This window comes from Mytilus californianus, unplaced genomic scaffold, assembly GCF_021869535.1.
Source record: "Mytilus californianus isolate M0D057914Y unplaced genomic scaffold, xbMytCali1.0.p SCAF_35, whole genome shotgun sequence".
NCBI lineage: Eukaryota > Metazoa > Mollusca > Bivalvia > Mytilida > Mytilidae > Mytilus > Mytilus californianus.
The window spans coordinates 1,069,577-1,141,665 of NW_026262685.1; the positions used below are offsets into that span (position 1 = coordinate 1,069,577).

The following is a 72,089-nucleotide window of genomic DNA, read 5'->3' on the forward strand; positions in this document are numbered from 1 at the left end:
CATAAAGCATATACAGTTTTTTTTCAAGTAGAACACAAAGTTGCATTCAATGCAGTTGCTTGACATACAACACTCATATCAGTTTTAGGGTTCAGTATGTTGAGGCTCAGAAATGTCCATTTGTTCATCATCAGTATTTATATTGAGCTCCATGTTTGCTAATAAAAAATGAGCAAAACCCATACCGTAAAGTAAGCTTTAAAAGGCCCCAAAATGACAAATGTAAAACAATTCAAAGGAGAAAACTAACAGCCTGATGTATGTACAAAAAATAAACGAAAAACAAATATGATATACAGGAACAAACGACAACCACTGAACTACAGGCTTGGGACATGCACATACAAAATGTTACCAACATCGTCTTCAAGGAAATATCTTTCGACTCTACATAACCTGAATAACCAATGGCTTTCAGACATAACTAATGTGTATGAAGATATTTTACTTGATCCTTTAAGTATTTGTGGTTAATTTGTTCATGAAACAATATGATTGATTTTCCAAGTTCAGACTTGGACAATGTTAGGTCTACGGTTTTGATCAAAATTAAGTTTTCGAGATACTATATTCAGTTCTTGAAAGAAAATGTACATATTTGTTCTACCAACACATTGTCCATTTCAATAATTATAAGATATTTCAAAGACTTTAGTGTTATCACACAATTTTCTTATTAGTTTAATACATTTAAAAAACATAACTACAATGACTAGAATTAAACATATAATACAACTTCAAATTATTATTTTGTTTTTCATCCTGTCATATGGTAAAACCTATGTCTAAGGTTTTTTTATTTCGTTGTTGCCTTTTCTCTATATGACAGGAATCATACCAATCTATCGATTTTTAGCACCTTCTTCAGACTAGAATAGACATGAATTCCAGAATTTACTAAAACTTTAACTAGGTGTTTCATTTTACAATTTGGATTTTCCCCCCTAAATTTACATGCAATCATAATCTTCTCTTTTAAGATCTAAGGCTTCTCGTATGTACTGTTCATCATCCAGCAGAGATATCAGAAATCAAAACAAAAACTAATTAAAACAATATAGATGCAATGCAACACCCAATAGGCAATCTTTCTTGTGACTTTTCATAAGTGATTTGATACAATAAATGCTGTCTCAATTATAAGCTTTTCCGGAATAGATTCATTACATTACCGACGATGTGTCAATCGTTACCAGCACGCAGCTATATTGTTTTTGTCTCGCCTTGACGGAGTCAAAAAGAGAGACATAGGTATGCTGTTTCCGGCGTCGGCGGCGTCAACAATGTATTAGTTTGTGATTAGGTCTAGTTTATGGTGAACCACTAGTGGTAGGTCAATGATATTTTGTATGCAGTTGTATTAGCATTGGCACATCTCATTTCCATGGCTATTATTTGGCCCTGTCTCCTCAGTCATGGTCTATTGACTTTGAAACTTTTGCTTAGTTTACATGTATTAGTTTGTGATTAGGTCAGTTTATGCGGAACCACTAGCGGTAGGACAATGATAGTTGGTATGCAGTTGTATATGCATTGGCATATCTCATTTCCATGGAGATTATTTTGCTCCGCCCCCTCAGTCATGGTCTAGTGACTTTAAAACTTTTGCTTAGTTTACATGTATAAGTTTGTGATTAGGTCAGTTCAAGGGGAAGTATTAGTGGTAGGCCAATGTTAATTGGTATGCAGTTGTATAAGCATTAGCACATCGCATTTCCATAGAGAATATTTGGCCCCGCCCCCTCAGTCATGGTCAATTGACTTTGAAACTTTTGCTTAGTTTACATGTATTAGTTTGTGATTAGATCAGTTTAAGATGAACCTCTAATGCTATCTCAGTGATATTTGGTATGCAAATTTATTGGCATTTCCATTGAGATTATATAGCCCAACCCCTAATTATGGTTCATTGACTTTGAAACTATTTCATAGTTTACTAGTTAAAAAATGTTTGTGTTTAGGTTTGTTTAAAGGAACGAATTATGTTATGTCAGTGGTAATTGGTATGCAGTTGTATTAGCATTGGCACATCTCATTTCCACGGAGTTTGTTTAGCCATGTACCTTCAGTCATGGTTCATTGACTTTGAATATTTGCATAACTTACATGTTAAAGTATTGCTATTTTAATATCAACATTTGCATTATCAAAATTACAAAAAGGCGAGACATATCTCTGTGTTAACAGTTTTGTGACCTTTAACAGTTAATAGCTTTTCTAGAATAATTGTCGTCTAATAGCTAATTATATTGAAAATTGTTTTGAACTTTGTAGTTTCGTCCATTCGGAATAGTCTTTTGTATGAAAAATGTATTGGAGTTACCAAACCTGGACTAGAGGATAGCTCCAACTTGAAACATGTAGGAGAAGTTTCCAGGACAAAACATGTACCCTGCATGCCTTATATTACCAAAATGTCAAATTTCTATAGAAAAGCCCAAATCCAGACAATATGCACACCTTAATTATAAAAATAAGATGTGGTATGATTGCCAATGAGACAACTCTACAAGTGACCAAATGACACAGAAATTAAAAATTATAGGTCACAGTACGGCCATCAACAATGAGTAAAACCCATACCTCATAGTCAGCTATAAAAGGCCCCGAAATGACAAATGTAAAACAATTCAAACGAGAAAACTAACGGCCTGATTTATGTAAACAAAAACGAAAGCAAACTGACAATGCCATGGCAAAAAAAAAAACGAAAACCAACAAACGACGAAAAGACAAACCATACACAAAACACTAAAAAATGAGCAACACGAACCCCGATCTCAGGTGCTCTGCCACTAAAGAAGGTAGTTTCTCAATAAATTTGAAGCCCGGATTTGATTGCTGATATAATTGATGTTTATAATTTAGAAAGAGGTTTCGTGGAGCAGGTGGAAGACCCAGCAATATAACGTTGTTTGTAAGGACAGTTATGTAATTCTAAAAGGTATCCAATGCAGTGAAGGAAGATTAAGTTCTTCATCTATGATTGAAATTCCAAAGGAACATTGAACGGACCAATGATTATTCAGGATTGATTTCCTCCTTGGTAAGCTTATAGCTTGACAACTGTAGTCATGGGGACCTAGCCATATAAATCTTATACCGTTTGTGGGACAGACGGACGGACACGGGTAAAACAAGATGCACCGACATTTTGTCGTAGGAGCATGATAAATATTTATCTTATATGACGGTGTTCTTTTTGATAAGGCATTCGGTGATTAACTATCTTTTTTGAAAAAGCCGAATTCATTTGAACGGTAATTAGGAGATCACAAAATGTAGCAATGTAAGTAATGTTTTTAGTTTTCACAAGAAGTTGAAAGGCTTAAAACAAATATGTACTAGGAGACTGAAATGTGTTATTATTGAAATCTGGCTACTCTTGTCAACACGTTATGTTATTATTTGGTGGATTACATACTTGCTGTACTAAACATACTTATTAACTTAACTCAATTCAAGGGACTAACGAATCTTTTTTAAAATTCAAATTAGCAGTAAAAAAATACTTGCACTAGTCACGTGTTTTCTAGATGTCGTTGGTTTTGTGTGTCGTTGCTTTCTTATTCTATACTCTATATTTCCCTTAATTCACATAAACAAATTTAGCAACACTTTCTGTGTAAATTTGCTATAAAACTCATTAAGACTGCAAAAACATCCCCCCCCCCCCAAGAAAAAAGAAAAAAAAACCTGTTTCGAAACCTATTATATAGTTTGTACAAAACTCATCTTTCATGAGCAATAACTTCACGAATATATCAATTGTTTTTCACTTGTTATGTTGATTAATAAACTATGATTTTGTCAGTTTTTATTGATTTCCCCTTTTTGAATTTGCCTTTGAATTCGGTATTTTTGTTATACTTCTTTTCTAAAAAGAGTCAAACGATAATTTTGCCATATTGACTTATATTTTGATCTTTGATGTTTACAATTTCTTTCTGCGTATAATGATTTCTGCAATTAATGAAAAAAAATAATAAAACCATTTTTCAAGGGCGATAACTCCTATAAGCGGTATAAGGAAATTAATTCCTATAATGGGTACATTGAAGATTTGTCCATGTTGATCGATTTGTAGATTTTATTTTGCTGAACACTTGCTTTTGACAATATATACGTATATCTAATCGAGATCTGGAGCTGGCATGTCAGTAACCGCTAGTAGTCCTTTGTTAATGTATGTATCATTGTTATTTCTTCTGTGACCTATTCTGAAATCGGACTCGGACTTCTTTCAAACAGAGTTTTACTGTGCGTATTGCTGTGTGTTTGTTTATTCTACATTGGCTAGAGGAGGAGGGTTGAGATCTCACAAAACATGTTTAACCCCGCCTCTGGCCTTTAAATTTGTTAGTCTTGTATGTGTTTTTTTCATAATTTTAATTCATTTATATGTTTCGGAGTTTAGTGTGACGTCCATTTTCATTGAACTAGTACACATTTTTGTTTAGGGGCCAGGTGAAGCCCGCCTCAGGGTTCGGGATTTTCTCGCTGTGTTGAAGACCTATTGGTGGCCTTGGGCTGTTTTCTGCTCTTTGATCGGGTTTTTGTCTCTTTGACACATTCCCTATTTCCATTCTTAATTCTATTATCTACTGACATTTCTGCAAAAAAACGCAAAAGAAATTTCAAAATCAGAATTTCAAGGGAAATAACTCCTATAAGTGGTCAATTAACAATTTTTCCATGTTCATTTGTTTTTATAGATCTTATTGTTCTGGTCATTTTTACCGTTTAAAACTCATCTCTTTCAGTTAAAGTTTTCAAGATAATACCAAAAACTGAAATTTGCAACAACAAAAAAAATGACATTTCAGGGGCAAGTTAAACATTTGCGCAGTAGATATAGTTTAACCTGCTGGTCAAATCTATTATGTCAGATTTTCTCTGACTGCTTTTGCAATATAAGCCAAACCGCTCAATCTCGTTATTTATTGAGAGCAGCTTTCGCAGAAGTGCAAAGATTTAAAATGTTTTCATGTTTTATTTGTTTTCAGTTTTGCGGTGTTATTTTTAATAAAACTGTTATTTATTCCTTTTGAATTTCTGCAGAATCCATGATTTTTTGGTTTTAATTGACATTTTGTGAAGGCCGTTCAGTTTTGACCATTGGATACGCATTTGGCGTCATACGAAATAATTCCATTCATTATCTTACTTTTATAATTATATAACTTAAATTACCTCATGCTGATTAGGATTTCTGTGGTCGGTCTCCATTTTTAGTTCCTGAATTCTGGTAATCAAGTCAGAAAGTTCGCCGTCTGATTTGTAATAGTATTTTTCAGTTTTATCTTCATATAAAGCAACTGGAGAACTGTAAGATTCTGGGTTCTCTTTAAGTTGCACATCATAAGCTATTGGTCCGGCAATACTGAATCCTAGCACAAATGTTACCTCTTCTTCCGATTTAATAGAACACTTTTTAATTTTATGAATCTGAATTTCATTGTCTGATGATTTGTGACTTTTTACAGAAATATATTGCCAGGATTGGTTATACTGGATATAACCTTCTACTCGTCTGACTTTCCGCTTGACATCTTCGCGGTGCCATATCTTTCCATCATCGAACTGTTCACCCGCATAAGACTTATCATAAATATCAAACCTATGACAAAACTTTTTCAGACCTTTGCCATAACCCAAAAAGAACTGAGGAGAAGGTCTTGTTATATTGTTTTCACCTTTCATTTCTCTTTGTTCCTTTTTCTTATAAAATCGTTTTGGTTTTCTGATTGAGAAGTTATTCAATGCCTTTTGAAATAGGTCTATGTCAACATTTGTGTCTTCCTCGCGTGTGGGCCATAACATCATAGACAGAAAAAAATAAGCTTGATCAGCATATTCTCCAGGTGTCATAGATGCAATTTGACAAAACCCGATGAGTTCTATAATTGAATGTAAAGGTGGTGCATTTTTAACTCCATGTGATTTTAAATAACTAAGCAGAAAATTGACAGACACTAAATTAATGTAGTCGCGAACTTCTTTGTTGACAATTAGGGCTAGATGGCCTCGTATTTCTAAACAAAGAGAAAATGCCCTATCCAGCTGCATAAATTTACGCCGATGTTGTAAATATATGCGATTATATAGGTCCATGTAGTTGTTTCCCATATAATTTAATACCTTTCGTCTGTGCCATTCATCAATAACTTCTGGGATAGTGTCTGTGGGTGGTTCTTCACTGTCTTCTCCAAAAATTTGTATAAATTTATTTACCAATTTCGGATAATCTAAATGCAATCGTCGATGAAAGCGGTGCAATTGTTGGGGATCATGACTATAATATATTGGTTCGTAGCATAACTTTCGTTGAATGATCTCAAATGAATGCTTGCCATGACTGGCTAAAGTTGTAAGAGTTCTTTGTATTTCTTTCCATGTATCAGGTAATTCTGAGAGATCATAAAGAGGGTCTGTAAGCAATCTCTTTCGGTTGATTTCGGCAGGGAAATTTGCCTTTTCTAAGAGGAATTGACCACAAAGCAAAATAGTTTTTATTATATCATTAGTGCAATAAAGAACGCTTATTTCACCGGCATTTTCAACGCATCGTCTTGCCTCAAGGAAAAGTTCGAATGCTTCTAACAGACTTTTAACAGCGCATCCTGATTTTTCAATATTTACGAAGTCATCTATATTTGATTCAAATTTATCTTTCATAGCTAATCCTAAACTTTGATAGCAAAACCCCTTCTCTTCTATAGAAGAGGCATACTTTATTGACTCCTGTGCATATTTAATCGCATCGTCATATTGTTTATTATTAGAAAGTAATTTCGATAGTATTTGATAGATATAACAGTCTTGAAATAACTCGAACCCCTTTTTTAAAACCTTTGCGGCATTATTCCAACCTTCATCTTTAGTAATTCTTTCTATTAAAGGTGAATAAGACGTATTTACCTTATCATTATATTCTTCTTTTAGCCTTCTCCTAAGCATTTCTTTTGTCTTATATTCAATGATACTGCTTGCAGTGACTGAATTATTTGTTAAGACGGAAGAATCTAGAAATTTTAAGGTAAGATCAGTTAAAGACAATTTGTTTTCTTTTAAGATGTTTAACACTACGGGAGCTATTGAAGGGTGTGATATTCGAATCTCTTTGAATTTATGTTTTGTGCTATAATTTCGGTTTTCCTCAACTAAAAGGAATATTTTTTTATCCTCTAGCATATTCTTTTCCCAGAATTCCCATGCTTTACCTTTTGTATATTTTGTTCCAATGAATTCATCACAACACTCTACAGGGATGCATGCTCTTTTTGAATTATACGAAAGATTTCCGTAGTAGGAAAGTAATGCTACAAAAGAGAGCAACTCATACTCGTTTGAATCCTCGTCAATCTTGGTTAATAACTCAGAGATCGTTTTTTTAATATAAGCGCCATCAAAATCCTTTCTGAGAATTAAAAATGAGATGAGATTGTCCGGGCGATATGGATGCTTTCTTTTTTCTATTTGTTTGAACTTAGTCTCAAACCAATGTATTTCCTCATCTGTTAATTTCTGACGTAGTGTTTCAGAATATTCAATTAAGGGGCTTGTAAATTTGGGCTTACGTTTTACTTCCTCTATACCACGTTGACAAATAATAATACAACAAACTGGTCCCTGCTGTGGTAGCTTGATATTATTGAAATATTTCTGTATTTTCTTTGGTAACTGTTGAGGGTAGTAATCAGGATCAGAAAGGTCATCAACCAGCAAAAGTAGAGGGTTCCGCCTAGATGTCTCTTTGTATTGCCAAAGAGAAAATATATTTGAAACCGTAGTACTTGTCAGTCTTTTAATTATTGCACAACGGTAACGATCATGAAATTCCCAAAGAAGATGTCGAGCTAATGTCGATACTCCAGCTCCTGGTTGATAAACGATCGTTATTGGAACTGCTACTTGGTCATAATTTTCATGTCCATAAGATAAAACTCGTTGTATATAGGTTTTCACTTGCGTAAATATGTGTCTAGTGCAAACATGCCCTAAAGCAAAATTAAACCAGTTTACCTTTCCACCTTTATAGAACTGCTTTTCTATTTTCAAATTAAACATTTCGTTATTCTCATGAGATGAATAATTACATAGTGTGGTACTCAATACATCTAAATCTGTTATTGCGTCTTGAAAGTTTTGATCCATTGGCACACCGTCTCCCCCACTATGTACGGGAATTCGTATTAGAATTTCGTCTAACTGTCCTGTCGACATGCAAAATGTAGAACATATGTGTTCCCATGTCAAACCTTCTCCATAAACACTTTGTCTTGTTATATCTTCTTCTGAACTTCTTTTTTCTCTTACCAATATTTTTCTTAAATTTTTTATTATATACTCTTCTGTCGTAATTATTAATATTCTGTCCCATCCAAATCGTAAAATACATTCATTTAGTGTCTCTATCAAACCAATGAAATCATCCGAAAACAGCAAAAATATAAACATTGCCCTCCGTTTCGGAATAATTTGACTATAAAAGAAAACAGCATCTCGTATTCCTAAATATTCGGAACTCCAAGAATTTCTGTCACTGTCATAATGTGGCCGAACTGGTGTAACATCATTTCTACCATTAGCAAACACCCAAACTGTTTTGGGATCATGCGGAAAACCTAGCAAAGATTGTAGTTTAGTGAAACGATTTGAGAAGTCTTCAAATATATCTTCACTGTGTATCTCACTTTTCATTTTATTTCTATAGTTGGAACACAATCCATCCACATTTGAATAATCGTCGAAATCGAATATACAATAAAAATCAATAGCACGAATAAATTGCAATCTTTGAATCCATTCTGGGTTTTGTTTTTGCTCTAACGTTGGTTTGTTTAATACTAAGAAAGGATAAAAGGAACTATCAAACTGATCTAAACCATTACACAAAAGGCGTCTTAATTTATCCAATGGCAACTCCAGCGGCTCCTTTATTGTCTTTCGTATGCGTTCATCAAATATCTTTCTTTGCTTGATAATACTTTCTAAAGGCTTATGTATAAAAGCGTCATCAACTACTTTTTCTGTTGATGACCCCTTTCGAACAAATAAAGTGTAGTCTTTTTCAATTTTCTTAATATTTCCGATATTATCAAGTTTACTTCTATTCAATTTGAAATACGCATCTCCACATTTTTCAGTGGATGGCTCAATGTCAACTTCCATTACGTACATTACTCGTTCACTCGCACTTGTAACGACAGGAATAAAAACAGGATCACCAATACACATAATGGCAGTCGCTTTGGAGGCATCGTCAAAACATTTGTTCTTAGCATTATCCAATGCGTCTGTGAACTGTGATTTAAAGTCTTTCATCGTTTCCTCAATACAAAAACCAACTATCTCCCCATGCTTAAAACTTCTGCCATCAATTTTTGCTACGTCGTCACCTATTCCAAAAGCTATTGTTCCATTTTTTCTAAAATTTAATACACCACAGGCAAAACGCAAAGTTTCGATTAAAAATTTACTGATAGCTTTTTCAATCGAAACAAGACTTGACGCGAAAAATTTATATTCAAAACACCTGTCTGCCAACGCTCCACCTGATTCACATGTTGGGAAAACCTTGCCTGCAATATACTGAATATCTGCTCCAGATGCCAAAAATGGACGATGCGACTGTATATGTGAAATACATTTCACAGTGACCGTTGCTTTATCTGCTTCAATTTCAGTACCTCGCGCTATCAAGGCAGATGCCCAAAAATCTTTTGTTTCATTCCGATGGTCGAACTGTAAATATTCAATACCCTTTCTAAAATTAAACCGGTAAAGAATTGGATCTTTTTCTCGTACTTGCAAATTAATTTCATATGTTATAACATCAGTTCCAAATGTACCACATTCTACTACAAGAAACATATTTGGTATCAATAACAGATCTTGAGGCTTTTTGAACTTGTCCATTATTGGTTTCATATTAGGTTGCTCGTTTGACAATGAAATATGTTGTCCGCCATAGGTCAAACATTCGTCGTCATCAGTTTCCTCAAATAATGTTTTCGAAGAAGCATCTAAACTTTGTCTCCATCGTCGCATGTTCTGTCGTATTTTACTCCAAATAATACGTTGTGAATGAGAGTCAAATTGAATTTGTTCTTCGTTTAGAATGAAGAACAATACTTTAGATTCAAAATCATTTTTTGTTTTCCATGCACTGTATATGATGCTTAAATTACAAGGTTTAGCGAATGTATCCAGCGATGCAGAAGATTTTTCCAAGTTAAGACGGTCCTGTAAAAATGAAACCCACTTTTCAACCTCAGAAGGTGGTTTGCTATGTCCTTGTTTCTCTTTACTACTTTTGGGTTTATTTTTTAAATCATGAACTGGGACTAAAATCTCCGCTTGTTTGAGCATAATTTTTTCAAACTGCAATCTGTATTCTTTTGATGATGAATAGTCTTCTTGCATTTCCTCAACATTACTGTATGTTAAAAATACCACACCATCTATAGCTTTCTCGTGAATAAATTTACATATGCTATCAACTGTGTCCCTTTTCCCCTTTAACGTTCGTTTTACTAAATCTTCAACATCTTCACATTTCCATTTACTTTCTGGTAGTGTGAGGATCTCTCTTGTTTTAGTATCAGGCTTTCTTAGGATAAGCATTTTTCGTAACAGACCAATAGGAACAACTGGAAGGACCAATTTAAATTGTTCCAAACTTTCCAACGAATATCTATACAGTAGCTGGCCGTTTAAATCTTCCAAATCGTAATTTTCAACTTGCTCTCTGGTTAATCCTAAAGATTTTATCAACCATGTGGTAACTTCATCCTCGCTACTCTTTTCTGTTACATTTTCAGTGTTGTCTTAAATAACAAAAAAATAATAACTTCAGAAGACACAAAACCATTTACCCGATACTTAGTTTACGTCATGAAACGTAATAATATAAAAAGTAGACACAAAAAGTACACATTGAAACAATAAAGAACGGTTGCCTATAATTGCTAACATCCACTTCATTTATACTTTTGTGGATAGTTGTCTCATTGGTAATCATACCACATCTCCTTATTTTTTATATTCATTCAAATCTTGACATAAATAAAATATCATCTTAAAATAACCAACCTTCTTGTGCGGGTTTTTATCATTATTTGGCTTTTAAAATATTGTCAGAGGCATCACTTTCATTTTAATTTTTTTTAAATCGAGGGTTATTGATGAGTCTTTTGTAAACGAATCGCGCGTTGGGCGTATAACATTATAAGCCTGGTATCTTTGATGAGTTTTTTCAAACAATGTAAGGGTTTTGATTTTCGGTAAATATTTTCAACTTCTTTCTAAACTTCTTTTCTCTTGTATCGTGAATGTTTTCGTTCGATTTTAGTGTTGTCAAGTTGATCATCTTGACAGTCTGATTGTTAATATATCTTGTATAGCTTGGTCGGACCAAAATGCAAAATTTGGGCTTTAAAGTCGTTTTTTTGTTTTGTTTAACGAGAGGCTCAGTGTTAAATTATTAATAGTCATTTTAAAATCCCCATAAAGTTTACGTTAATTATTATAATCGTTCAAATAATATTTTAACATTATTCTTTCTCATCATTTTGATCATTATATTTGAAACTGGAGTAAAATTAAACTAGAGGCTCTAAAGAACCTGTGTCGCTCACCTTGGTCTAAGTGCATATTAAACAAAGGACACACTCCAACATTGCTCCTGTCAGATTTTCTCTATTCATAACGGTTCTCAAACAATAGATAAAAATTTGCATTTTACCCTAATTTCTATTTTTAGCAATGTCGGCCATCTTAGTTGGCAGGCGGGGACAGAGGACACATTTTTTAAACAAGATACTCCAATGATGATTGTGGCCAAGTGTGGTTAAATTTGGCCCAGTAGTTTCAGAGAAGATTTTTGTAAAAGTTAACAGACAATGGAAAATCGACATTAAAGGGCAATAACTCCAATAAGGAGTCGTCATACGATTTCCTCTGTCTTAAGTGTAGATCTTGTCATGCTGATCATTTTTGCTTATTTAAGTTTCTATCTATCTATTATAATTTTGAAGATATAAGGCAAAAACGCAAAAAATTGGTAAAAATTGTCATCAAAGGGCAATAACTCTAATAAAGTGTCAACTGATGATTTCAACCATTGGACTTATTTGTAGAACTTGTCTTGCTGATCATTTTTGCAATTTAAAGTTTCTCTCTATCTATTATAGTTTTCAAGATAATAGGCATAGAAAACAATGGTAAAATTTGTCATTTAAGGGCAATAACTCCTATAAGAAGTCGTTTGACAGTATTGACATATATGAACAATTAGTAGAGCTCAACATTCTGAACATTTTTGACCGTGTCAGATTTTCTCTATTTATAACCATTTTCAAAATATAAGACAAAACTTGCAATTTACCACTATGTTCTTTTTTTAGCCATGTCGGCCATCTTGGTTGGCAGGCGGAGTCATCGGGCACATTTTTTAAACTAGATATTCCAATGATAATTGTGGCCAAGTTTGGTTAAATTTGGCCCAGTAGTTTCAGAGAAGATTTTTGTAAAAGTTAACGACGACGGACGACGACGACGGACGCCAAGTGATGAGATAAGTTTCGGGCCAGGTGAGCTAACTAGAGACTTTTTTTAACATCAAAGTAAATTAATCGAACATTGGGTGCTGTTTCTGCAAAGTAAGACTATTTTTGTATTTGAATAAAATAGCAAGAGCAAACAGGTTTCGTGCCAATTTGATGAGAAATGCAATTTATAACTGGTTGTTACTTTTTGTTCTGATCCACTGTAGAGCGATGGTTGATGTTTAACCCCGCCACATTCTGCATGTGCCTTTCTCAAATCAGGAGCTTGTAATTTAGAGGTTGTCGTTTATTCGTGGCTGTCAGATTTATTTTTCGTTAATTGTTTTGTCGTAGATCAGGACGGTTGGTTATTCCGTTTCAATTGTTTCACATTTTGTCATGTATGAGCCTGTCAGAGCTGACTATAGGGTATGTTCTCATTGTCGAAGGTCGTACGGTGACATATTGTTGCTTAAACCCACGTCATTTACAGACCCCGTGAATAGTTATCTCATTGACAATCATACCACATCTCCTTATTTCATAATGAAGACAAGCTCGAACAAATAATTGTGACATATCGACAAACATGATTTATATTGCTTCTTCTCTTAAGCAATACACAGCATATTACATATACATCCAAGTGGTTATATGATATAATGATGAATAGTATCTACCTCCCTGTTCCATTCCGCCTTTGCCTTTAACCAGGACAAGGATAGAATCGTATGGCTGAATATTGGGAAACATATTTCCATGGAGACATTTTCCGTGGTGATAAAGCAGAAGTAAACTATACGGAATTGAGGTATGTCTTCTTATTTCATACATGATGTTATCATAAGATAATGATGTTAACTGTAATAGCTTATGGGAATCTTGGTACATCATGTATACAGCTGGCGTTTCAAAGGTTTTACATGGTTCTTCTGGTACACTACCGTTTTCTGTAGAGACTAATATGTTTGTGTTGCTAGAAGCCTCATTTAATATGGAATGTTTTAAAAACCTATCAGAATCACAATTCCTGGCAGTTGTCTTGTTGATTTGGATGAACTGTTTAGACTGTAAGTATACATTTAGAAAAACTATATTTGAACAGCGTCAAATTAAACTTCCATAATATGTTATACATACTGAGAGCCAATGGAAACGCGCAACATTATATTCTTTGTCCCTTTTGATCTTGTTAAAAAAATACAATAATATTCTTTCAATACATTCCTCACACATGTTATTCTAACAGTTTTGGTTGCATGGACTATGTTCAGTTTAGAAGCTAGAAATTATTACGATACGTGTCAAAATAATTCAAAACTTTTCATTTAAAAGTGATCTCACTGGACCAAATGTAATGGAAAATTGATAATCTGCCTTATATTTTGATACCATTTGCTAAAGGGGTTCATTATTGTGGAAAGATGTAGGGCCAACTGTCCCCGAATAAATTTCACACCTGTATAAAATAAAAATAAAAGATGTAGTAAGATTGTATTGAGACAACTCTCCATCAAATATCAAATGACGTAGAAGCTAGCAACTAGAGGACACCGTACGGCTCTCATGATTGATCAAAACCCATACCACAGAGCAGGCTATATAAGGTCCCGAAATTACAAATGTTAAACTATTCAAACGAGGAAACTAACGGCCTAATTTTAGTACAAAACAATAAACGAAAAACAAATATGATATACAGCAACAAACGACAACAACTGAATAACAGGCTCCTGACTAGGGACAGGCACATACAGAATGTGGCGGGGCTAAACGTGTATGCCCAACCCTGAGACAGTGGTACAACAGAATGACACAGGAACAAACTTTACAAAACAATAAACAAAAAACAAATATGATAAACAGCTTGCGCAACAAACAGATTTTGTTCAATCTTCAGTATTTTTCCCAATGTCTTTGATTTATCCCCCCAAAAAATGAATCTTACATCCCTCCAATGTTCAGATTACTGATAATTATATCATAAATGTCAAGTAATTGATAGACAGTGGAATCTTTAGGCTGGAATTCAAACTGGTGTTTTGTTAAAATGTGATGTTCCAGCACATAGTTGTGCATATGTTTAACTAGTATTTTGCATTTTTGTATCAAATTAAAGAGCATTCAACACGATATGTAGCAACAAATCATAGCATTTTGAGTTTATGGAAATAAGTAAAATTGTTTATAAAATATTTTAAGTATTTACGATATAGCCTTTTTGATATAAAATGTCTGGTAGGATTTGACAACTTTTACGTGTTGACCATGTGAGTGAAACACAGAAGGGAAATATGCACCACCTATTTGCAATTAAACGGGCAATTTTTTATTTTCTTGGTAAAAATGTTAATGTTAAAATCTGAAAATCATAAAGCTCTGAAATTTAATGGAAATCTTTTGTAATAATATCTTAATACGTTTTCAAAGATGCTCTGTCAGTTCGATTTTTTTTTATTAAATGAAAATTACATGTTTCTATTGGCGCTCGGTATATAATTATAAAGTGTAGAACCCCTCTAGATGATATTAGAGATATAAAACACTTTATGTGGTCCAATCAAGTTATGAAAATCAACAAAAAATATTTTCGTGTAAGTTCAGTCCAAGTTCTGAATTCCAAAATTTCAGATTTCATTAAACAGCGAACAACAAAGAAAACAGAAATACAAACCTTTCCACTGTTCCCGCTTTTCAATGGTTTTAAAGATTGTGATCCCTTTTTTCGATTGTTCTGCTTGGTTATTAATGAAGAACTATGAACCTTCACTGTCTTTATTTTCTGGCAGGTAGGTTTTGACTTATGATGAGGAACATCTCTCCAAAATGCACTTCGCTGTAACTTGTAATCATTATATGTATATTTCAAATTATGTCTTTGTTGACTACTGATCTGTGATTGAAAGTTTTTATTATTGTTTCTTTGCAAGGTCTTGAAACCATTGTACACAGTTAAATGGTGTCCTCTAAGCACCCATGCCTGAAAAAAAATAAATTCAAGGTAAAGAAAAATAATTTTATGAGTATTTTTAAAATTGGTAAACTACAAATATTTACGAAAGTACTTTTTCAATAAACATGCAATTTTTTTTTTCAGAAACAAACTTTGCATAGAGTACTCTGACGAAAGTATATTTGCAATATTAGTATGAAAAATTTTAAGATAATTACCAAAAAGACGCTTAACTATTAAAAATGCCCTTCGTCGAACCCGGCATAATGTACCAAAATTAACTTCCCCGTTTGAAAAAAGTTATTGTTAAAAAAAAAATAATCTCACTTTGGGATTGATTCACCCTCTTCAATAAAGACATGCATACGCCAAAAGTTATTTGTATCTCTTCACTGATTTTTTCTTACATTTATAAGTATTATTGAAGCTTTTATTATGTCTTGTTCTTTGTCCCTTCTATCCGAACGGTTCTGTGAAACCCGCACCACATCATCCTCCTTATGTTTGTGTATACAAAGGTATTTCGTGTGGAGGAGAAAAACTCCTCCTGCATCTTGCTCTCTAGCTCACTCCATATAACTTACAAAATCATTGTCCCATCCCCGCTCTTTGTGAGACTAATTTGTTTGTCTATTTTCTGTGTTTGTTCGATCTTTTTTGTCTTTTTTTGTGAACAATAGATTCTTGTACTTCATCCGTTGTCTAGCTTCTCAAATGTAGACAGAAGGCAGTAAACCTACGATAACATTAACGCGACCACCTCACATTAACTACATTTCGCGCTCACGCATATTTGCTAGGCAAAATTAACCTGAATTTTGCGGAGTTGCCTAAAATGAGAATTAATTTTAAACCGGGTGCCACAGTTCAGACGTTTACACTGCCTGAATCTAACCCGGATTGATATTGTATAGAGTGAACGGGGTATGGGTCTTTCCTTGAACATACATACCTGATTAAGGACAAATTCAATGGATGACCTTTTAAATAAGTATACGTCTGCACATCTCTAATAAAAAGAAGACAAACATGTATTAATGAATCTGAAGAAAATTCCAAAATAACTCAATGCTGGAGATGTGAATATATTTTTAAAATTGTAGGTACATGCAATGTGTCTCGCTTATTGCACTGTAATCTTCATTCCCTCTGTGTCTTTTCACCTAAGACTAACTTGGATTCTTGTCGTTTAATCTTTAGTTAATTTTGTGAAATAATGATTGTCAGTTTTGTCTTTTTTTCTTCTTCTGCCATGGCAAAGGTGCTGTCTTTTTATTCTTCGACTAATATGTTTGATTGTCACCTTCGCATCTTTCCCCCTTTTTTCTTCTGGATTTTAGCCTTGTCTTTTTTAAATTATTCGACTGATTGTCTGTTTATTGCTTAAGGTCCAGTGGTTATTAATGCAATATGTACATTCTGCAAGATAGGTCGACCGAGATGAAGCACATGACTGACACATGTTTGGAAAAAGTTTACAACTATCTAGTATACAAATTATATATTCAAATTTCTATATATGTTAAGAGTTTAGTTAGTATACAGGTGTTCACTGAATACATTATCATGCAATATACAAGTCAGGTGAGAGAGTGAAAACAATCATAATCACATCAACTCTTAACAGTGGAGTAAGAACAGTCATAAACAGTAGTAAGTGTAACATGAACAAGAAAAAACCGGTCATAACGTAAAATGGACCATAGTGGACAAGTGGGATCTATGCAGGGGTACAATTGGAATAGTACGTTTTAAAAAAACTGGAACATGTAACAAACAAACAATTACTAGTGGCCACTGAAGAGCTTGTGAATTGTAGGCAAGTTCTATCACGGCCTTGAGAGTTATACAGAACGTTTTTAATCTAAGAAAATATACGGTTGTAAAAAATTCAACTGGAAACTAATTGAGATACGTAAATCTAAATGCTTGGGAGACCGATGATAGTATGTCACTACTTAAAAACGAAAAGTTGACAATAGGCAAACTGAAATCATCGTCTTTGTCAGAGACGTGAGTTTTGCGTTTAAAGGAAAATGCCGACGTTCAGGCCTTGATGATCTAATTTCAAGCTCACATGAAAATATGATAAGAACAAGAAGTACTCACTGAAAAAAAGGATTAACCAGTAACAGAACATCATTTTTCTATCGAGATACTTTTTGGAAATATTTACCAAAAGACACGTTAATTGTTGTCAAAATTCTCCGTTGTAAAGGGTATTATAGGTGTGTAGTTATGATGTACTGTTTAATTTTGAGACATACATTGTAGTACTTCTATGATACTACAATTACGACAAAACAAAATTACAACAAACTTGTGTAGTTATGATGTACTGTTTAATTTTGAGACATACATTGTAGTACTTCTATGATACTACAATTACGACAAAACAAAATTACAACAAACTTATTTTACCCACCTCTTTTCGGTGTAAAATGACTTTGTTAATCTGTGCAACTGCAAAAAATAAGTTCGATATGATTTCCAAATTAATCATATTACATATACTACACTTATACTTGAGAAAAATATCCCGACTAATCAAAAAACTTGATTGAATACCATGAAAGTGGATATGAGCACATATGGGATAAATCATAATGGTAATTTATGTTAAAATAAGGGTACTCCAGTATGAAAGAGTTATTATTTGGGCATCAAAGTGGATATAGCCCTCTTCCCTGTGAAGTTCTTGAAAAAAACATATATTAATATAATCAATGTATATGTAAACTAATGATATCATTTATCAGCAAAATTTCAGGTTTTGGCAATCAAACTTGAAAAAGAAAAGATAGAACAGACTGAGGCAATTATTGCCATACAAAAGCATTCAATTTGATAATGTATCAATTTGAAGACAGAAAAATAGAAGCAATCAAGTTTCATTCAGAATCCATAATTATATAACATCTGAAAATGTAACTCTTCCTGTTTTGTCAGAACAAATTTCTCTTTTTAGAATAAGAGAAAAGATAAAATAATTATGTTACTTTTATGTAAATTTAAAATAGTCATCTCATGTCTTACTGGCTGACGCCATGCAGATATGAGAAGACTATATCTAATACATATAATCATTCGAAACAAACTTGTAGGTAACAAAGAAAATACTTGTATCATATAAGTCAAAACTATATAGTCATTACATTGCGATTACTACAAAGACTCAATCTCCATGCCGATTGTTTTCTCCGACTTATTTATCATTATTTAGTCACAGTTTTACTGTTTGATATAAAGCTTTTTGATACTATAAATATTGTAACAAAAATAGATAGACGTTACTGGATTTTAATTCGTTTACATGACCCATACATTTTTCACATGTTTTTGCGATCTTATTACTTGTTATCTTATAAACAAATAAAAAAAATATTTGTGATGTTATATTTATGAGGCACGGATTGAGTTAAAATTATTGTATTTAAGGAAATCATGAAATCGAATAATGGAGGTCCCTAAAATATTTCAGGATATTCTGAACTATAATTATTGAGATCTTGAAACCGACTTATGGAGGTCCTGAAATCGAATTTCGGAGGTCATGAAATTTTTCAGGATATCCTGAATTCGAATTATGGAGATCTCCTTATCAAATAAATACAATAATTTTGACTAAATCCGCGCCTTATATATATGTATATGTGTCAAGTAATATTTTAGATAATTTAAAAGTCACTCCGTATCTACGAGTCATTAATATAAGTAATAGTATATCTTTTATGGGTAGATAGATTTTACCTGTATAAAAGAAAACAAACATAAATTATGTGGATATACGTCAATTGGACAAAAAAACCAACATTAATAGATATATAGATTTCGGCATACAGTCTATACAATATACTAACATGTTTAAAACAACCATGTATTATACCTGACGAGAATAGCTGGTAGACGTCATACTTGTTGTATCTAACATTTTCAGGGATACACACTCGAATCATTCCACCAAGTTGCTTCATATTTTACCTGAAAGATTATTGACAACAGGATTGCGTCATGACACATATATTACCTTTTTTCTTAAACATCTGACACCACTTTAAAATGGAGAAAAGCCATGTGATTTTAAGTTAATATGCTAGAGAATAAGCAACGGAGTGTAATATCAAGCTATGCACGTTTACTTTATAGTTTCATCTATACCAAATATGAAATATTCCATGTGTTAATGTATTCCAATGGATATTTGGCATTGCTTTAATTTTAGAAAGCCGTTCCCAACCGTTATAAGTTCAATTTTATTTCTTTGTAAAGTGTTTCGGTACTGACGAATTGAATATGAAGTTGTTACATATGTGGACAAAATGCATTACTCTGATGAACAGAAAAAATCTATATGATCTAAAAAAAATGTTTTTGTAAATTGATAAGGTTAATTAAATTGTATGTATGTAGGCTCTCCGAGGTAAACCAGGTACTTACCCCTTTAGTGTTAACATATACCCCTTTAGTGTTAACATATACCCCTTTAGTGTTAACATCTCATGTTATCTCTGTAATTGCCTCTGTCTTACTTTTGCATTCATTTGTATATTTGTACATATGGAATAGTTGCGTGTATCTCTATACCTATGTAATTTGTAATTTAGTCGAGACAAATTGACAACGCCATGGCAAATAACGAAAAACGGAAGAAAAACACTACATAGAAAACTAAACACTGAACAAAATTAATCTTTAGAAAAAATCTGGGGCGTTCTCGTGTGCTTTGGAAGGGTAAGCAGATCCTGCTCTACTAGTGGCACCCGTCATGTTGCTTATGATAAGTACAAGTTCGGTGATAAGTCTCATTCGGTAATCATGTCAAAATCGAGAAAAAGAGTACGGGATTGTGTTTACGAGAACTGAGAAGTTCGGGGATATAAATTAAGCTACAGTGTACCACTAATGAAATTTTGATTTTTAATAATTTAGTAATTGGTTAATGATATTGCCAGCGGATGCTGTCATTGGCGAAAGAGATAGTTTGAAGTTTAGTGAACTTTAAATAAAAAAGTACCATATAAGAAAATAAAGATATGTGGTACAATTACCAATGAGATAGCAATCTACATAAGGACAAGAACGTGAACAACTACAGCTCAAGGTACGGCCTTCAACAATGAGCAAACTCGATACCGTATAGTGAGCTATAAGATGCTCTGGGATGACAAAATGTGAAATAATTTAAAAGAAAAAAAAAAAGAGTGCACACGCAGAGATGTCACGCCTGTTCTCCTTATCATTGAATTCATGTTGAAAGTGTAATATGAAGGTTTTACTCCAATAGATATAAGAAAATGTGGTATGAGTGCCAATGAGACAACTCTCCATAAACATAAAATTATCTTAGTTCTATGGAAATGAAGTCACAGTCAGGTGAACCCTTCCAGACAGACATATACACCTTACAATCATTCCATACACTAAACATAGTTGACCTATTGATTAAAGTATCTGATAAACTGACAAAATTACGAAAACTTATCACTGACAAATGAACCATGAAAATGAAATCAAGGTCATATGAACCCTGCCAGACAGACATCCACATCATCCAATCGTTCCATGCACCAAATATAATTGACCTATAAATTTGCTTATAAAATCCCCGAGAAATAAACCCAAGGCACAAAACTACAAATTGATAAAAGACACAAAAGACCTATATTTAGAGTAATCACAGTTACTAAAAGATACAGTAAAAATTAGTTCTTACCTCGCTTCAGAACTATCATATACTAGCGGATTAATTTGGTCAGAACTCTTTTACTTTATGTAAGATCTGAGTTAATCTGTTGTAGGGTAAAACTGTTAGAAAAATGTTGTAGGACAGACTGTCTAAATGTGTTCTAGGATAGAACTGTAAGAATCTCCTCTAGGGTTAAAAATTTCCGAAATAACGTAAAATCTAGTAATTCAAAGGTCACGATTTAGATCATGTCTAGTTGTTGATTGTCATAGTCACGTAAACATTCAGAAAATATACATGGAACTCACTCCATTTTAAGGTGGTACTTTCAAGACCCCCCCCCCCCCCCCCTTTTCCCCTTTTTTAAAAATCTGCATTGACATAAGTATTAAGATCTGTTTATATATTATACTAGTATACAATTTCCAATTAAGTTTAAAAAAAAAACGCATTGTTTCAATATTTCATGTATGCGGGACATTAGAAAATTTAGAATGGATATTGATTTTCGGAAATCTCAACACGTATTTTTGGAAAATGAGTTTAAAAAATACCAAATTCAAATACAGGCGATGGAAATATTTCAGCATTCAAATTTGTCAATAAAATGTTTAACGTCGATCAGGTTGATCAATTGTTAATTTCAAGAAAGTAAGATGTGTCTCCAACATTTGAATGTATGTCTTTCATGAATACAAAGCAGTATTAAAGTTGCGTACTTCAGCCTTCCATCCTTCCTATAGCGCTTGAAGCGACTTTGCTTTGCATAGAATAATTGTACAGATGTCCACACAATGTTAAAAATGTCTTTAATAACGTATAATGTACCATATAATTAATTGACATACCTTTGGACTTGCATTTATTAATAAAATCTGGGTATTTTCCAATCATATTATTTTTACAACATAAAGATAAACTTCCTTGTTTGGTTTGTTATCAAATTTATTGTACCACGTGATTTAAAGATATGCCCAACTTCCACTTGCGTTTTCAAATGGACACGAAAGGATAATAAATAATAGCAATATTTATCAAAAATAGTTTAGATACCATATCGATACAAAAGATTGATTTTATATTAAATATGCACTGAATAAAGTAAAAGATATAGCGCCAATATGTTTAATGTTCAATATAATATACTTAATTATACTAACATAACCCTTTGTTTTGGGAGACCAGACAAGTCTTGTTTGTGCAGTTATACTTCCCATCTATTTTTTTTTCAATAGATAACTATCACCAGGCCAGCTTGTTTCATAATTATGGCCGAAATATTTTTTACAAAGCAGTCGGTATTGTTAGAATTTGTAACATTTGACTTTAATGGTAGCGGCGTGGGCGTTGTTGCTGATCTGTTTTCTGATTGGATGATACTATCATTCTCGTTGTTCGTCGATACGTTTGTTTAATATTTGTTCATGTACAACAAGTACTAGTTTAGAATATAGATAAATTTTATCTCAGATATCTATATTACACCGGAGTACAATTAATGTTTTCGTGATACATACCTTTAAAGCATTGGTGGTGGAGGTTTCCTCCCCGAGGATATCACCAGCCCAGTAGTCAGCACTTCTGTGTTTGGCAAAACCTTTAAGAATTTTGGGTCCTCAATGCTCTTCAAGTTCGTACTTTATTTGGCCTGTTTAACTTTTTTTGATTCGAGCGTCACTGATGGGTCTTTTGTAGACGAAACGAGCGTATGGCGTACAAAATTATAAGCCTGGTATCTATGATGAGTTTAGTTATACTTCAATAGAAAATATTTACTAGTTTAGAGAACGTTAATTACATTCAGACCACTCAAAAAGATATGCACACGCTACATACAAAGAGACTTATTTGTAGACAGAAAATCTCACATTTTAAGATGAAAACATTGAGATAAACATAATTATTGAGCATATCATTCAAAACTTTATACCTCCCTATATTGATAACACAGAACCACCTATTATTTCGTATACATACAAAAAACCCTGCAGAAGTTTAATGTTTAATTATACGTCAGTAACATCAGACGTCAGTGTAGAAAATAATACTCCTCTAACTTAAGACTGTGAATCGTCGAATTTTAATGACAAATGATTCCTATGGTCATGCTATTACGGGGTACTTCAATATCGTTCAAGACCGAGAGGTTAAAAACATTTTGAAAAAAGGACTAATATATCGTCCTTCATCTAAAATAGATTGGAAACAGTGTCGTCTGGTCACAAAAGACGCTCTTTCATCATATTGTAAAAATTGGTGTAAACGGGAAAATTCTGATAAAAAATCCCTTGATTCTTATCTAAATAAATGTATGAATGTTGTGGATATTCGAATAATTCAGAAATAAATAAAAGAGTACATAATACGCCTATTTCTAAAATAAGAAACAAACTTCAAGCACTTTTAAAGCAGTTTGTGTTTGTACCGGCCGACAAAGCAGCCAACAATGTGGTGGTGGTATGCCTTAAATACTACATGGACGTTCTTCAGAATGAAATTTTAAATTCTTCTACATTCAAGTCCGTGCGCTCCACAGATAGTCATATAGTAAACAATCATATAACCACATCACAGCTTAAGGTCTCTTCTGAACATTTGAAGGCCCCTACTATGTATTGGTTACCTTAACTACACAACAACAAAAAACAACAGTAACATATCGTTTAATCTCGGCCTCTAGTAAGTGTTCTACAACTAATCCTTCGGTGCTTTTAACTAGTTCCTTAACGACTATCAAAGAACTTATCATTAACTTTCGTTATAAAACATATGAAAATAGTGGAATTAACTATTTTTGGAGTGTAAAAAACTCCTTGGATGTTTTAGATAAATAACGTGCTTATGATGGTCCGTTTGATTCTGTTGACAGTTTTGACTTTTCAACTCTTTACACTATACTACCACAAAATCTTATCAAACAAAGGTTTTTCTATTTAATAAAATGGTCATTTGGTAAATCTAAATGCAAATATATTTGCTGCAACTCATTTAAAGCCTTCTTCTCTAATGAGAAAGGAAAATATGCTAGATATACTTACTGGAGGGGTGATGAGATGATTGAAGCTGTTAATTTTCTCCTTGATGATATGTATGTACGTTTCGGCAATATAGCTTATCGACAGGTTGTAGGTTTTCCTATGGGAACCATTTGCGCCCCTTTAATAGAAGACTTGTTATCGTATTGTTATGAATCACAGTTTATGACCAAACTCAGTAAAGACTCGTCTAAATTGCATTTAATTGACAAATTCAACAACACTTACCGTTATCTTGATGATATTAATTCGTTGAATAATCAAGAATTTTCTAACTATACTGCCGAAATTTACTCAAAGGAGCTTACTTTAAATAAATCAAATATAAACTTTAATAACTGTCCTGTCCTAGATTTAGATATTTCAGTTTAACACGGGAAACTCTACTCTAAAATTTACGACAAAAGGGACCATTTTTCCTTTCCTATTCTTAAATTTCCTTTTTTGGACGGTGATGATCCTTTGGCACCATCTTACGGTGTTAATATATCACAACTAGTTCGCTATGCCCGTGTCTGTTGTGACGTTTTGGATTTCAATGAACGTAATGTATGTATTACTGGTAAAAAATAAATTATTAAGTCAGGGATTTTGTTACCACAAATCACTTAAAACCTTTACTAAATTCTTTCATAGATATAAAGATTTGGTTTTGAAGTTTGGTTGTACCTGAAGAAAACTTATTTCAAACGGGATAGCACATCCTAATTTTTACGGAGATGTTGTTTACCGAATTTAGATACGATCCGGGTAAACTTATCGATCCTTGAAATAAACTTATTCTAAAAGGTTACCAATTCAACACTGTAATTAGATCTTTGAATATTGTTTTTATTGGTATTTATATTGATTTTGTTATCAGTAATTAAAATCAAACTAAATATTATTTTCATATACATGTGCACATTCATAGCTCTACAATCTGTCGATACCTGTATGTATCTTGACATTGCACAAGGTCATGTTTTTCTCTGACTGTTAATGAAGTCTTTACACTAATTCCATTGGATGTTGGATGTGTACTGATTGATATTTAAGTCTTAGATGCATGATTTTTTTATTAGTTGTTATTGGCTTTGAACTAGCTGTCAATAACTGCGAGTACTCTCAGATATGTACTTAGTGTCTTTTCGTTGTGAGGATGTATAAGTACCCTACCAACTACCACGTCCACTCTGTGTGTTTGTTATATATATATTTTGTTTGTATCTATCTGATGAGTTAAGTCTTATTCAACTGATTTTTATAGTTTCTTCTTATGTTTTACTGTTATACCACTGTTCCAGGTTAGGGGTAGTTTGGGCACCCCCTTACATGTTTAACTCCGCCACATCCTGTATGTGTCTGTCCCAAGTCAGGAGTCTGTAATGCAGTGGTTGTCGTTTGTTTCTGTGTATCATATTTGTTTTTCGTTCATTATTTTGTACACGCATTAGGCCGTTAGTTTTCTCGTTTGAATTGTTTTACATTTGTCATTTCGGGGCCTTTTATAGCTGACTATGCAGTATATGTTTTGCTCATTGTTGAAGGCCGTACGGTGACCTATACTTGTTAATTTCTATGTCATTTGGTCTCTTGTGGAGAGTTGTCTCGTTGGCAATTATACCACATCTTCTTATTTTTATATAATGAATGTATTGAAATGATCTTTTTCACCAATACGATTTTTTTCCAAACTTGCAAGTTTTCAGTTCACTGTCATCGCAACCGCCATCTCTAGATCATGTATGTTTATTTAAACCGTCTGTACAGGTAACTATACTATGGGCGCATTACATTTGCGCGCATTTGGGGATTAAAAGTTTTTACGTTTGCGCGCAGCTTTTGTTTACATTTGTGCGCATTCATTTTACAGGTAACACAGGTAGAAATAAAGATTATTCATCATAAATATTACTATAGTTCTTATGAATTTTGAACATATTTGTGAATTTGAATTATATATTTTTCAATATTGAATTCTAAAAAAAGTATAAAGTGATTGTGAGAAATCTCGTAATTGCACTACAATGAGCAATTTTATTCAGTACATCCATGTATGTTTGTGTTTTGTGTTTACTTGAAGCTTTACTTTGGTTTTACATTTTGAGTCTCGAATTGTTAAATGAATGCTTATATTGTATCATTGACATTTTTTTTTGTTTCATAACCGTTTTGTAGTTCAAGTTGGTATGTGTTACACTGTACAAAAATTTATTTTTTACCTTATCTTAATTTCACATGCACTCCATAAGAAAATACTCTTAGTACATACCTCTACTAGTTAATTAACGGTATATATGTATATTTGTTAGATTCAAGTGCGTGTGCTAAATTTTCAGAACTGTTAGACTTTTGACGTCAAATTAGTGCATTACATGTGATCGAAAAGACATAAAACAAATTTTTAAATGTTAAAAATATTCCTCCATCTGAAGGTGTCGGATATCTTTTTTTAAGATAGCACTTGTCAGGTCTTGCATCGAAAGAGGGTGCAAACATTTTCGACAACAGGCATCCGCTTTCGACTATCGTCCGACTTAGAACATTAAGTTGTTGTGGTGGACGTTAACTGTCCCCAACTTTCGACTAAACAGAGTACTGATTATACTATTTTTCTGAAATATTAAAACACAAATTAACAAACATCAATCGGACTAGACGAATAAAGAATTTTAAAACGATTTTTTTAATGTGAATATACCTAAATTTGAACATGTTCGTCGACATAGAAGATAAAATTCATTTGTAAAATTAAATATGAAAAAAAACAGTGAATTGTGTTTTGAAAGCATTGCTAATATGTGTTTGTTATTTCTCTGTTTATGTTCTGTAGACCAAATTAAATGTAGGTGTGCATTTCACATATAATATACACGTTTAAAGACGGACAGGTGCGACATTAAATATTACAATCTTTAATTACAGTGAATTTTCACAAATTCAATGTGTGTGTATGTAATGTACCATGCAAAAAAGTAACTTTAACCTGGGAGTTTTGTTTTAGTTTGATATATTCGAAAATCAAAAAAAAAAACAAAAAAACGCCAAAACATTGGATTATGATTAGAATGAGTTACCATGTACTGTTTTTGATATTCTTGCTTCATACGCTTACATTTCAAGGTAAGTAACTTAATTTCATGAAACGTTTCCTTTCAATCACAATCGAATTTTTATTTTCATAGAATTATGTGTAAGTATTAATATTTGTTATTTACGCCTTAATCTACTGATAAAGAAGCTTTTTTTAAGGGAATTTGTGGTAAGACGGACATATTTAATTCAGGGTGCTAAGTTCTTCTTGCACCTTCCTATTGTTGAAGACATGTACATGTATGGTGACATGTCTTTCCTGTTTTTATTTGTTATTGGGTTACTAAGTTCTCATGCTATAGACTTATCATCATATGCCTCACACTTAAATATTCACAAAGTTTCTGCAACTAAATTTAGTGGGACACGACTTTCGTTGCTAAGCTTTAGTAATCTACTGAATTTTATTCCGCAAAACGCTGGGGCTGTCGCGCATTTCATTTACATGAAAAATCATCTATGTGCGGAGAAAATTAGCATTTTAAGTTGAATGATTTTTTCGCGATATTTGGGTCTTGACGAAAATCAGCAAAACAAAATTTATTCACTGAGTACTCACCTAAAAATAATACACCATCAGCCACTTTTGACTTTCTAATTAATAAACTACAAGCCAAAAAAATAACAAACAAACTGGTTTAAAAAAAAACAACAACACTGCTTTGTTAAAATGTAGTTTATACCATGCCTGTTAAAATTGTACGTATTCTTGAATATGATTTGTTTCAGCATATTGTGAGTGCGACTTGCCGCCTGATTTAGATGGTGCATGGTGGGATAGCAGCGCGGGAAATGTTCAGTTTTCTCAGACCACAAAGCAGTTAGATGGATGGTCATTCACTGTATACACACAAAGTTTGTCTGCATTCACATGTGTAGAGAGTGTTGACAATATATTACTGTTTAAGTAAGTTTTTCCACCATATTTTAAAAATCATCTCGGGTTGATTTAAAGCTTGATATGTCGTATATATAGTCAATTGGTTACTGTTGAAACCCGAATGTTGATATGTCAGTTTTCGTTTTAGTGTAATTGGGTTACTATCTAGTTCATGTATAACCAGGACTTCCATGCAGTTAAACTGTTAACTGAAAAACTAATTTAACAGCACTTCCCAATATATATATAGGTATAAAGTTGACAAGAAATGAAAAAATAAAAATCTTCTTGGTTATTTAAATTTTCATGTGACTGTTTGTTAAACATAAATAAAAAGTTCAGATACTTCTATTTTATTATTGTTCTTTGTCAACAATAAAGATGAAAGATGTACATAAACAACGATTAATAAATCTAATATATAAGATGAAACAAAGTTGTTCGAATTCCTGTACATTTCATCTAATTATTTATCGGTAAGTTTTGTTTGTTTTTTACGTTATAGGAGTAACAAAGAAGCCAATACATTTGGAGCACTTTATTACGGATTTCTGTGTATGGTGTACACCAATATAACATCATCCAGCTTCAGGTATTATCTAAAGGCAGGTATGTACAATGTATGGTGTACACCAATATAACATCATCCAGCTTCAGGTATTGTCTACAGGCAGGTATGTATAATGTACGGTGTACACCAATATAACATCCAGCTTTAGGTATTGTCTACAGGCAGGTATGTTCAATGAACGGTGTACACCAATATAACATCGTACAGCTTTAGGTATTATCTACAGGCAGGCATGTACAATGTATGGTATACACCAATATAACATCATCCAGCTTTAGGTATACACCTTATCGCTATTTGTCCGCCATTACTGGACATCACACAAGTTCCCGTAAAATGTTGACGTCATAATAGAAAATGTCTGACGCCACAATGAAAAAGTGATTGTTGTATGACGTCAAAAGTTCGAGCGGGACAGATTCTCGGGTCAAGCGGGAATAGCGATAAGGTGTATTATCTACAGGCAGGTATGTATAATGTATGGTGTACACCAATATAACATCATCCAACTTCAGGTATTATCTACAGGCAGGTGTGTACAATGTATGGTGTACACCATTATAACATCATCCAGCTTTTCGTATTATCTATAGGCAGGTATGTACAATGTATGGTGTACGCTAATATAACATCATCCAGCTTTAGGTATTATCTACAAGCAGGTATTTACCATGTATGGTGTATACCAATATAACATTATCCAGCTTTAGGTATTATCTACAGGCAGGTATATACAATGTATGGTGTATACCAATATAACATCATCCAGCTTCAGGTATTGTCTACAGGCAGGTATGTACAATGTACGTTGTACACCAATATAATATATATTTGCGATATTTAAAAAAAAAAAAAAATAATTACACTAAAAAAAATATTTTGTTTACCAGGAAAACGTACGTACGTCGCCTGCCGTATTAAAAAAATGTAAACAGATATGACTTTAAAAGCCCATGTTTTGGTACAAGAAACCACAAAAGTCACTCGCATAAAAACATAAAAAGCAAATGCGCAATTTCATCTCATGTAAAACAATTTTTGGAATTCTTTCAACGTTTCCAAGGAGTTGCGGAATAACACAGTAAGACGTGGATGACTACTACGTAAAATGATAGTGGTTCATACGTGCCGCTACATCTACACTGTCAGGTGACACAAAAATCTTAACAAATTGACATATTTTTAACTGTAAGGAGACACAAGATTGCATTTAGGAAAAAAATGCAACATACGTTCCAGTTCATCGCGCTTGATTCATGTTTATTAAACCCGTCTATAATAAATGTTCCAAAAACGAAAAAATACACAATTTACCACTTGATTGTTTGTCAAAAATATACAGTCAAAAAATAATCTTTAAAAAAATAAGAAACAAAAATATGTACAACGGCTCTTTACAAAATTAAACATCTGTAACTTAACAATACAATGACAACTTTATGCATCTATCTATTTTTAAACTTAAATAAAATTGAGAATGGAAATGGGGAATGAGTCAAAGATACAACAACCCGACCAAAGAGCAGAAGACAGCCTAAGGCCACCAGTGGGTCTTCAACACAGCGAGAAAAATCCCGCATCCGTAGGAGGATTCAGCTGGCCCCTAAACAAAAATGTGTACTAAAAAAAGCAAATTAAATATTATTGTTATATACATGTACATATACACATTCATGGATCTACAATCTGTCGATACCTGTATATTGGCATTGCACAAGGTCATGTTTTTCTCTGACTGTTTATGACGTCTTTACACTTAATGCATTGGATGTTGGATGTGTACGGATTGATAATTTAGTCTTAGATGCATGATTTTTTCTTATTAGTTATTAGTGGCTTTGAACTAGCTGTCAGTAACTTCGAGTACTCTCAGATCTGTACTTAGTGTCTTTTTTTTGTTTGGATGTACAAGTACCCGGCCACGTCCACTTGTATTTGTAGTATTTGCATTTTTTATAGTTCAGTGAAAATGGACGTCACACCAAACTCCGAAACATACAAATGAACTAAAATAATAAAAAAACATACAAGACTAACAAAGGCCAGAGGCTCCTGACTTGGGACAGGCGCAAAAATGCGGCGGGGTTAAACATGTTTTGTGAGATCTCAACCCTCCCCTATACCTCTAGTCAATGTAGAATAAACAAACACACAGAAATACGCACAGTAAATGTCAAAATAGGTAACAAAACTTTATTTTGCTGAAAAGATTTTTCCTTGCAAGAATATTGTTTTGTCAGGGGAATACACATATCTACTAACAGGGGGATACAAAAATGTCATTCAGTTTTCCTTTTCTTTACTATTTGAGACAGAAACCCCCTATATTTTTTAATGCATCTATATAGTAGCCAGTGGCGGATTCGGGAGGTTGTAGAGGGTTACGCCCCCTTTTTTCGATCGGAGAAATATAAAATCGTCTTATTTCTTTTAGCCTCACTCCACTTGGCGGTATATATTTCATTTTATATAATAAGGCTTCTCCTTTAAAAAATCCTGGTTCCGCCCCTGCATCAGGTATAATTTGTTATCCTCAGAATGGAGTAATGAAATGGGAAATGAAACATTGATAAAAGTAACAAATAAGGTAAACACACAACGGTTAATAAGCTTTATTGGGAAAGGAGGTGGAACGTACCAAGGGGACATGTTTAAAAGTAATAAATAACACTTATAAAAGAAACCAAAACCTTCGGTAGGTTGATTTAAAGAACCGTAGTGACATTAAATACTAAACGTTGCTCTACTTATCATAAACGTTGTTCTACATATCAGATGTACTTCCCTGCATGCCGAATCTATACGAAAACCAGTTAAATAGTTATGTGTCGAGGTCTTCTAGTCAATGATAAATTGGAGTAATATTTTCTTCAAAATACAATGTAATGCGTTAATTATCTCAACTGTAATAATTTCGATCTAATTCTTTAAAGTAAGAGTTTTTATTGAAGATGAGGAACCCGATGAAGCTTCTAAACAAAGGGTTAAAATGATGGTGAAGGAAAATGCTTTAGAGCCTTACGATGTAAATGTTATTTGTAATCCAGTTAATGGTCCATCATTAGAAGAGTATCATGTTCTAGTAAAGCAAGGTAAGTAATTATATTCAGAATCCTCTGGTTTTATCCATGAAGTACCATTACAAAATTTCCCCGCTAACCCCTGTTTACCTTTTTATAATTACATTTAGTTAAGAAAGCCATATTTAAAAATCCTATGAAATCCTTGTTATTTTTTCATAGTTTTTAAAAGAAAAAAGGTGTCAATGTTAAATGTATGAAAAATCTAGAGAGAATCATTTCCCGCCAAATTTTCAATGGCTTATATTTCAAAAACAACCATACGGACCCTTCTTTTTTCTGCTTTTTTAGTTCCTGTATCTATATACTATCAATTCATAACAGTCTTTTAAAAAGCTTGTTATTTTGAAACAGAGTAGCGAACATCCTTAATCCTTTACCAGTTAACATCACCCTTTAACCTTTAACTTTTACCCTTTTTACTCTTCCCTTATTTATTTGTGATTTTACTCTTAACTCTTACGTTTACCATGTATCACAACCCTTAACTTTAGTTAACTCTATAGCCTAACTTTACCATAATCCTTCACCCTTCACCCTTTACCCTTTACCCTTTGCCCTTTACCCATTACTCTTTACTCATTACTCTTTACTCTATCACGTTTATCTCAAACCCATTACCATTTACCCCTAACCGTTAAACCTGATATCTGTACCCTTACAAATTAAGTCTTAATCCCTTATTTTTTTTGATCGATTTCAATAAACGCTGAGTCATTTCAAAGAACATTACAAACATATATCTGATGAAAGTTCCTTTCCTTAGGTTTGATCAATATATATAAATAATTCTTCCATGTTCAGCCTCAGACGAAAAGTCAAATACATGTAATGACAACTGAATTGTAGGGAAAAATTCATGCTTGTCTATGGTAAAACTTCTTTTAATCAGCTTACATTCTGAGAAAAAAAAAACATTTTGTATCAATAATCTTTATACACATTATACAATCTTTGCATTATTTTATTTGTTTATTGCTGTATACATTAACAGACAAACAGTCGTTGTTGAACCAGTATTTACCTGATATACTGCTTGGTGTATTCTCCTACAGTGTAAACGATGGAGATTCTTCCTATTGTATTGATGGTTCTCTATGGGATTCGTGTACAAATAAAACATCTATCAACTTAAACTATACACTGTGTTCAACTGTAATGTTTGGGTCAGGTAGGTTTTGAATAAATCATAGAAATATCCACAAATCGAAAATTATGGTTGGTTGGTGTGAATAAATCGTTGGTATTTGAATGATTAGTATTTGAGAGCAGACTTTTTCGAAATTCTGCCAACTTTGCAAAGCATTTGCTATATAAATGTCACGACATATTCTTTTCATGTATAATAAAAAGTCATACAAAAACAGACAGACACACACACACTGAAATACATATAAGGGTACATGTATGCTAGGTTTAAATTTCAACCAGACATCAATCCAAAGAAGAAAAAACAACAGAATCACTTTCGGAGGGCAACATACAGTCAATAAACAGGTCTCTATACAATATATCTAATTTGTATTGAGTCAATAATAGTTTATAGATCTGGATTGTTTTCTAACTGCAAACATACAATCCAGGTTTTTTTATGGGGATTCGAACTTAATTGCTGCTGTTGAGCTGTCCTTTAATATTATTAAATGTTAGATTAATAAATCTTTCATATTAGGAGATATGGTATGATTACAATTACGACGACTATCCACCGAAAACCAACAAGTATAAGGATGAGAACAACTCCAATTTGTTTTCATGTCTTTTATAGACAAACTGTTGTCTTTCATTTTGTAGAACCGTGAAAAAAGGGAATAAAGTAATACATTGTAACTGCAATTCTTTGAACAATTTTTTACCGGATAATTTTATGTTAAAATGCATTGACGTAATAATACTATCAAATAGTTATCAAATGTCGTTTATATCAGGATGAGAAATATAATTTCAAAGGTACTCTGCAATAAAGGATACAGCTGATACAGTTAGGATTAAAGTCCGCCTCATATCTTGACTTACAACTAGAAATTGACAATGAGGGTCGGTTGAGAACAAAACTCTACGACAAAAGGGACAATTTCAGATTCCCAATTATGAAGTTTCAATTTGAATGCAGTAACATTTCAGCAGCACCTGCATATGGAGTATATATCTGCCAGTTGATACGATATTCAAGAGCTTGCATTTTTATTCATGATATTTTGATAGAGGGTTGCTGCTTACACGGAAGTTATTAAACCAAAATTTCAAAGTGTTGAAGTTTGAACATCCCTTCAAAAATTTGGCATACGCCATCACAAATTGGTTGACCTTTATGGAAAATCAGTTTCAGAGATGACGACAGATATGTTCCAACTGTCGAAACCATCTTCTGCTCGAATGTGACCTACAGAATTAACCTTAACACCAGGTTTGTACTAACATAAGCAATACGACAGATGCCACATGTAGAGCAGGATCTGCTTACCTTACTGGAGCACCTGAGATCGCCCATAATTTTGTTTAAAATGGGTTTGTGTTGCTATTTTAGTTTTAGTTTTCAGTGTTGTTCTTTGTGTTTCTTTTTTTTTAATGTCTGTGGTATTTATACCGGTAACAATCTTGTCTATCCTTTGTCATAAAAACGTTTCGATTTCAAAATTTCACATTTGGTCAAGTTTCAGGGTTAGAAAACTTACATGACCGATGGTTTATGAATTTGGTGATGTCTTTTGGTTAGATGGGAATACATTACCAATCCACCGTTGAGTGATGCCTAATCACTTGATATAAATTATCAACATATTTCATAGGAGCAGCACGAAGAGTGTCAATATAGAGCAGGATCTGTATACCCTTCCGGAGCACATGAGATCCCCCTTTCCCTCCCCCCGGTTTTATGAAGGGTGCGTGTTGTTTCTCTGTCATTATTTTCTATGTTGTGTTTTGTATACTGTTATTAGTCTTTTGATCGTTTTTCTTTTCTAGGCATGGTATTGTCAGTCTGTTTTCGACTAATGTGTTTGAATATCCATTTGTTATCTTTCACTTCTCTTTTATAGCACTGCAAGATGAACCAAGTTGTAAATCATATTTGGAAAAATCAACATGCATTTTTGTTTCAAGAATCAAATATTTAATGTGATTTTTCAGCAACTGGTCATTTGTACAGTGTTACCTATGTGTTACAGGGTAGTACCTACTATGTTACAGTTATAAACTCTGATGGTCAGGATACACTGTTTACCTGCTTGGTATGTTGAATTGCAAACTCTTTGTATCAATTGCATTTTAGTTGATGATATTTTGTGTCAGATTTCATCTTAAATATTCATTCCATCAGAACACGGACAAGAATAAAAATACCGGAGGTAGAATAAAGTAACCTAGATAACATTATAAAAGAATGTCATTTAAAAGTTTTGTTAACTTGCCTGGCTTTGTTTTCTGAATAGACGATGCTAAAGACCAAACTATGTGGGGTTCATCGACACGCATGGAAAACTTTGTTGTCTTCTGTTTACATGCTGTTTACTTTCAAATACACATGTTATTTTTTAGGAATACAATAATAATATGAAGAATCATACATACAATATATGTGGGATATACGTCATTGAGACGGAAATGCTGTTTAACCATAACCTACTCTTTCAAAATTTTAAAATGTTATCCGACTAAGTTATATGTTATATAACCGTCCCATTAATCAATATGTTAGAAATAGGTAATTTGTCTTTAGTATCTGAAAATGTAAGAGTTATAACCTAAAATGAATAATTTGAAAATTGTATAAATTAAATATTAAAAAAGAAAGGTAAGTTATGAAATTTTCTCATTTATTGATCTTTATTTGTCTTTGACCTAATGTGTTCTTAATATGTTAGGCAGTGGTGTCATCAGGAGGGAAAATTGTCATGAGCACAAACCCGGGCAGCTGTGAAAAGGGACAGACACCATTTTCAAGAACATCTAATCAGGAAAGTGTCCTGATTACTTTGTCTCAATATGGTAAGAAAATAACAGTGGATTTATTCTACGTTATTTCAACACATATATGTTTTAGAAATCTATGGTCAGCTTTAATACGTACACAATCTCAAGTCTAGACGATTCTTTACTCTCTCTTTATATATCTCTATCCAACTAGTAAGAATTTCAAAATTCTGAGAATTAATGACATGTTTTTCCTTCAAATTACCTTCTGAAATAAAAACGATCTCGCTATTCATGTAGTATGAAAATAAGGATATGCATATAGTATATGTATATGAAAATAAGGATATGCATATAGTATATGCATGACAACCAACATCATTTAAGAGACATACCACAAAAGACCAGAGGACAAAAACAACAATGGACAAAATCCATACCGTATAGTCAGATATAAAAGGCCACAGGATAAACAAAATAGAAACGATTAAAAAGGAAAATAAACAGTCTCAAAACTATGATAATTTCAATTTTTGTTGAATAAATTGATTTAGCAATGCAAAGCGGAGATATGTAGTACGTGCTTTCTATATAACGTAGTGTTATAAATATAATTATAGAATTGCTATTACCTTAAATGATATTTTCATAACATGTGCATCCGTTACATAGATACTCTTCTAGCTTCATTATTTTCTATTCTTTATTTCCAGTGACTTGTCGTAAGTATCCTTAAATTAAAAGTAAAATTTCATGATCAACTCTTTTTTCCGAATTGACAATACCAGAAATGGAATAATTTATTACGGTCAAAAACGTGTGTCCATGTCTTATTTGATTTTAGAATATGTACAACTATTTGTGATATATAAGAAAGAGTAATGTAATGATCTATATTCTATATCATCAAAGGAAAAACGAATGAACCAAAAGGAATAAGCATGACACTTTACTACTTTTACAGAGGTTAGAAGCAGTAAGACTTATTATAATTAACATTATAGGGACAACTTATCGTATATATCTTCGACTATAATTCAGGTTATCCGTGCCATGTATGAATGTTCGTTGAATTTTTGTCTATGTTTAAATTAAGAATATGTGGCATGATGTTTATCGATGAGACAACTATCGATCTTTGTCAAAATTCCTGATAAGAAAATTTCAGTCTTAAGTAAGTTGCATGTGCATGTAGGTAACAACTTTTATTAGATATTAAGACCAGTGAAAAGTATGCCTACTGAATCGCTAGTTAGGCTAAATGTAAGAGTGTTTTGCTTACAACGACTATATTTGTCTACATTAATTTCTGAGTCTGCTCTGCAAGATTCATCAACATGCTGTATGCGTTGTTTCAAGTAGATATCTTCATTTTGAAAAGTTGTCAGTTTGGAAATTTCGATTAGTTATTTTTTTCCTTTCTAATTAAAAAAACAGTGTTCCGAAAGAAAAATTATTTAAATCAAAGATTGACCATCATGGTTATATTTATGATTATTCCTGAATAAATAACTATAATAATGTATGTTTTCATACGTACGGAGAAGTGATAAAACATCAATATACTAACGTGTTTACTTTTAGGAATGTATCAAATTTTTTTACATTTCAGCTTTTAATAGTGATAATTCAGACCTGTCGTCAGATACAGATATCAACATTCTAGCTTTAATCGTCGGTTTGTTTGCTGCGCTAGTATTCCTTATTGTTGCATTGTCTGCTTTTGTATTGTATCGGAAGTGCTTCAGACGAAGAAGTCATATACACCACGTACACAGACGTGTCATTCCAGGCTTGGTGTATCCTAAGAAAATTACTTTAGCAGGTACTTTATTTTAAAGACTGTAATGTTTCAATAGGACCTTCATAATTATATAATTTCAAGAAGATGCGCAGTAACGTTAAATGGGATTTAAGATCAACAACACTAATTCACGAAACTTAGATGTCAATACTAACGCTTATTTCTTAGTTTTACGTCATTCGTTATTTTTGTATATGTTCAGCAACGACATTGTGTCTATAAAACTATAAACGTTTCCAATATGTGCGTTTTATTCAAACAAGAACAAAAAAAAAACACTCTTCAACTCTATAGTGTGTTACTTTGTTAACTGCATTACCGTAAAATTGTGATTATGGAATGCCGCTATGAAAGAAAAGTCTTGTTTATGCCCCCGCAACTGAAAGTTTGGGGGGGGGGGGGGGGCATATTGTTTTACCCCTGTCCGTCCGTCCGTCCATCCGTCTTTCCGTCCGTCCCATTATGGGTATATAGTTATACCAGGTAACTCCTCCTACAGTCTGAATGCTAGGAAGTTTTCACTTGGCTGGCTGTTTGTACATATATTGAAGGTGTGCATGTTGTCAGGGTTTTGATTTTTATGACTATTTATTCTTTTGGGAGATTGTTGAACTTTGTCAATTTGGAGTATATACTTGCATAAGAGGTGTATAGCGTTTCCGGATAACTCCTCCTACAGTTTGAATGCTAGGAAGTTTTCACTTTGCTGGCTGTTTGTACATACATTGAAGGTGTGCATGTGGCCAGGGTTTTGTATTTTTATAATATTTGATCTTTTGGGAGATAGTTTAACTTTGTCATTTTTGGAGTATATACTTGCATAAGAGGTGTATAGCGTTTCCGGATAATTCCTCCTACAGTTTGAATGCTAGGAATGTTTTACTTTGCTGGCTGTTTGTGCATATAGTGAAGGTGTGCTTGTTTTCAGGGTTTTGATTTTTATTAATATTTACTCTTTTGGGAGATAGTTGAACTTTGTCATTTTTGGAGTATATACTTGCATAAGAGGTGCATAGCGTTTCCGGATAACTCCTCCTACAGTTTGAATGCTAGGAAATTTTCACTTTGCTGGCTGTTTGTACATATATTGAAGGTGTGCATGTGGCCAGGGTTTTGATTTTTATTAATATTTGATCCTTTGGGAGATAGTTGGACTTTGTCATTTTTGGAGTATTTACTTGCATAAGAGGTGCATAGCGTTTCTGGATAACTCCTCCTACAATTTGAATGCTAGGACGTTTTCACTTTGCTGGCTGTTTGTACATATATTGAAGATGTGCATGTGCATGTGGTCAGGGTTTTGATTTTTATTAATATTTACTCTTTTGGGAGATAGTTGAACTTTGTCGTTTTTGGAGTATAAAATCGCCAGAGAGGTGCATAGTGTTTTTCGGATAACTCCTCCTACAGTGAACCATATACCTTTGTGTATTTTAAAATAACACTTTGCATATGCAAGGGCATCATTTGTGTCTCCTTCCGACACAATTATATCTTAAGGAAAGTCCTACGTTGACTATGTTATAATACAGAGGGGAGTGCGGGGGCATCACTTTGTCTAGTATGTCTTAAGAATATACAAGAAAAATTGCAATATATGGTTTCATATGTTCAAAGACATATGTTGCAACTTTTTCCATGTATCACGAATATAGTTTCAAATTTTAAAAATAAAAGTAATCATAACAGGCAATGAAAAACTGAAAGTCGTAGAAAAACACATCGTACCATTGCAAAAAATGACGAAAGGACGAACAACAGTACACAAAATACTAGTACTACACAGGAAACTAAAGAGTCTGCTCCAGAGGGGTTCGGAGATAAGTAACATTCAGTGACGTCACAGTCGAGAAATGACTGCGTATTATCACACCAAAGCTAGCAGAACACATTGTCGCTTACAAATATCAATTATCAAACATGCGATGAAATTAAATATAATTACTAAGCAATGTATAGTTTCAGATGAAACTCCAAAATGTATCATCATTTTTCTAGCTAAGAATAATTTAATTTGAATTCAAGGTAAATGAATGAAATCAAATAAACATTTTTTTCAAATGAATTATATTTCCTTTACAAACGTATGCACTGGCATCTATTTGTAGTACCATTAATTTATCTGCGGTACTCCTATTTTGGTATCCAAATAAATTTTCAATATAGTAATCATACTAAATTAAAACAAAGAACACCAAATTTCGATTGTTCCAACATTTGTCTAAACTTGCTGAGAAAAGTAGGGGCTGATTGATTCATTTTCTTCACTTTGTTTATTTTGCGATTTCATCTCAATCGCGAAATATATTTATCATTTGATAATGAATTTGTTTATCCTTCTTTTTTTTTGAAAGATGGAGTCAGTAGGATATTCTCAGTTTAATTACAATTAAGCAATTAAAACTGATTCGTGATAATAAAAAACTTTAACTTGTAAATTTAACTTTAAAGTGTACAAACATTTCATTTTAGATGCAGGTATTGGTGATGTGGTACTTCATTCACCAAGAGTTTAAATAAAGATTCCAAGAGAAACGATTTAGAGGGGGAAACATTGGTGTTTATAAAACAAATATTTATTTCAGTTAAATGGTGTTGTACAATAGTTTATTGTGGAAAAAAATCTAGTTTACCTGTTAAATTCTTTGTTGCTTTGATGGAAATACTTTAAGAAATATGATAGGTAAAAGATGGAAAAAGTACTTGATGTGATTGTTTTTTTACTTCCCCCCCCACGTATGTTTATATTAGCAGTATACTGATATTAAAATAGTTGTGCGTGGAATCCATTTATATAACACACATCATCAAGTTTTATGATAGTCTTCCATGTTCCATCAGCAGTCTTTAGTTTTCTATGTCGTGTTTTTTAACTGTTGTTTGTCTTTTCGTCGTTTTTCGTTTTTTGCCATGACATTGTCAGTTTGTTTTTTTCTCGTCGTATGAGTTTGAAAATCCCTTTAATATCTTTCGCCCCTCTCCTCTAACCAAATACAAATAATACTCAAAGACCTAAAGAACACACGAATCAAAATATACAAATATCACCAAACAACAATGTTGTGATCAATAATTTATAAAATGCAACAACATGCAATATAGTTGGACTTGTGTATTATATACGTAAAATGGTAGTCAAAGTAGTTGAATAGATCTATATGCAATCTTTATCAGAAAAGTAGAACTATTTAGAAATAACAAGATTTAATGATAAAGCTTTTAATTTGAATCTTGAAATTCAATAAATATGGAAGAATATAACAAACAAGAGGAAAAATACACAATTTAACAGACATTCATCGTATTTAATATATATTATTATAGACCAAGATTGTACTAACTAAATATATTATATTTACATTTTTATACATATTATACACTTACAGATGAAAATCTCTGAACAAGTTTACAGTTTTTTCATCTAACTTTCATCATAGGCTTAGCCTTAATTACATTCAATATTTTTTTTAAATTATAATAAGGATAACAATGATATATAATACAATAGTTTAGAAGTCAATGCAGTATGCTTTAAACACGCAAAAGAATAGACTAGAAAACAATAATGTGTGTCAGACGTAACATTGGGAAGCTCATCATATACTTAACAAAATAAAGCAATGTTTATCCTCGTTGTTTTATGTTTAATTTTCAATGTAGTGTGGTCTTGTTTAGATCTCTACAATTACTTATCCATGTCATAATATACACAATAAACATTTCTCTTTTAATTAAAATAAGGATCAATATATTACGCTAAGTAGCTGTAACGTTATGTTTAGAGTGTGAACCTCCAAAACCACTATTAGCAAATTTCAAAATTAACAATGTAACAAAACAGCAACCATGATACTGTTACTAGATATTCAAGGTGTGAAGTCTGCAATCAAAGAGGGACGAAAGATACCAGAGGGACAATCAAACTCATAGATCGAAAACAAACTGACAACGCCATGGCCAAAATTAAAAAGACAAACAGACAAATAATAGTACAGATGACACACCATAGAAAACTAAAGACTAAGCAACACGAACCCCACCAAAGTTCTTTGTCAATCCGTATTCTCAAATATATTACAGATACTGAATCTTATTTCCCTTCCATAATGAATCCATGATGAGGGATACAATGCATAATCTCACAGCATGATATGGTCTAATATGATGGCAATGGCTGGTCTAGCACCCATTGTTGTCGCTAAAACATAGTTATTATAATGTTAAATATGCGTAAAGCAATTTCAAAGTTCAATCAATAGCTATTACAAAAAAGAACAGAAAGAAAACCCTAAAAATTTGAGATGGTAGCATATTCAAAACGTCTTCGGAAATAAAATTTCCTCTAAGTTACCCTCGTTTGTATATCATAGATAAACAAACAATCCTCAATGAACCATTTGATTATTTCCTGAACAAAGTTATTCCTTTTCGCTGTTTTTAGTTGAACGGTTGAAAAATTGATAATGATGATGGATGGCTGTTTAACGTCCAGTTACAAATAAAATGCATTTTCAGGGCAAAACATGTTATTATGACTTATGATCAATGTTTTGTGCTAGACCGACACGATGAGCCAGATATTTAACGTGCAAGTTGAAAAGGTGACAGCCCACACTGGACATGACACCTTACTCAAACATATTATTCTGACACCGAGCCGACCAGTCTTTGCTACTACATCGTACTGCTTAATGCTGAGTGAGAAACAGCAAATATCAACAAAAAAGTCTTTGATTTGACCCAGCCATGAATCTACTCTACGACATTCTACGTTAGAGGCGAGAACGCGATCTCGAGACCAAGACGACTATAAAGTCATGGAATAAATAAAATGAGTTTTACCATTAATTTCTATTTAAGTACTCTCTTAGTAATGCTAACCTCTACAAAATATGTATCCAACAAGTGTGAAAGAAGGCGATTGTAACAAAGAGAACTTCCTTTACACCTTCAAATAACAAGAAGTTAAATTCCACCTAGCCGAAAATTACTTTTGTGGAAGGGTCATTTGCGTATTGAATACTGATGTTTTATGAACTACATGTCACCATGATAATAAAGTCGAAAAAAATGAATTTGATGCTGAAGAGTACGAGGCAGAACTAAAAAAGATTATTGACCAAGTGTACCGTTATTTGAGAAGAAATAAGGGGATTCACCATGCGCCTTTTAATTATTCTTCCATGTCATATTCATTCTTTTATATCTTTAGCTTATACTGGATTATCTAAAATATTAAGTTTTGAAATATATTATTTAAATTAAATACATAATTTCATATAAACTTCAATTCGTTGCGATATTTGACCTTAAAACTGATACCTTCTTTTATTTGAAAGGGTTATTTGTTTAATGAGAGCCTAGTTATTAAATTTCTATAACACATGTGACATGTTTAAGTTTACAGTGTGCAAACAAAGGTAACGTTTAACTGGGTTTACAATAAAATGTATGACTACGTGTTACATGGAAGTTAGTAATATTGCATACTTAGGTCTCATCGAATATTACTAACTTCCATGTAACACGTAGTCATACATTTTATTGTAAACCCAGTTAAACGTTACCTTTGTTTGCACACTGTAAACTTAAACATGTAACATGTGTTATAGAAATTTAATAACTAGGCTCTCATTAAACAAATAACCCTTTCAAATAAAAGAAGGTATTAGTTTTAAGGTCAAATATCGCAACGAATTGAAGTTTATATGAAATTATGTATTTAATTTAAATAATATATTTTAAAACTTAATATTTTAGATAATCCAGTATAAGCTAAAGATATAAAAGAATGAATATGACATGGAAGAATAATTAAAAGACGCATGGTGAATCCCCTTATTTCTTCTCAAATAACGGTACACTTGGTCAATAATCTTTTTTAGTTCTGCCTCGTACTCTTCAGCATCAAATTCATTTTTTTCGACTTTATTATCATGGTGACATGTAGTTCATAAAACATCAATATTCAATACGCAAATGACCCTTCCACAAAAGTAATTTTCGGCTAGGTGGAATTTAACTTCTTGAAGGTGTAAAGGAAGTTCTCTTTGTTACAATCGCCTTCTTTCACACTTGTTGGATACATATTTTGTAATTAATACGGATAGCGTTTGACATCTTTAGCCGAACAGATTTATCATTTTTACATAATTTAATTCATTGTATGCTGGTTCATATTCTGGACGCCAGTCTTTGCTCCTTTCTAATATAATTCACAAACAAAAAACAAATATGAAGCTTAGAAATGGAAAAATATTAAATACTAAACTCGTTCAAAGGGTATCTACACGTCTCAATCTTCAAAATCGCTTATCTAAAAATACTACCATCGCTAACATTTTTGACAATAAAAATCGTGGTTACCCTTCTATCGATAAGTGTCATGCCAAAAAATGACTTACATGTCCCCGTCTTTCCACCAACAATACGGTAAGGTCCACGTTTAATGGTCGCACATTTTCTTTAAATTTTGAAACTGATATAATTTGAAAAACAAACAGTATAATTTATTTACTCACATGAAACAAACCGGGATGCGGTATTCAGTACGTAGGTGAAACTGGACGATATTTATCTAAACGCACTCAAGAACATCTGTATCGTTTTAAAAGTCCCAATAAATTCAAAAGTATCATTTATCAACACCTTAAGAAGCACAATCATCCTATTAAATATTTAGCAGTTCAACCTTTAGAAGTAGTAAATAAGCAGCCTGGTGAATCTCATTCAAAGTTTGTACGATCGCGGAAAATAATTGAATTAAATTGGATTAAAAAATTACAGACAGTCTACCCTCTCGGTCTTAATGATAATATCATAGGAATTGGTAATATATCAAGAACCGATTCTGTTAACATTTTGGATATAGTTTCTAAAACTGTTCGTAAAAACCGTTCTCATGGTCGTAGAAAAAATCGCAATCAAAGAAAATTTCGGACCAATCATACCAATATTTCGGACCTAATTTCTATTTCAAAAAACAACGGCAGACATTATCTGTTAACAAAGCTATGTTCATTACCGGTTAATAAGTTAAATAAAATTTTAGAGGATTGCAACACAATTTCATATAGTCCTAAGTATGAAATCGTTCAAATTATAATGGCATATTGTTATTCTAAACTGTTTCCCAAAATTGATCGCCCTGAAGATCATAAAAACAGTTTATTAAAATAAAGTATGTCAATTAAGGTTTTGATTTTGTAAATATTGCCGGTATTTTTAACGACCATTCTGTTAAAGAACAAATTCCGGGATATTTTGATAATACTGAGCTCCCTCTTATTTGTTATATTTACAAGAAATCTACCCGGAATTTTGTGTTTAATTATAGCCAATTGTGTAAAGATGTTAATATCAGTGAAAATACACCTACTTCATGTAATTGCAGTAATTCCGAATACATTTATGGACCCATTTCCCATGTTATAACAGGAGATCTTAACATCGTCCAAGACCGAGAGTTAAAATCATTCCTCAGTAAAGGACCTAAATATCGTCCCCCGTCAATTATTAATTGGAATGAGTGTCGTAATATCATCCACGACTCACTCCATACTTACTGTTTGAAATGGATAAAACGGGAAAAAGCTGACAAAAAATCTTTGGACTCTTGTTTTAAATCAGTAATGAACATAGTTGATATACGTATTCAACATTTTAAAGAACATTTTACTCTTAACAATAACCACAATAAACCTATTTCTCGTATCAAACATAAACTAAAAGAACTAGCCAAGGAATTTGTTTTTGTCCCGGCCGATAAAGCTGCTAATAATATTATTATTGTTTGACGTAAATTTCACATTGAGGTTCTGAAAAAAGAAATCACCAATTCACCAACATTCCAACTGACTCCATTTTCAGAAAACGACATCTGTAACAAACATAAACTTTTAGCTACCGCTCTACAAGCAGAACCAAATACAATGAAAGTCCCAACTACGTATTGGCTTCCGAAGCTACACAAAACACCTTACAAATATAGATTCATTTCGTTTTCAAGCCATTGTTCCACTACTAAATTGTCTATTCTTCTTACCAGTACACTTGGTACAATCAAAAACCTGATAATAAATTGTTCAAATAAGGCCTTCGAAAATAGTGGAATTAATTATTTTTGGAGTGTCAAGAACTCGTTGGAAGTACTTGATAAATTGCATGCATATATTGGTGATTTTTGAATCTGTTCAAAGTTTTGATTTTACTACCCTATATACCACATTGCCTCACATTCTCATTAAGAAACAATTTACACACCTAATTAAATGGGCATTTAAAAAGTCAGAATGTGAATATATATGTTCAAACTCTTTTAGGTCATTTTTAGTAGCAATAAACAAAAAAACTATGTCAATTGGGCATGCTTTGATACTATATATGCCCTTGAATTTTTACTAGATAACATTTTTGTTCGCTTTGGAGATTCCGTATATCGTCAGGTTATCGAAATTCCAATGGGGACTAACTGTGCACCACTTATTGCGGACCTTTTTTTGTATTGCTATGAGTTACAATTTATGACAAAAATCAGCAAAGACCCATCGAAACAACATCTGATACACAAATTTAATAATACTTTTAGATATTTGGATGATATTTTGGCTCTCAATAATGACGACTTCAGTATGTATACTAAAGAAATTTATCCTGTTGAACTTACTTTAAATAAAGCTAATACTAACAATGACCACTGCCCTTTCCTCGATCTTGATATCTATATCATTAACGGAAAGCTTAATATTAAAATATATGATAAAAGAGATGATTTTTCATTTTCTATCGTTAATTATCCATTTTTAGATGGTGACGTTCCCTTGTCACCATCTTACGGTGTTTATATATCTCAACTTGTACGATTCGCTCGTGTATGTAACAATGTTTTAGATTTTAACGAGAGAAATTTATGTATTACTGAAAAATTATTACACCAGGGTTTTCGATATCACAAACTAGTCAAAACATTTACTAAATTTTATCATCGGTATAAGGACATCATTCGTAAATATAGCTCAACATGCAGACTTCTTATACGTTCAGGTATTTCACATCCAATGTTTTATGGAAATATTCTTTATAAAGCACAAAAATGTCAGTATTCACCTCTGAAGCTAACAAAACCTTTAAATAGACTTATTAAGAAGGGATATAGTTACGATACTGTTGTCAGGTCATTAAAGATTGCATATTTTGGCGTTAATATTGATTCACTTATAGGGTCTTTGCATCGGCACTAAACACATTTATTTAAAAACCAGTTGTTGGCATGACACGGGTTATGTTCTTCTCATATATGTTATGATGGTATGATACTAAACCCCTAACGGGAAGGATTGTGCCTGATATTCATATGATGAAGACATAATCTTTCAATCAGTTTAATTGAAGTCTGGAGCTGGCATGTCAGTTAACTGCTAGTAGTCTGTTGTTATTTATGTATTATTGTCATTTTGTTTATTTTCTTTGGTTACATCTTCTGACATCAGACTCGGACTTCTCTTGAACTGAATTTTAATGTGCGTATTGTTATGCGTTTACTTTTTTACATTGGCTAGAGGTATAGGGGGAGGGTTGAGATCTCATAAACATGTTTAACCCTGCCGCATTTTTGCGCCTGTCCCAAGCCAGGAGCCTCTAGCCTTTGTTAGTCTTGTATTATTTTAAATTTTAGTTTCTTGTGTACAATTTGGAGTTTAGTATGGCGTTCATTATAACTGAACTAGTATATATATTTGTTTAAGGGGCCAGCTGAAGGACGCCTCCGGGTGCGGGAATTTCTCGCTGCATTGAAGACCTGTTGGTGACCTTCTGCTGTTGTCTGTTCTATGGTCGGGTTGTTGTCTCTTTGACACATTCCCCATTTCCATTCTCAATTTTATAAGTTACCAAATGATTAAAATAAAGAGGTTTTAGCAAAGCCGTAGAAAAAGAGTGCGTTCAGCAGTCTAAGTACGGGGGAGGGATTGTATAATATGATAATATGAGACGGGTACTACCTGATGAGATCCCGAAGGTTATTTTTTTTTAACAAGTAGATTTTGCTTCTTCTTTAAATTGTCATCCGCAATGATTCGTGACTCGTTCCGGTCCTAATTTCCATCTTCAATTCAATTTTACGGCCACAAAAATTATTTCAATATCGTGTGATAAAATACAGACTGTAAAATTGTTTCTGCTGCTTGAAGATAGAATCGAATGTTAGTTCACAAATTGTAGAATAGGCACGCATGTAAGTAATGCCATACAAAATACATCAGTATTCACACCAATGGCTACTTAAATGATTATTTTCTTAGAATGACAGGAACCATATTGAGAAGGGTAGTGAATCCAAAGAATGAAAAATGACACATTAATGAAACTACAGTTTAAAAATATTTACATGTTTATCTCTTACTGATCGGTGGAATCGACGGTTGTTCCATGTCCGGAATTTGCGATCTGATGGCTCGTGACATAGGTGTTGATGGAGGAGCTGGTCTAGGGGCATCAGACAGAGGTACAAGTCCTCTGTCATCGTCGTCTGGTAGGTCCATTGTAGAAATGCGCATCTTGTGCATCAACATTTGTACCGTTTATGATATTACCACACTGGGTCAAAACTTCTGCTGGTTTACTGTTAGTCCCCAAGGGTATCATCAGCCCAGGAGCCAGTACTTCGTAAAAAACTTTGTAAAAGCTTTAGAATGCGCACATTTTTAGAATGAAGCGCTTCCGAGCTTCATTCAAAATATACTCCGGTCAACGCTTTTATACCCCAATTAATTTACAAAAAGAAGCATTCGATTCTTAAATAAAACGAAGGTAAAATGTACCTTTTAGTTTAAGGGATGCAATGACGTACATTATAATTCTGATATTTCACCCATATCTTCGTTTTTATATGTAAATATCATTACATAAACTGCTTGATAAATGAATTAGGTATTGACAATTCATTTGGAAACTCAACATATACCCTCACGACACTTACCAAAGAGGAAATCCTGGATAATCATAGGTCTGTTCTATGTTCCTTTGGAATTTCAAACAAAGATGAAGAACTGGATCTTCCATCACTGTACTGGATACCCAAACTACATAAGTGTCCTTACAAACAACGGTATATTGCTGGGTCTTCCAAGTGCTCCACGAAACCTCTTTCTAAATTATTAACACCTATTTTATCAGCAATCAAAGCTGGGCTCCAAAGTTATTGTGAAACTGCCTATTCTAGAGGTGGCGTGAATCAGATGTGGATACTAAAAAATTCCAAAGATCTTTTAGAGTACATACGATCTAAGACTCTCTCATCTTGCGATAGTATTAAAACATTTGACTTTTCTACACTTTACACAAGTATTCCCCATTCCAAACTAAAAGACAAATTGAAAGAGTTGGTATTACTTTGTTTCATTAAAAAGAATGGCGAACGTAGATACAAGTATCTTGTCTTGGGGAGGGATAAATCCTACTTTGTAAAGAATCACTCTGATTCAAACAAAAAATTCTCTGAAACTGACATTATCAAGATGCTTGATTTCTTGATTGACAACATATTTGTTACGTTTGGAGGACGGGTTTTTCAACAGACTGTCGGAGTTCCACTGGGAACCAATTGTGCCCCTCTTCTTGCCGACTTGTTTCTTTATTATTATGAGGCTGACTTCATACAGGAACTTCTTAGGAAGAAAGATAAGAAGTCAGCAATATCCTTTAACTTTACGTTCCGGTATATAGATGATGTTCCCTCACTAACTTATACAAAATTTGGTGACTATGTTGAACGAATCTATACCATCGAACTAGAGAAAAAGGATACTACAGATACAGTTAAGTCTGCCTCATATCTTGACTTACATCTAGAAATTGACAATGAGGGTCGATTGAAAACAAATTTTTACGACAAAAGAGATGATTTCAGCTTCCCAATTGTAAACTTTCCATTTCTATGTAGCAACATTCCAGCAGCGCCTGCATACGAAGTATATATCTCCCAATTGATACGATATTCCCGGGCTTGTATTTCCTATCATGATTTCCTTGATAGAGGATTGCTGCTCACAAGGAAGATATCAAACCAAGAGTAAAATGTACGGTTTTTTTTTTTTGGTTTTTGTGCGTAAAAAGTCTGATTTTATACGTATGTTTCCAATCCGTTTCAAGAAAGTTTAGAATGAACATCCGTAAAACGAACGTTTACTTAATGATTGTCTGTGTATAACAACAACAACAATTTTTATTTGTCAATAAAGACGCCCCGAGGAACAGAATAATTACAGTTTAAATTAAAGTGTACAAATAATTGTGATGATATTTTTGATTGAAAAATTACAATATAACTTAAACTATATGGGAAAAGGGAGACAACAAACACAGTGTATTCCCAAAGATCATGAGTGAGTGAACACAATCAGTAAGTGTATAAGATACAAGCCAAATAATAGCGCCTATTGCTGAGCATAGAATTCATTCAATACAAAACAAAATTAATACATTCTTTGATTAACAATAATTAGTTAGATTAAAATAACGAAATCATGACAGAATGAAACAAAATATAAACATGTAAGACTACACAATATAAAGATAACCACATTTGTATAAATAACAATATTATTTACCTACAGCTATCAGGAGTCGCACTGCGATCATAATAAATCCTGATAATTTATTAAAATTAGATGAGGTATTATTGCTAATGAAACCTCAGACTAAAAGACAACTATAGTATGTGTATATTCAATATAGAATATATCTAGTGTTCGCTTGATATTGTTACAAATATTTCTGTTCTCTTTTTATATAATTTGAATAGAGTAAGGTACATATTTATTATTACAGATGTATCCTCTGATGACATCAGCCAAATAAATCTATTCTCATCTTACGTTTGTTTTTTAATTTGAATTCTTTTCTAATATATTAGAATAATTTATCTTGCTCTACATTATAATTTTTGTATTCAATTAAAAGTAGAGCTCATCCTTTACATCCGTTTAACATATTTTACATATGCGGTTTTTGTCTTGTTGGCCCAAGTATCGACCCTTTTCAATTGAATGAAATGGGTGATCACTAATTCTTAATTTTGTAAGTAGCCGGCCTTTGTTCCCTATTACCGATGAGGAGATTGGTTGATAGAAAAGTTATTATCGAGCCTGCGACATTTATGTCGAGAAAGCGAGCCATAGCGATCCTAGCTCCCGTCGTCGGAGGAGGCGTCGCCGTCGTCAATATTTGTGTTCAGTCTGTGATTTAAAGTTTTTTTTGGACATCAATAACTATGTCATGACAAACATTCATGACATTTATCAAATTTGTACACTAGCATGTTCGGGACCAAATGATATTATCCAGAGAAAATTTTTTTAAATAGTTATTTTCATATTTTAAGTGTTTTCTGATATTTAGACTTAAATTTTTAAGTTAACAAGTACATGTAGATACACTCTTGGGTTAAGGTTTGTTACACATATATTACTTTGTCAAAACTTCATGGGATTTTATGAAATTTGGATAGCAGCTTGTTCATGACCAGAAGACAGAATTTAGAATAAGAGCAGAATTTTGTAAATATTTATATTCATTTTCCAGTATTTTTACTGATATTAAAATAGACTAAGTTTTTTTACAGTTAACATTCAGTTTCAGTATTAGGTATCACCAGCCCAGTAGCTAGTATTTCGGTACTGGCATGAAAATACAGATTTTGTGTTATTAAAATTTGCTGTTACAAAGTTTTGGAAATTATTTTAGATTAAGAAATGTATCTCCGTCACGCTAAGCTCTGATTCCTTGCCCAACTTTGGCTATCACTGGGTCAATATCTCTGCTGGTTGACTGTTAGTCCCCGAGGGTACATGTATCACCGCCCAGTACTTTTTTTTTGGATTATAAGCTCTTCTTTTTTTTGATAATCTTTGGATTTTTAAATAATTTGGCCTCGAGCATCACTGAAGAGACATTTATTGTCGAAATGCGCATCTGGTGCAAAACAATTGGTCCGTTAATCGTTTTACTATCATTTGATCGATATCTCTGCTGGTAGACTGTTAGTCCCCGAGGGTATCATCAGCCCAGGAGCCAGTACTTCGAAAATGGCATGAAAATACGGATTTTGTGTTATTAAAATTTGCTGCTACAAATTTTGAGAAAATTATTTTAAATTAAGGAATATATCTCCCTCACGCTAAGTTCTGATTCCTTCCCCGGCTTTGGCTTTACTTTTTTGTCATTATTGGTTTATAAGCTCTTCATATTTTTAATAAGCTATTGATTTTCAAACAATTTAGCCTCGAGCATCACTGAAGAGACATTTACTGTCGAAATGCAACTGGTGCAGAATAATTGGTAACTTTAATGTTCATACATTTTTTCAGTCATCCATACCTTTGTAAAACCTTGATGGAATTTTATTGAATTTGGACACAAGCTTCTTTATGGCAAAAATGAATAGTATCCAGAGTACAATTTTGAAAATATTTATTCTCATTTTCCGTATTTTCCTTATACATGGACTTAGTTTTTGTTGTGCAGTTAACAAGTAAATATAGCCTGGGGTTAAAGTACTTTGTTTCACATCAATTACTTTCTCAAACCTTGAAGAATTTTAGGATACTTTTGCAGAAGCTTTTTTATTATTAAAAGAGAGGCGGAAGATACAAAAGGGATATTCAAACTCATAAGTCGAAAACCAACTGACAATGCCATGGCAAAAAAAAACCGAAAAAAGATCAAAAGACAAACAACGGTACACAAAATACAACATAGAAACTAAGGACTGAGCAACACGACACCTATCAAAAACCTAAGGTTATTTCAGGTTTAAATTCTGTCTGAAGAAAACTTTAAAAAAATATTTTTCATTTTAGGTGTTTTTTACGAAAGCCTATTAGGGTTACAAAAAAAAATTATTTATCTCGTAATAACGAGATCAATATCGCGTAATTAAGAGAAAACTATCGCGTAATTACGAGATAAGAAGTTTTTTATCTCGTAATTATGCGATAATTATCTCGTAATTACGCGATAGTTTTCTCGTAATTACGAGATAGTTTTGTTTTTTTTTGTGACCCTAATAGACTTTCGTAGTTTTTCTTATAGATGGACAAAACTTTTACAGGTAACACTTAAAAAGTTTTTGTTTTTTGACATGACAAATTTGTAAACCTCCATGGGTTGTTGTCAAACTTGGAAAGAATCTAACCTTCAAGACCCTCAGAAACCAACAACTAGGAACGCCTAAAGTCAAAATTCCGATAGCAGGACGCATATATACAGAGTCACGTCAAAAGTCATACGACCAAAAGAAACATAGCACGATGACAAATAAGGGAAAACTTGTAAAGTAAATTAAAAGATATACAATTTCAGCACCTAGAATCTATAACTTATACAGACCATCTTGTATTATTTGTGAAGTAGACACTGTATATATATCTGTTCCGGACCATATGTGTATTTGGACCATACGCGTATGGTTATATGACCATATGTTTATACCCATATGGTCCGATCATACGCGTATGGTCGGACCATATGAGTATTATACTCGTTTGGTTATTAACGGGCCAGACCATATGAGTATTTAGACCATATAGGTATTTTTTCAAATAAATTCTAACTTTCTTCGCTGGAGAACACAGCTCATTCTCCGAACCCAAACCGGCACGAGTTTCTAACTGATTCCTTTATCTTTACATATTGGCTGAATCTTGGTGTATCTGTTATCTTGCTTTCGCTAGAATGAATTTAGAGCGTTTTATCTCGTCGACTTTTTCGTCAGTAAATGAAACCATAGCCGTTTTGGGCATGGTCCTTTTTCCTTTTTTCTTAGTGTTAAAATTATTATTTCAGAAACAAAACTCCTTCTAATCTCAACTTATTTTCATTTAATTGTTGTGTTCTTTCTCCTTTTTATACTATTTTCTGTTATTGTAAGATCGTAAATATAGGATCAAGAACACATAACAATTTGAAATATTTAAGAAATTTCAATTTAATAAAAACACCAAAATATTTTTTTTTTTCAAAAAAGGAAAGAAAGAGGGTTCAATGAACAAAATTCCTGTGAGTTAAGCAGTAGACTTATTGTTTAACAGTTCATTTAGATATTTCTTGAAGTTATTTTTATGAATCGACATATTGCGTTTCGTACAAATGTAAGGACAAATCAATAATGACCATTTAAAAATGATTTTAATATAATTCTTATTTGTAAGTAAAATTCACTTTATTTCATTAATCATGTAACAATGATTACAATATGATTGAATAAGTAAACAATTCATTTTTAGAAACTCTTAATTTATGGGACACCTTTTAATCCTGTTAATTAACCGGACCATACGTGTATGGTCGGACCATATGAGTATATACTTTTTTTCATTTTTGGATTTACATAAAAATAAACAATTGTTTTCTACATGAAAAGTTATTCTTTTAGATTTGGCGTGAAATTTTCCTAAGTAAGCTATCATGTACAAAGGAAGGTATGATAAATGTATCAAAGGAAATTACAGTTTTAGAAAAGTTTACGTTTGGTTTATTTGGTTTTTTTATGATCTTAGGCACCATATCTATTTTGTCACGTGACATTCACGAGGAAAATTTTATGTGATATTCACATGAACAATTTCTAACTTATTATAATGTAAGCTAACACACATGGGACACATCCTAATAACGCACATACGTTTTGACTTTTCAAATACTTGCGTTGCACATTTGTATATCGCGTGTGTCACATGTGTTTTTAAGCGCGGCACAGGCGTTTTGTCTGACATGTTTGACTCACACATCTGTGCCACGCATGTGAACGCATGTGTGCTACTCATGTTTCACATGCGTGTCACACATGAAATACACCTCTAACACAAAAAAACTGTTATATATTCTCTTCAGGAAGACAATTATCAGGCCGAGGAACATTTATTGTATGTTAAATATTTGAGCTGTATAACTATTATAGGTAAACTTAAACATATGTGGGTTATTTCACTCAATTCATTTTAACTGAAATTGCGGGTCAAATCGGTTTGCTTATCATAGATTAGTCGAATTAATTGGATAAGTATAAATATTATTTTACTTACAGAACAATTAAGATAAACAGTAAATAATGTAAGACTGACATTCTTATTTCGAATAATGTAGTTTCCCTTTCGACTTTTAAAGAACATCGCATTTTTATTTGTAATTCGAACTTTTAAATGAACTGTCGGCTTATATTTCGGATATAGAAAACAGAAAAGAAAGATAAGTTATTGTTCTAATACTCGTTATATTCAGTGATTCGTTTGACCTAATAACTAAGTTCGTGTAGTGAACTGTAATCAGAAGTTCCTCTGAAAACTTTGTTATAAACAATGTTCCTATTGGAACAACTATTCTATACTCGTTATTCAAGTGGAAAAATATAACAAAATATGTCTTCCATTTGGAACTTGTATTATATAGGATCTTCTATTTCATGACAGAACTACTTCACATTTAATACTAATTATTTTACAGAGTCTTCCAGTCGAAAATATTTTAAATCTTATCACTCTGATTCAGCATTGATTCATGGATGCGAGTTTATCGCATATCTGATCGAACATTTTACCATAATTATATACATTTATGTAATAACACGTGACGTTGTAGCGCGGTTAATATCACTTTTCGTCAGTTGAATATGTTGTTTTATTCAAAATCCAATTCGTATAGAAAAATCTACTGAAATAATATCAATATGGAATAAACTGTACTGCAGTTAGAGTGTAGATATTGAATGTGTGTATTTTGTCAACAGGATCCTTTTCCTTTCGTCACATGTACACATTAGAATAAAGAAATGCAATATTTCGTACTATTTGTTTTCGGATAACATATATATAGTGATTTTATTAAGTTTGTTATTTTTCAAGGTGTAGATTGCGCGAGTTACAATAGAGGATTCAAGAGTTTTGTGCATAGATGTTTGAATAGAGTTGCTTAAATGTCATATGCAGCAATTTTCTTTTAATCTGTAATACTGACCTAAACATGTTCTTTTAAACAAAAGAAACTTGAATTGATTTCGTTGTCTGTCTGTCTTTTTTTTTTGTGTTTTTTATTCAAAATCTTCCAGTCACACAGGAGTATAAAACAATAACTTCACTTGTCTTTTTTTTATTAATAGCATATGTGTCTTTGTGACTCTATGTTGATCCAAAGTTGCGCAATCAACTGACTCCATGTTAGATGGTTTAATCTATTTACTTTTGATTAAAATATGAAGCCCAGAATCAAAGCGTGGATTAAAATCCAAAATTACTTTATTTCCATCTACTTCGTTACCCTGAGAACTGTTTGTAATGCTGTTATGTCTTCACGTCAAACTCTATTTTGATTAATGGCACAATATGAAATACTTTTCTATGTATCACATGTCGTGTAAAAGAGGAATTTCAGAGTGGCATTATCAACATGTTTTTCTTTTATTGTCGCTTATAGTTGTCGCTTATTATTTCAAGCAAAATGAAAATAGTAATTGCATCAGTCGATTTCACTACAGTTCCTATACATGTATGACATGCTGTCGTAAAATAAACAAATAAATGCTTTCAAAACAATTGCTAAAGACCGTTGATATTTAAGAAATTGTTAGAAATAAATCACAATAGATATTTTGAAATCGAAACACAAGAAAAGAAAAAAAGACATCTCAATGTCAGGACAGTTTTTGCACAATCGCCCATATGTACCTTATGTGAAGCTCTGAATCACTCTAGTTCAGACAAAATTCAGCAAAGAGAAGATGGCCAATATACAGAGAGAAAAAAATGTCTGCCCATTTGAAATAAGTTTTGCTTCGAGTAGCAATCATAAAAAGACTTCACGAGTTAGTTTGTCACGACTAAAAGATTAGATTGAAACGATATGAATCCTAGTCACAATAAAAAAAACTTGACAAACGTATGAAAGTGTATCAGTTGTGAGTATATTATACACTGAAAAGATAAATATATTGCAACTAACTACTTCTTTTTAGAAAACGATGTTCCCCACTTGCAAAGCCTCGAGACCAAATGTCATGAACATTTGTCCATCTATCTAAAATTATTTCTTTTGTTGTATGCAGATGATACTATTATTTTATTATTTTATCAGAAACACCCGAATCAATGCAAGAAGCTATATTAGCATTCGAAAAGTATTGCGTACAATGGAAATTAAAAATAAATCTTTCGAAAACGAAGGTTATTACCTTTTGCAAGAGGAAAACCAGAATACAACCGTTTTTTCAACTTTTTGGCGAAGAATTAGAAAACCAAGATTCCTATGTACGTCTTGGTGTCACTTTAAACTATAATGGTTCATTTGTAAAGGCGAAACAAATTGCAGCTAACCATGCGACTTAGGCGCTATTTGGCCTTTACAGGAAATTGCGAAATATCTCATTACCTATAGAATTACAACTAAGACTTTTTGATACCCTAGTGCTGCCAGTTCTTATCTACGGCTGCGAGGTGTGGGGTTTTGAAAACACCTATATTTTAGAAACGATACACTTACAGTTTTGTAGAAATATCCTAGGTGTTAGAACAACAACTCCGAATTTCATGATTTATGGTGAGCTTGGTCGATGTCCGATTGAATCATAATAAAAATTAGAATAGTTAATTTTTAGAACAGAATTATTTGCAATAACCATAAACTTTCTTCCATTATGTACCATACTATGATCAAATTGAACGAATCAGGATTGCATAAGTTTAAATGGATTGAGCATGTTAAATCCATATTTGACAATACTGGATTTAGCTTTATATGGAATATTCAATCGACGATAGATCCAATTCAGATAAAAACGAATATTAAGCAAAGATTAACAGATGAATTAATCCAACAGTGGCACAGTCAAATCCAGAACTCATCGAGGGGGGTGGGAGGAATGTTATGGTCTTTTCAAAATCGACTTTGGCTTAGAAAAATATTTAGTAAGACTCTCATTTGCAGATCGTAAAAATATTACTAAGCTGCGATGCTGCAATCTTAAAATATCAATAGAAACAGGAAGATGAAATGGAATTCCTAGAGATGAAAGACAGTGTCCTCTCTGCTCCTTGTCAATTGGAAATGAATTTCACTATCTATTTGAGTGGCATGTTATTGTTAAAAATATAAGAAATAAACATATTTCAGAATATTACCACAAGTATCCATAAGTCGAGAAAATGAAAGGGCTGCTTTCATTAAGCAACATTAAAGTTATGAAGAACTTATCACTTTTCATTCACAAATTAGTTACACTATTGTAATTATACTCTCAACTATATGATTATGTTAACATTGTTCTGTAGCAACGATAAATATAATTATGTATTTTGCCTCTTGTTACACATGTAAATATGTGTCTGAGTGTTTCTAAATAAAGTATATTGTATTGTATAAATCGTGATAACGAATTGTATTAATCGTGATAACGGATTAAAATCGTAATAATGAATTTTATAAATAGTTATAACGGATTAAATTCATCATCACGAATTCGTAGAAATAGTTATAACAAATTTAATCCGTTATCACGAATTACCATTATCTGTGATAACGAATTTAATCACGAATTACAAAAGCACTGTGATAACAAATTACACAAATTCCTGAGAACAAATTATGAAATTCGTTATTACGAATTACAAAAATTGTTATAGCTAATTCCATAAATTCGTTATAACGAATTCCATAAATTCGTTATAACGAATTCTACAATTCGTGATAACGATTTTAATGTGTGATATCGAATTCAAATTATATTTTTGGGAGGTCCTAAATGGTTCCGTATTTAACCTCTGTTCCAAGTGCATTCAGTCATATAATTAATACTTCATAAAGACACGGTTTATATAGCTTTTGATATGACTTTACATTCTGAACACAATTAATAAAAAAAAATAGATATTTGTAGGGATTTTTTTCCATAAATAACCTTTAACTTGATTTCAGGTAGATTGGTACTTTATTGTTTTTGCTTATTAAACCAGGAAAATTTTAAACATATATTAATTTCACTTGTCAAATAAACGTTTTGTAAAATATAAATGTGTGCAATAACATGTTACAATGACTAATTTGAAATATTAAATTGCAGTATTTTGTTATAAAATGAATTACTTTGTGTGGAGGGTTTAATATAAATTCAGTCTACTAGCATGTCGCCATAAAATGATCTGTCGCCTGTTGTTTTTAATAATTTGGCTTGTGAAATTCTTTTTAATAGACAAAGGTAAGTTTTTCGACTATAAGCATTCACCCTTGCAATCTAGTCACTTTCAATTTATTTCTGATTGTTTCGATATTTTGATTTTATGTACTTCTTATACTAGTACATATGTATATTCTTTAATTCCTCTTGTACAGACATGTGAAAAATGGGACAATTACATAATCATAAGATCAAATTATGCATTAATAACTAATATTTTTGGCAGAGTAAAACACGATAACAGCGTCACAAAAGAGGGACGAAAGATATTAGAGGGACAGTCAAACTCATAGATCGAAAACAAACTGACAACGCCATGGCCAAAAATAAAAAGACAAACAGACAAATAATAGTATAGATGACACAACATAGAAAACTAAAGACTAAGCAACACGAACCCCACCAAAAACTGGGGGTGATCTCAGGTGCTCCGGAAGGGTAAGCAGATCATGCTCCACATGTGGCACCCGTCGTGTTGCTTATGTTATTACAAATCCGGTAAATAGTCTAATTCGGTAAGTCACATTATGTACTCGACGCAAATGATCACAAAGCTGTTTATATCACATTCCATATCTGGACAGTTTCTATGACAGGATTTGTATGACATTAGAACGTAAGTAGTACACACGCGGATGATGAGAACAGATTGTCAAAAAAGAACACAAGTTTGATTTCGAAAAAAATTAAGCAATACAGTCCAAATATTGTCACGAACATATTCAGTTGCTGTACAATATAAAGTAAACTGTTCAGTTGTCTCCATATAAGGATTATGACACTTTCTGCAAATAGACCCCGCTTGCATTATCATATTTCCATGTTTAGATAGTGACCTTGTAAATCACGGTCAAAACCCTTATTTGTCTTATTAATATACCTTTGAAACGAGCGAATAGATGGAAAACATAATCCCCTACCGACTATCGTAGATGCTGCATAAAAGCAAAAACTAAGGAGCTGTCATAAAGGAGCGATAGTAAAACTGCACATTTTACTTTTTATAAGCAGAAGGACTGTTTTGATTGAGTATATCCTGTAAGGGATCATTCAACCTGTATACAGATTCGAAAAGAACCGACAAACAAGTTTTTTCATGCACTATATATTTACTGACAAATAGTTATCAACTCGATCTTAAACCAGGGCTTCAATTAGCCATACATGGACCAATTAACGTAATAGAGTATTGTGTATACAAAATCAATTGTAAACTGTTAATAAAAACTTTTACTACATTATGGGATAAGTTTATAGGACATAATAAGCGTTTTAGATAAATTCTATCAATGACAATATCCTAGGGTATGCTCACATAACTTTTCAGATAGAAACTGCGATATATCTGAATCCCCCTTATATGAGAATAAACACATGGCCATTGGATAATATTGTAGCAAGAAGTCTTAATCTTTCCGCCTCTCAAATAAAACAAGTATTATAACTTGCTGTTTGGTGTGAGTCAAGGCTCCGTGTTTTGACCTATAATTGTTTACTTTTTACACATTGTGATTTGGATGGATAGTTGTCTCATTGGCACTCATACCACATCTTCTTATTTATATTAACAGTGTATTACTAAACAGAAAAAAATCAACAGCATGTAAAGCAACAAGGTATATAAAATTGTTCCTGTATAATAGACAGGAAGACCACAAATAAAAAGTAAAACAGAACATAATATCGTGTAAAACAATACATGCAGTTACTGAAGCCAGCTCAAAGTACTTAACTTGATTCTAATGTTGTCGTTCCCATCATGCAGAAAGACACAATTTTGTAAAATATCATACGCTATGATATCTGGGACCAATTATATATATGCATGTAGTTAGTCCCAGGATTTAACAAAATATTACTAGACTAATTATAAATTTATCAATGTGTTTCTTGAATGAAAAACAGATATATGGTAAGACAATTTCTGTATTGTATACCTATATTTTCGTGTGAAACAAAGCCAAGTAATAGAAAAACAAAGGATATGGGCTTTCCATCCATGACATTAAATCAGTACAGGCACAGCAAGTAGCCAGGTTGCTAAAAATATTTTAAAAGACGCTTTAGTTAAGTTACAATGTAGTTAGGGGTAAGAGCAGAAATTACAGAATACTTATATAGGTTGTAAAAAGGTAGTTTATATCAAACTATTTACAAATACAATGAGAGAACCATTTCACCGTGCTTGTTTTCAAGCTACAGGTAGTGCAAAATTATCGTGTTTCCCTTAAGATTATCCAGGAGAGCCACATACGGAAGCCATAAAGGGACACATAAAATATTAAATTAATCCGTTAACTCGGTTTCCCATTCCATGATCATCTCGGATTAATAATCCGTGATCTCGGATTCAAAATCCTTTATCTCGCATTTCCAATCCGTTATCTCGTATTAATAATCCGTGATCTTGGATTAATAATCCGTGATCTCCGATTCCTAATGCGTGATCTCGGATAAATAATCCGTTATCTCGGATTCCCAATACATTATATCGGATTCCCCACAATCCGTTATCTCGGATTCCCAATCTGTTATCTCGGATTCCCAATCTGTGGTATCGGATTAATAATTCGTTATGTCGGATTCCCAATCAGTGATCTCGGATTAATAATTCGTTATCCCGGACTCTTAATCTGTGATCTCGGATTGATAATCCGTTATCGCTGTTTTCCAATCCATTATCTCGGATTCCCTTCCCAATCCGTGATGTCGGATTGATAATGCGTTATGTCGGATTCCCAATTCGTGTTCTCGGATTAATAATCCGTTATCACGGAATTCAAATCCTTTATTTCGGATTGAAAAACCGTTATCTCGGATTCTTTATCCGTAATCTCGGATTCCGTAGGTCTGTCGTCGTTCGTCTTTTAACACATTGGTTTCCAAGCAAAAGCCTCTTTGATTTCGATGTAATTTAACAAAATGTCTTTGAAGAAAAATAAAGTTCCAGTTCAAAATGGAGGGTCCGCAAAAGGGCCAAAACTTTTATTTTTGTCTTGCCTCCGTCAAAATTTCCTGAACATGAGACTTGAATATGGTATGGGTTTTCCTGGGTCAAATGTGGTGGCGACATAAACCTTGAATAAAGTTTAAGACCTAGATCATCCATATTTTGTGTAAAGACAACTTGGGCTGCCTGACATATGTCAGTTGTCCATGACTTCAATTTTACTGTTCAGTGACTTTGTATTTATGTGATAAGGTCAGTTTCTAAGAAAGGTGAATTATGGTATTTTAGTCGGTTAGAGCGCTGACTTGTAACACAGAGGTCCCAGGTTTGAGTCCCGGAGAATACAATGTGATTTTCTAATAAGCATGCTCTCATGTACACATTACTTAAAATCACTTGAGTATAAAATTCACAATTTCAGGGTGACAAGATGGATATAGTTAAAGTCTGAGACAAACAGAGGAAATAAGTCATACCGATTAGCCAGTGTATTGAAAAATAATAACAAGTCTTAAAGATGCAAAGAAGAATCCTTGTGACAAAAAACTGGGGACACACATCCTTTTATGATGCAAACACACGCTGCAAATATTGTGTTTTCTTCTTACTATTTAAATTTTTGGAACTTATCCTGCTCCATATCCTACCTCTACCTCGCCTTGGGGATATGGGGTAAAATGTATTGCTGGCGAACGAAAGAGATCAATACAAATATATGTATTTGATATAACCTGATTAGTAAATATGTGTGGTGCAACTGAAAGATTTACTTGGCGCAAATGAAATGCCATCGGCACAAATGCTAAGCACCGCTAATTAGTATTTAAATATGACAAGTTATCAGGCGAAACATTTCTTAGTGTCAACACTCGTTGTATTTTTGAAGTAGTGTTCATTTTCCATCCGACTTCAGTGAGCTTCCTTTTTGGGGAGTTGGAAACCAAGATAACGGATTATCAATCCGAGATCACGGATTGGGAACCTAAAATAACAGATTGTTTTTTTTCGAGATCATGGATTGGGAAACCGACATAACCGATGAATAATCAGGGATAACGGATTATTAATCCGAGATCACGGATTGGGAATCCGAGATAACGGATTGGGAATCCGAGATCACGAATTATTTATCCGAAATAACGGATTATAAATCCGAGATAATGGATTGAGAATCTGAGATAACGAATTATTAATCAGAGATCATTGGATTATTAATTTGAGATAAAAAAAATGATTGGAAATCCGAGATCACGGATTTTTTATCCGAAATAAAGGATTATTAATCCGATATAACGGATTATAAATTTGAGATAATGGATTATTAATCCAAGATCACGGAATGGGAATCCGAGATAACGGATTATTGATCCGAAATCACGGATTGGGAAACCGACATAACGGATTTATGATCAGGGATCACGGATTATTATTCCGGGATAACGGATTCTTAATCCGAGATCACGGATTATTAATCCAAGATAACGGATTATTAGTCTGAGATAACGGATTATTAATCCGAGATCACGGATTGGGATTCCGAGATCACGGATTATTAATCTGAGATAATGGATTGAGAATCTGAGATACCGAATTGTTAATTCGAGATCACGGATTAGGAAATCGATATAACGGATTGGGAAACCGAGATAACGAATTAATTTTATGTTTATGTGTCCCTTTATGGCTTCCGTAGCCACACAATAATGTAAACAGAAATTTATTGTGAGGTCTTGCCTCGTGTCGCGGATTATTGATACGAGATAACGGATTGGGAATCCGAGATAACGGACTATTAATGTGAGATAACGGATTATTAATCCAAGATCACGGATTTGGAATCCGAGATCACAGATTATTAATCAGAGATCATGAATTAGGAATTCGAGATAATGGGTTATCAATCCGAGATCACGGATCGGGAATCGGAGATAACGGATTTGGAAACCGAGATAACGAATTAATTTTATGTTTTATGTGTCCCTTTATGGCTTCCGTAGCCACACAATAATGTAAACCGAAATTTATTGTGAGGTCTTGCCTCGTGTCGCGATTGAAGTCAGCTTTTAACACTGGAAGACTACAAAAGATATCGAAGAAACAAGTTCTCCTTCTATTTGTTTGTTTGTTCCCGAGTTACAACGTTTGTTCTAGCTCAACATGCTGGCTAAAACTAGCATATGGACAATAGGATATTATCTATCATGTGTGTAGCTATTTCTTAACCCAGGCACCATTGAAGAAGAATACGTTGGTTTTTTTTTAATTCAACACAATGGAATAGTAATCATACAATGTTGAGCGATAGTTTGTTGTGTCTAAGGCCAAATAAAAGAGCAAATATTACAACATCAGAGATAATAACAAAACATTTTTCATATCAAATGTAGCATCAGCCCTAGATCATGATATTAGCTACAAGAGCCAATAAAGTGGGTAAATTCGACCGAGTGCTGGTAATACAGATGATAGAAAAAGGCCATGTTAATTTCATATATTTCAACTTAAAACAAAATGTATCTGTGTATAAAGTCGTTTTATTTTAAAAATAGCAAGCGATATTAAGCAATTAATACTTCAAATTAAAGCAATGAATGCTCTAGATATGTCTACTATGTTGCTTATATATATGAAAAACGTATCGATACAGTACATTTTCTGGAATGTTCGAATGGCTACGAATTGTCTAGCGCTTGATAAAATTGCAACCATAAATGCTATAAACGATCGTAATCTTTTATAATATTGTATTTTAAAATTAGTCGGCTAAGCACATTTGTCGTAAAACATGGAATGATGTTATCAAACTGGAGTTATTCATTTTGAGAATATGAAATTTAATGATAAAACATGTGTCATATTTTACTTTTTTTAAACAGCTTATGGAGACTGTGACTTGCCACCTGATTTAGATGGTGCATGGTGGGATAGCAACGCGGGAAATGTTCAGTTTACTCAGGCCACAAAGCAGTTAGATGGATGGTTATTCACTGTCTACTCACAAAGTTTGTCTGCATTTACATGTGTAGAGAGTGTTGACAATATATTACTGTTTAAGTAAGTCTTTATATATATCTTAGAAACACGTCGTGTCGATTTACCTCTAACATATCTTATGTATTGCCATTTTGGTTATTGATGAAGGTTGTATGTTGAAATGTCTTTTTGATTTTTCTCTCATTGGGATGCTGTCTCGTTGATAAAACTAAAAAAAAAAAAAAAACGAATTCAACATTACGTGTACTTCCAAATATCTACAGACTGTACCGAAACCGTAAAAGAGACAAGCTACACGGCAATAGTGAAACCTACAATTGAATATGCAGCCCTGTATGGAACCCACCAAGCCAAAATAAAAGCAAGGCCTTGGAAAATATGAGAAGAAGAGCAACACGTCTTGTCACTAATAACTATACGGACTGAACATCTGGATGCGTGACCAACATGATAATAACACTAGGTTGGCAAAGTCTAGAACCGAGAAGACATAATAGTAGACTGTGTATGCTACTAGTATACAAATTCAAACACCAGCTTATAGCAATCGACAGTGATCTATACCTTAGGCATAATGACAGTAGAACAAAAGACCAACACTGCCTCTTCCATAAGAAAATGCCTGTACCAAGTCAGGAATATGACAGTTGTTATCCATTCGTTTGATGTGTTTGAGCTTTTGATTTTGCCATTTGATTAGGGCCTTTCCGTTTTGAATTTTCCACGGAGTTCAGTATTTTTGTGATTTTACTTTTTTTCCAAGAAAGATCAAATAATATGGCACTTTTGGTAAAAACAAAAACCATGCGAGTACTCTTTCTTTTACTTTTACTCAGATCTTTACTTAGTCCCTTTTTTTGTGGGGTGTATAAATACGCTGCCACGTCCGGTCTGTGTTTTCGTCAGATGTTTTCTGCTTTGTATCGATCTAATGAGTTTAGCCCTTTTCAACTGATTGTTATTGTTTGTTCTTATGTTGCACTGTTACACCACTGTCCCGGGTTAAGGGGAGGGTTTAGCGCCAGCAAACTAGTTTAACTCCGCCACATTCTATACGTGCATGTCCCAAGTCAGGAGCCTGTAGTTCAGTGGTAGTCGTTGGTTCATGTCTGTCATTTTTGTTTTTCGTTAATTGTTTCGTTATAAATTAGACTGTTAGTTTTCTCGATTGAATTGTTTCATATTTTTCATGTCGGTACCTTTTATAGCCGACTATACGGTATGGATAATTGCTTACATCGACTTCATTTGAAGTTTGGTGGATAGTTCTCCCCATGGCCAATCATACCACATCTTCTTGTTTTTATAATGAACAGCATCTTTACAAAAAAAAATATCTTACAGAAATTAACATCTTCGTAAAATGTATTTTGTAGCAAATATGTTTTAGGGTAAAGCTGTTGTTCATATCTAAAATGTTAATAACAAGATCTCAAAATAAGGCTATTTGACAATTTGTGCTGTTTTGCAATAAATATTAGAAAGTAAGACAAAATTCAAAAGTGTAAATACTGACGTTCAAAAGAAAAATGTCTCATGGACATCTGGAGTATTTTATTTGCTAAATTTATTAAACTTTTAATTTTCGAATCCAAGAAACAACAAAAGTGTTCTTTTCATACCTTCTGTATTTCAGTTTGTTATGTATCAGCAATTTAGATGAATGGGTGTACATACATCAAAACATTGAAACTACGATTATAAAATTTAAGATGCGACAAAGTTGTTCGAGTTCCCGTATAGTTTATCTTTTTATTATCGGTATATTTTGTCTGTATTATATTCAATGTTATAGGAGTAACAATGAAGCCAATACATTTGGAGAACTTTATCGCGGATTTCTGTGTATGGTGTACACAAACATAACATCATCCAGCTTCAGGTATTATCTACAGGCAGGTATGTACAATGTATGGTGTATACCAATATAACATCAGCCAGCTTCAGGTATTATCTACAGGCAGGTATGTACAATGTATGGTGTATACCAATATAACATCAGCCAGCTTCAGGTATTATCTACAGGCAGGTATGTACAATGTATGGTGTATACCAATATAACATCAGCCAGCTTCAGGTATTATCTACAGGCAGGTATGTACAATGTATGGTGTATACCAATATAACATCATCCAGCTTCAGGTATTATCTACAGGCAGGTATGTACAATGTATGGTGTATACCAATATAACATCATCCAGCTTCAGGTATTATTTACAGGCAAGTATGTATAATGTATAGTGTATACCAATATAACATCATCCAGCTTCAGGTATTATCTACAGGCAGGTATGTACAATGTATGGTGTATACCAATATAACATCATCCAGCTTCAGGTATTATCTACAGGCAGGTATGTACAATGTATGGTGTATACCAATATAACATCATCCAGCTTCAGGTATTATCTACAGGCAGGTATGTACAATGTATGGTGTATACCAATATAACATCATCCAGCTTCAGGTATTATCTACAGGCAGGTATGTACAATGTATGGTGTATACCAATATAACATCATCCAGCTTCAGGTATTATCTACAGGCAGGTATGTACAATGTATGGTGTATACCAATATAACATCATCCAGCTTCAGGTATTATCTACAGGCAGGTATGTTTAATGTATGGTGTATACCAATATAACATCATCCAGCTTCAGGTATTATCTACAGGCAGGTATGTACAATGTATGGTGTATACCAATATAACATCATCCAGCTTCAGGTATTATCTACAGGCAGATATGTACAATGTATGGTGTATACCAATATAACATCATCCAGCTTCAGGTATTATCTACAGGCAGGTATGTTTAATATATGGTTTAATGATAAATGTGATATTATTAAATTGTAGAAAACTAATAACAGAAATCATTAAATGTGTGCGTTTCCTAGGAAGACGCGTGTCGTGTTTCGATCTCAATATAATATAATACGAAATGACTACATACTAGTAAGCCAAGAAACCACAAAAGTCACTATGTTACAAAATTGTATAGCAGGTGCACAATTTCATGGCATACTGAAGAATATGCACAAGTTTGGGGCAGTTATGCATATTCATGACGAGAACATGATAAAATAAATTATGAATATTAACCCTGCTTCGTAGTAGACCAACACGCGTACGCTACGTCGGATTTTTAACGTGCTAGTTCACGAGGTAACAGTCCGAAGGAAGACATATTACCCTACACGAGCACATTGTTCTGATTCCGAGCCGACCAGTCTACTTTAACCCCTTAATGCCGCGTGCTCAGCGGAGAAGTAGCAAATACCAATTTTAAAGTCTTTGGTTTGACCCGAATGGGGTTCGAATCCACGACCTCCCGCACTCGAGGTTAACAAGCTACCACAAAACCACCGATGCGGTAAACAATGTAATACAACACAAGTCTATCTTATCTGTCGTTACAGCTACAGGCAACATGAAAAAGTGAACAAATTGATTTCGTTTATAAGCTGTAGTGAGACAAAAGATTGCATTTAGTATAAATTGTAGCATACACATCAGTTCAACGCGCTTGATACATGAAGTCATGTTATTGAAATCAGACTATTAATATTGTTTCCGGATCAACCAAAACAAAACTTCGATTGTTTGCAAGTCCCCAATCTCTGGAATTTACAAACAATTATTATACCCTGACAACTTTGTACATCTATTTTAAACTTACACTACAGATTTGTCCTCGCTAGAAATATATTATGTCAGGTAAATATAAAGATTAACTGTCAGAGGTTTAAACCGGTTACAAAAATGAACTAACTTGTCCTTTTTTTACTATTTGAGATAGAAACCTCCTGTATCTTTCAATGATCCAAATAGCAGCGGATACGATTTCATATCCTTACAAATCAACAATCTTCAAAACGAAGAATTGAAATCAGACGAACAACGAAAAAAAAGAAGAAGTAAACAATAAGATATAAATAAACAAGCAACGGCTAAAAAGGTGTCAGGTAACAAAGGGGTATGTTTAGTAATAAATAAGACTTTAAAAGAAACCACAACCTTTGTAAGGACGAACTCACTGACCGCAATGATATGAGTAGTATATGCTTCGTGTTGCTATGCGTATACATTGTAGAGCTCTTCATGCCAAATCTATGCAAAAATCGGTTTAACAGTTATATGCCGAGGACTTCTAGTAAATCATAAATTGAAGCACTACGGAGGTAAGCTGTCTATTACAGTGATACACATTCACCATATTATATTGACACCGAAATACATTTTGCATGTTTTGTAAGGTTTTTAATTTTCTCAATAGTAAAAATTTAAATCGTATTCTTGGTTTAAGAGTAAGAGTTTTTATTTAAGATGAGGAACCCGATGAAGCTTCTAGAAAAAGGGTGAAAATGGTGGCGAAGAAAGATGATTCAGAGCCTTATGATATAAACGTCATTTGTAATCCAGTAAATGGTCCTTCCTCAGAAGAGTACCATGTTCTAGTAAGGCAAGGTAAGTGATTATAGATATTCTGTAGAACCTTTCTCTAATAAAATGGCTATACTGAAACTGCATAGTTAACCCTTTACCATTTTCTCTTCATCCTTAGTCTTTCCACCTTGTACCATTTTAACCCTAAACCTTTTACCCTCGCCTTTAACTCTATCATAACCCTTAACTCTTACCCTTTATCCGAACTTTGCCCTAGCCCTTTGCCTTTACCTTTAACACTTACCCCTTTACTCCAAACCCTTTACCTTTAACCCTTAAAAACCATTTAACCTATTATCTGTACCCTTAACAATGGAGCCTTTAACCTTCACTCTTTCTCCCTTATTCTATCAACTGATTCCAATAAACGAGGAGTCATTTTACAGAACATTATACAATTGTGACGGTAAACATATCTGCATGAAGGGTTGATTACTTTATAATTCTATTTATAATAAAATATACATTTTGCAATGTTCAGTCGCAGCCATAGAAACTTAAGGCCAAAGACACGTAAGGACAACAACACATGAATTGTATGAAACTGCAATTCGTTTGTGTCGATGAATTTGATCAGTTAACATTCTGCGAAAAATTCCAAATCTAGTTGCTCTTTAATATCATTAATCTGTATATGTATTATACAATCTTTGAAATTTTATATTTGCTTATTTACTGTATACATTGACAGGTAGACAGTCGACGTTGAACCAGTATTTACCTGATATATTGCTTGGTGTATTCTCCTACAGTGTCAACGATGGAGACTCTTCCTATTGTACTGATGGTTCTCTATGGGATTCGTGTACATATAAAACATCTATCAACTTAAACTATACACTGTGTTCAACTGTAATGTTTGGTTCAGGTAGGTTCTGAATAGATCATATAAATGGCCACAAAAGAAAACATATATTGGTTGGTGTGAATAAATCGTTGGTATTTAAGGGATTGGTATTTGAGACCAGACTTGCTCGAGATTCTGCCAACTCTGCATAGCATTTTCTATATAAATGTCACAATATATTCTTTACATGTATAATAAAAAATCCTGTAAATACAAATGTAAACACACAAACACTGAAATAAGGGTACGTTGGGCATACGTCAATGAGACATCAACTCAAAGAAGAAAAATAACAACCGAAACACATTTGGAGGGCAAAATACAGTTTTTTTTATAATAGACAGGCTTCTATACAATATGTCTAATCTATATTGAGTCAGTAAAATTGTGATTATATATTTTATCTTGATTCCATCTCAATAGATTGTTTTCTAACAGCAATAATAAAATCCGTTTTATTATGGGGATTCGAACTTAATTGAGTTGTACTTTAATATTATTAAATGTTCAATTAATAAATCTTTCATATTAGGAGATATGATATAATTACCATTACGACGACTATCCACCGAAAACCAACAAGTATAAGGATGAGAACAACTTCAATTTGTTTAAATGCCTTCTATAAACAAACTGTTGTCTTTCATTTTGTAGAAAGGAAGGCGATAAAAGACATTTACATGGTTGATTAAGGAACCGCGAAAAAAAGGGAATAAAGTAATACATTGTAACTGCATTTCATTGCACAATTTTTTACCTGATATTTAAAAATACATTGACGATATACTACAACAAATCGTTATCAAATGTCGTTTATATCAGGATGAGATATATATTTCAAAGGTTCTCTGTGATAAAGGATACAGCAGATACAGTTAAGTCAATTTCATATCTTGACTTACAACTAGAAATTGACAATGAGGGTCGTTGAGAACAAAACTCTACGACAAAAGAAATAATATCAGCTTCCCAATTATAAACATTTCATTTGAATGCAGCAACATTTCAGCAGCACCTGCATATGGAGTATATATCGAATGTGACCTACCGAATTAAACTTAACACCAGGTTTGTACTTACATGATCACCACGACGGATGCCATATGTAGAGCAGGATCTGCTTACCTTACAAGAGCACATGAGATCACCCATAGTTTGTTAAAAATGGATTTTGTTGCTATTTTAGTTTTAGTTTTCAGTGTTGTTCTTTGAGCTTCTTATTTTTTGAATGTCTGTGGTGTATATACCGGTAACAGTCTTGCCTATCCTTTGTCATGAATAAGTTCCGATTTCAAAATTTCCTTTCGGTCAAGTTTCAGTGTTAGAAAACTTACATGACCGATGGTTTATGAGTTTGGTGATGTCTTAGGATTAGATAGGAATCAATTACTAATCCGCCGTTGAGTGATGCCTTATCATCTTATATAAATTATTAACATATTTTATAGGAGCAGCACGACGGGTGTCTCGTGTGGAGCAGTATATGTATACCCTTCCGGAGCACCTGATATCAACCTCGGTTTTTTGTAGGGTTCGTGTTGCTCTGTTTTTAGTTTTCTATGTTGTGTTTTGTATAGTACTGTTATTTGTCTTTTGATCGTTTATCTTTTCTTGGCAAGACTGACATATGTGTTTGAATATCCCTTTGGTATCTTTCACCTCTCTTTTGTAGCACTGCAAGATGGACCAAGTTGTAAATCATATTTTGAAAAATCAACACGCATTTTTGTTACAAGAATTAAATGTTTAATGTGATTTTGCAGCAACTGGTCATGTGTACAGTGTAACCTATGTGTTACAGGGTAGTACCTACTATGCAACAGTTATAAACTCTGATGGTCAGGATACACTGTTTACATGCTTGGTATGTTGAATTGCAAACTCTTTGTATTTTAGTTTGATGATATTTTGTGTCAGATTTCATCTTAAATATTCATTCCATCAAAATACGGACAAGAATAAAAATACCGGAGGTAGAATACAGTAACGTAGATAACATTCTAAAAGAATACCCTTTAAAAATTTTGTTAACTTGCCTGGCTTTTTTTCTGAATAGACGATGCTAAGGACCAAAATATGTGGGGTTCA

At 33.0% G+C, this 72,089-nt stretch overlaps 3 protein-coding genes across 8 annotated transcripts in view; 2 read left to right on the forward strand and 1 right to left on the reverse strand.

Annotated features, from left to right (window-relative positions):
• Positions 1-5,184: 5,184 nt before the first annotated feature.
• Positions 5,185-22,124, reverse strand: LOC127736651 (sterile alpha motif domain-containing protein 9-like). Its single transcript, XM_052247209.1, has 7 exons — positions 22,039-22,124; positions 19,391-19,485; positions 17,930-17,967; positions 16,457-16,513; positions 15,226-15,531; positions 13,232-13,619; positions 5,185-10,832 (listed from the first exon to the last, which is right to left on the reverse strand). Exons 2-7 carry the CDS (start codon positions 19,476-19,478, stop codon positions 5,185-5,187), a joined length of 6,525 nt encoding a protein of 2,174 aa, XP_052103169.1. The 5' UTR covers positions 19,479-19,485; positions 22,039-22,124.
• A 4,961-nt stretch (positions 22,125-27,085) lies between these two features.
• Positions 27,086-40,188, forward strand: LOC127736685 (uncharacterized). Its single transcript, XM_052247263.1, has 9 exons — positions 27,086-27,330; positions 28,030-28,207; positions 28,686-28,789; positions 31,703-31,843; positions 32,826-33,002; positions 34,961-35,061; positions 35,695-35,818; positions 37,356-37,568; positions 40,020-40,188. The coding sequence occupies exons 1-9, from the start codon at positions 27,267-27,269 to the stop codon at positions 40,061-40,063; spliced, it is 1,146 nt and encodes a 381-aa protein (XP_052103223.1). The 5' UTR covers positions 27,086-27,266; the 3' UTR covers positions 40,064-40,188.
• Positions 40,189-58,596: 18,408 nt separating this feature from the next.
• Positions 58,597-72,089, forward strand: part of LOC127736686 (uncharacterized) — a 19,590-nt gene continuing 6,097 nt past the window's right edge. Inside the window, exons 1-6 of one of the 6 annotated variants that reach the window (XM_052247264.1) lie at positions 58,597-58,782; positions 64,588-64,765; positions 66,501-66,604; positions 69,035-69,175; positions 69,846-70,022; positions 71,765-71,865. In XM_052247264.1, coding sequence (XP_052103224.1) covers positions 58,722-58,782; positions 64,588-64,765; positions 66,501-66,604; positions 69,035-69,175; positions 69,846-70,022; positions 71,765-71,865 — 762 coding nt within the window. In that variant the 5' untranslated portion in view covers positions 58,597-58,721. Of the gene's footprint in view, positions 58,783-64,587; positions 64,766-66,500; positions 66,605-66,743; positions 66,930-66,977; positions 67,190-67,367; positions 67,385-69,034; positions 69,176-69,845; positions 70,023-71,764; positions 71,866-72,089 lie in introns of those variants that run through there. The other 5 variants (XM_052247268.1, XM_052247269.1, XM_052247267.1 and 2 more) reach the window with 5 other exon arrangements.

Excerpts from the sequence above, each read along its gene's own strand:
- LOC127736685 (XM_052247263.1), top strand. The coding sequence starts at position 27,267 with ATGATTAGAATGAGTTACCATGTACTGTTTTTGATATTCTTGCTTCAT. Across the intron at positions 28,790-31,702 it reads CAGGTATTATCTAAAGGCAG|ATGAGGAACCCGATGAAGCT; the intron begins GTATGTACAATG and ends TTTTTATTGAAG. Across the intron at positions 37,569-40,019 it reads TAAGAAAATTACTTTAGCAG|ATGCAGGTATTGGTGATGTG; the intron begins GTACTTTATTTT and ends ATTTCATTTTAG.
- LOC127736651 (XM_052247209.1), bottom strand. The coding sequence starts at position 19,478 with ATGAAGCAACTTGGTGGAATGATTCGAGTGTGTATCCCTGAAAATGTT. Across the intron at positions 15,532-16,456 it reads TTGAATTTGTCCTTAATCAG|GCATGGGTGCTTAGAGGACA; the intron begins GTATGTATGTTC and ends ATTTTTTTTCAG. Across the intron at positions 10,833-13,231 it reads AGGCGGAATGGAACAGGGAG|ACAACACTGAAAATGTAACA; the intron begins GTAGATACTATT and ends TTGTTATTTAAG.